Source organism: Ascaphus truei, chromosome 15 (assembly GCF_040206685.1).
Source record: "Ascaphus truei isolate aAscTru1 chromosome 15, aAscTru1.hap1, whole genome shotgun sequence".
NCBI lineage: Eukaryota > Metazoa > Chordata > Amphibia > Anura > Ascaphidae > Ascaphus > Ascaphus truei.
This window is the reverse complement of record NC_134497.1, coordinates 43,331,465-43,403,553: the sequence shown is the minus strand read 5'-3', so window position 1 is coordinate 43,403,553 and position 72,089 is coordinate 43,331,465. Positions and strand designations below refer to the sequence as shown.

Genomic DNA, 72,089 nt, shown 5'->3' with positions numbered 1-72,089 from the left:
TGGTATAACAAGGTTTTGTAATGACTACCGGAAACTAAACGCGGTGTCAAAATTTGATACTTATCCTATGCCCAGGGTAGATGAACTTGTAGAGAGACTGGGCAAAGCCCGATATCTCACAACCCTAGACCTAACAAAAGGGTACTGGCAGGTTCCCCTCACAGAAAGGGCAAAAGAAAAGACAGCCTTCTCAACCCCAGATGGCCTCTTTCAGTATAGGGTGCTGCCTTTTGGCTTACATGGAGCTCCCGCCACATTCCAAAGAATGATGGATAAAATTTTAAAACCACATGCTCGGTATGCTGCTGCCTACCTGGATGATGTGGTAATCCATAGTGAAGATTGGCAATCCCACCTTCCAAAGGTCCAAGCTGTGCTCGACGCAGTTCGGTCTGCTGGACTAACTGCTAACCCCGCTAAATGCACCATTGGTCTGGAGGAGGCCAAGTATCTGGGGTATTCTATTGGCAGAGGTTTACTCAAACCCCAAACACTCAAAGTGGAGGCGATACAAGGTTGGCCAAGGCCAGTTACAAAAAAACAAGTAAGGACCTTTTTGGGGTTAATTGGGTACTATAGAAGGTTTATTCCCAATTTTGCAACTAAGGCAACCCCACTAACCGACCTCACAAAAGCAAGAGGACCGCTTATGGTAAAGTGTTCCCCCGAAACCGAACAGGCCTTTAGAAGCCTGAAAGAAGCTCTCTGTGCCCAACCAGTGTTGGTCACACCTGACTTCTCCAAAGAGTTCGTAGTCCAAACCGACGCATCTGAGGTAGGGCTGGGGGCGGTACTCTCCCAGGAGTCTCAAGGTGAGGAACACCCCATCCTTTATTTAAGTAGGAAACTAAATCCCCAGGAGAAGAATTACTCCATAGTAGAGAAAGAGTGTCTCGCAATAAAGTGGGCTGTAGAGACGCTCAAATACTACCTGTTGGGGAGAAAATTCCGGTTGGTCACAGATCATGCACCCCTTACCTGGATGTGTCAAAACAGGGAGAAGAATGCTAGAGTGACCAGGTGGTTCCTAAGCCTACAACCCTTTAAATTTTCTATGGAACACAGGTCAGGGCACAAACATGGCAATGCTGACGGGTTGTCAAGGATGCACTCCCTAATATCCATGGTCGCTCATCCCTCGGGGTCTGAGCTGGGGGGGAGGATATGTGACAGAAACCAGGGGATGGTAATAAATTCCATATATAGGGCTCCCAGGATACTGAACAGTTTCTATCCTGTCTGGCCTGGGAGTGCAGCCTTATAATACATGCACTCCATCCCACAGTTTGGCAAGCGCTGGAACTGAGGGATGAGAGATCCAGACCAGAGTTTGTCTGGCTGCCTGATTTCTGTCACCTGTCATGCTAATTAGAAATCAGGTATGTAAGACTGATTTCCTGGTTGCTCTTGTCTCTTCTCCAGAGCCTGGAAGGCTGCTGAACACAGTGGGGAGAAGCCTCTTCCCCACACAGGTTCAATCGTTCTGTTCATTTGGCTAAGTCTGCAAAAGTACCTTGTTTTGTTGTTGGAAAGTGGAAAAGCCACTTCCACCCTGAGTTAGGGAAATCTAAGTTAAGTTATCGCTCAGGTGAGCAGCTTTTGTTTTGATGTGTTTTGTTGTATGCACTGTGGCAGTCTCAGTGCCTGGGACTGAATAAACCAGGCCCAGCCTGTTTAAAGGAAAAGTACGTGACGCCTCCTCATTTTAACCTACCCTAAAAGACCGTGTTCTAACCGTCCCGGACAAGCGGCGGAGCCCCGGAGTAAGCTGTTTGTCACAATATATATATATATATATACACTGGCGACACACTTTATTCGAGCTCGGCTAGTCCCACGAATTCGGGTATACCCGGGTGTATTGAGGTTTGTGACTGTTTTCTGCCCGAGTGCATTGGTTTATTTTCCAGACAGGGATTGAAGCATTTTATTCCCGCTGGCTGCAATACTGCACAGTATATATATATATATACTGCATTACAATTCATGAATTTATGCCATCTGGTAGACACGCGAAGCATTGCAGCCTATTAAATCCTAATCATGATCATTTAACAGATCAGCCGCCCGTCAGCCAGGCATGAACCCAGGCTGGGAAGGCAAACGCAACGGGGCTTGTCAGAGGTGAGGAGCGGCGCATTCCAGGTATCTGCCAGGTACATACTGGGTATTTGCTCGAATAAAGTGTGTCGGTGCAGTATATATATATATATATATATATATATATCATACAATACAATACCAATGTATTACTGACAGGTAGGGGTAATAGTAGACTTAACCTTTACAAACAGCAGCCATATTTCCCCCTACCGTCACATAGAGGAGTCTTTATTATTTATTTTTTGCAGGCCTTTGTCTGGTATAATATCTTTGACAGGGGGGCCTGAAAGGTACTACCAGCACCTGCACACATGTACTTGGCCTCTGCTGGTTAAACTGTTCAGTGCTTTGGAGGCACACACTGGGTGACCCCCCCACTCCGTCTCTCAACACTTCAGATGAACTCACCAGGAAAACTCAGCCCTGCTGATATTCTGAGGCCCGGGGGGGGGGGGGGGGGAAGCAGTAAATGGGGATGCAGGTGCCGGGCCGCCGCTTCGATAACCTCATAGGCCGATGGCAGGCATTTTATTCAACCCTATATTCTTTTAAGAATCCCACTTATATCCCCCATGGCTCGTCATTTCCAGATTCCATCAATAGTTTTCGTCATTTTAAGAATCCCTTTTAAAATTATTTCTCGCTCATAACTCCAGTTGAACTTTCCCTGTGAAGCTGGGCGGCGTCTGGCGCTGCTTTATATAGTCGCCCGATGTTAGAAATTTTTGATGTTTTTATATTGCTCCCTAATTTCTCGATGCCATCTTCTACCAATTTCTGATAGGTTTCAAGAAATGGGCCATGACAGAAACGTGGATAGAAATTTGATGGAGGTTTAAGGGGTACGTATTTGTTTTAAGATTCTACAACGGGATTCTCACCAGAATTTCTAATTTCGTGCTTTGATTTTGCAAAGTACCGCTTCAGAGTCAATTTCCTAATAAATTTATTAACGTCTACATAGGTTTGAAATCTATTAGGTTTATTTGTTGGAGCAACGTTTAATCCTTTGCTTAATAAGGACTCATGATTTTCATTTAATTTAAATTGACTCAAATTATATATTCCTGTGGGTTTAGAAATTATTTTGATCCTCTCTTTGGCTCTCTTATTTCCTCCTATACATCCTCTTCTGTTGATTCTTTTCTTTTCCTTACTAGGGGTGAGGAGGTTGATATACTTTATTTTGTGATAGAGGGACTGGAGTGTTTCCCCTTGTCCCAATAACGCCCTTTTCCCTTCCCTAAAAAGAGATTTGTGGTTGTTCACCATGGTCGTGTTTATCATGGTGTGTTTCTCTATGTTCTCTTTTTTCCAAATACTCTACAAATTGGGTATGTTCCTTTGTTTCCTTCCTAAATTCCCATGATTTTTCTGGGCTCTCGTGACGTTTATAATATTTATTTTTGTGCGAACGTTTCTCTTGTGGATAGGATTTAGAATATCCTCTTTTGTGTGATATCGGAATCATGTTAGTATTGTCATAAACTTCTCTATGTGTATTCCTATCCCTAGAATACCTTGACTCACTCCTTTCATGTGGTTCATATCTTGGATTTTTTCTGGATTTTTTGTGTTGTATGTGTTTGGTTCCTTATTTTTCCAGTTTCTATAGCAGTTATTTTCATAGTCTATTTTGTCTCTCAAGATTTTTTTCTTTTTAATTGCAATAGTTGTGTTCTCAATTTTCTCTAATCTTTCTTTAATTTCAACTTCACAGAATTTAAATTCTTCCATTTTGGTGTATGGTTCTAATTTAGTTTGGGTACATTTTATTTTTGTATCCAGTCTTTTAAGGGACTTGCCTCTGTGAGTTATAAGTAGGCTCATCAGTTCGAATGAACAATTATCAAGGATATCATGCCATGCGTTAATAAAATCTGTGTTGTCTAGATCTAATGTACTGTAGGTGTTTTGAAGATCGTAGACCTCTAGGGATCTGTCATGATAATATCATGAACTACTAGGTTGTTTAATCCCCTTTGGTGCTTGAGGGGTTAATGAGCTACACTTAACAAAAATACAAAATGCTGGGTTTGAAACCGGTCAGGACTGTTTCTTTGCTCTGCTCTGAATTTCAAAGGGGCTTACTTGGGGCGAGGGTCCATCCTGGATAGCCTACTAATGGTGTTAACTGTTATAATCAAGGTCTATAGACATGGGCTGGGTAGAGCAACTTCAAAGTATTCTGTAGAAGGGGTGGGCTCATGCCAGTGCCTTGAGAAAGAATGTATTAAGGTCTGGGAAAAGATTTTGAAAGGCAGATGGCTACAGAGGGATTTTTGAGACCAGATACAGGATATTTCATTGCCTCTTATCAGTGACCTCTATGGAAAAAATCTATGTCATTTGGTAAAGTATAGATTTTCTTCTATGGTTATCATTTTATTTTAAGAAGCTGTCCTGACTTGTATTGTAACAGTATGTTTTTTGTAATACCTTTATGTTATCTAAGCACTGTATTTTAATATATTTAAACATTTAATAAGTAATGCTTTGGGCTCTGAATGAACTTATTGCGCGCTCTGGGGAGGTTAATTACGATTCTGACACATTTTTGCTATGACTGATTTTGGTGTGTTAAAAGTGCATAGTTTTTGCTATAATAAACAGAGACCTGGAGCCCTGGCAAATATTTTAGTCTGATAGCTTTTATCATATTTGCATACCCTCAGGTGGTGGCAGTGGATAGATCTTATTTGCAATTGAGTAGGGGTTAATATTGACGCACTGTTTTTTGCGGGGAATAAGGTGGGGTGGCTAGAGTAACCGTGTGAATTAACCCTGGTTGCATATATAAGTCACGTGCTCACATGTGTGCTTTTCGTGGCGGTGGCATATCGGGATGGATTGAGTAGAGATACAACTCATTTGAGGGACCTTTGCAGGGGTGAAGAGTGAAGCAGCTTGCGGGTTGTGTATTGATCCTTGACCCTGTAGAGGAGATATTGTCCATTTGATGGACCTTTGCGGAGGTGAAAAGTGTGAGCGCTTGCGACTGTCAGTAGTAACCCTTGTCCCGTATGCAGGTCACATGCTAGCTGGGTGTTGTTACAGGATCCTTTTGATTTCAATGTATTTCTCAAGTGTGGTGATGCCCCACCATTGCTTAACTTCACTTGACATAAGCTTTTCTAGATTTTGAAATTGGAGAAACATATTTTCATCGATTAGTTGTAATATACTCTCAGTCTCTAGTTCAATGTTGTCTAATAAACAAAAAATATAATTGAGCTTGGTGTTTCTATTAAGTCTAGTATTAGATAGTGAAATGTGTTCCATGTTAGCCAGTGAACAAAAGTCGCACCCAAAAGTGAGAGGTAATGTGAAAAGAAAAAGGAGCTCTAATGTCTACTACTAATTAAATAAAATTACATAAGTGAAAGAGTTCCTCCAAATGAAATAAAGCAGTGTGTTCTCGCAGCCAGTGAGATATGGGATTATCCAAATCACCAAGAAATAGTGGAATCAGGAAATACTCTGGCACATGGACATGCATCTAAAGCCCTCTCCCGCCTTAAACCTTTCTCACTGACTGCCCCACACCTCTGGAATGCCCTTCCCCTCAATACCCGACTAGCACCTTCTCTATCCACCTTTAAGACCCACCTTAAGACACATTTGCTTAAAGAAGCATATGAATCGCACTGTGGATAATCCTCGACACATGATACATAAAGCTTGGCCCCCTGCAGACGCACTTACTAGAATTCCCTCCTACTGTCTCTGTACGTTCTCCCTACCTACCAATTAGATTGTAAGCTCCTCGGAGCAGGGACTCCTCTTCCTTAATGTTACTTTTATGTCTGAAGCACTTATTCCCATGACCTGTTATTTATATATTATTTGTTATTTATATGATTACAACACGTATTACTACTGTGAAGCGCTTTTACATTTTTGGCGCTATATAAATAAAGACACACAATACAATACAATAACTCTGGAAATAAACTCCTCAATGAAAAAAGCTAAAAGGATCACGTGAGGACAGCAGTACAATATATGGTCACAAAATATATATTTATTAAAAAACACACAAAACCTTTGTGACTGGACTATATAAGTACAGTATATGAGCCTAAATAAATTGCAAATTTTGCATGAGAAATAAAACGCTCATTTAAAAAAGTCCCATTGATTGTGCTGATCTGTGTTTACCAATCTATATGGTATTGGTTGGTGGTCCTCTTAAACGCAGATGGTAAATATTAGAGGAAACAGATTGGATGAAAAATGATTTGCAGAGTATTGCTGCAGAGTACTACGGCAGGAAAGAGACAGATAATTGATTACTGTCCAGTTCAGTATCTCTTCAAGAGATTATTCCTTAAACAGGGTGTATCCTCCAATGTTAGGGTATTGGTTTGTGAGGTGCACCTTATGCCACAGTTCAGCAATATGATAAATGTGATTTGCACAAATATATTAGCTTTCCAGATGTCAATTAAAGCAATGTGGTAAATCAATAGGAATGGCTCATACCTCATAGTGGTGTATTCACTCACTGTTTCTGCACAACCTGTTGGACTCTGTGACCCCAGCAGTTTTTCAAAGCTGTCCTGCTGGACATTGACTGTCCGGACGGTTGACCTGGCTTGTAGTAGACCATGTGACTCCCTATGGATGACGTCACATCCTTTCCCACAATTTACTCGGTCACATGGTCTACTACAACCAATCCGATTGGGGATATAGTTCTCACAATCTGATTGGCTGAAGTACCATGTGATGCCAGCCATTTTGGATTTAGTGACATCATGTTAAAGGGAAAGGAAGCACAGCCATTCTGATAGGCTGGCTTCACTTCCTTTACATGACGTCACTTAAAAAAAAACCCCCAAAAAACACGATTCTCACAGCCAATCACAGCCGTGAGAACCATTTTCCAATCAAATGTGACGTCACAAGCCATATTTAAGGCCGTGACGGCTCATTTGAGCTCAAGAAGCTGACGTGTCAATATCGTGGATTTCACATGGGGTTATTGGATTGACAGATGAAGACAGAAGATAAAGAAAAGAAAGAAATAGTCGCAGATGAAGAAAGAAGAAGGTGATACAAATGAAAGAAAGAATAATTTTGTTACCTGGTCCGGCTCTTCACAGTGAATGGTGTTGGTTTGTGTTTTGTGACGTCACCGGACGAGAGCTTGCTGATTCCCCGGGATTCGGAGGGCCAACGCTTCTGAAGGTAAGATATATATCAAATGTATGTACTTTTATTTTTACAGATTTTTGGATTGGATTTTTCTTTTTTATGTTTTTCATTGCCCATTGACAGCTGATGTATTAATCTGTGCCTGTTTAGGGTACAGATGAATACAGTAACAGCCATTGCATTTTTTTGGCAAATGCATTTCTTCTTTTGACTGTTATGTTTTCTATTTATTTTTATTGTTTAGATTTGTTTTGAATTGTGATGTCTTGAATTTTTTTTATTTTCAGATTGTTTTGCGTTTTTATTTAATGATGTATTTTGTTGGCTAATGGTTTAAATTGGTGTTGTCTAGTAGTTAGTTCTTTTAGCTATTACATTTATTTTTTTGACTAATGGTGTGATTTATTTAATTGATTGGCTAGTGGTTTTATTTCTTTAATTGATGTTTGTCTAGGTGTTTTATTTAGGTAATTGATTGCCTATTGCTTTTAATTTTACAATTTGGGGGTCTAGGTGCTTGTGGTATAGGTTTTATCATTGTGTATTTTGGACATTCAGGCTTTTGTATTAGAGTGACCATTGACTGCTATAGTAGCTTAGCATGCACATATTATATGGGTATGATGTAGTACTATAACAATAAATGGGTACAGGGTGGGTATAGTGGGTCTGGGATGGGTGGTTAGGCCTCCCGGGTGGGTAGCAGGACAGGGTGGGTTAACCCATTACTATAGCGTTGATTAAGGGGCTAGGGGCCATTAGATTGTATTTATTATGTATGCTTTCTGGCAACAGAGGACATGGTCCTGCAGTATGCTGACGAGGACATCCTTCACATTGGCAGGGCTAAGTAGAACGGTTTCCATTTACTTTATTTATGCTGGCTGACTAATGTTGTGTTTAATAATGGGCAAATAATCTATTATCCATATCTGGATAATAGTTACTACCGATTTTAATTTAAATGTATGACTAGTATAGATGAGCAGCGGGTCTCTGAAGCAGAACTGCGTTGGTTTCAAGTCCTGGCCCCCCTTCTTCCTGAGATATATGCCGTTATGGGGTGCTGGTATCTCCTGTGCATGGAAATGTCCCGATCACGTGACGCGAGCCATTTCCATGCATAGTAGATACCGGCACCCCATAATGGAGCCTGTATCTCAGGAAGTAGGGGGTTCCTGGACCTGAAATCAATTCGGTTCAGCTCTGGAGACCCCATGTTACATTACAGTAATGTTTAACATCAAATAAACCCCCCGCGATCGCCTGTGAGAGGCGTGCAGTTAGAGTGACTGATTTAGCCTATGTCTTACTGCGCGTCTCTTACAGCCAGGCAGACCCCGGTGGGATTGACACAGCAGGGACCCCTGCATCTGTAGTGCACAGGGAGAGAGGTGCAGAGAGGAGCTGTCCTTTTAAGAACTATTTAACTGCCTCTCTGCTAAGGGAGGAAAAAAGGCAGCTTTTGAATCGCTGCAGTTTTGTTTCTATTTCCTCCCTTATTAATTCCTCTCTCCCTAGCAAGGAGCTGCACCTCAGTATTCCAACCAGTTGTGGGGGAAGAGTTAGGGGGTGAAGCTGCAGTTAGCAGCCTAGTCAGAGTGTGACTGTGCTGGGTTGAATCACTGCAGCCTCTGGGTGAAAACAAAAAACGTTTTTTAAATACAAAAGATATCAACTGAAATTAAATTAGAAAGCAATAAAACTGATTTCAAACCAAATGTTTGGGAGCTCTGTCACATGCTTCCTGAGTGGGAAGAGTTTTGGAAGGAGAAGAAGAAAGACCCCCAATTGGATTACAATGATCTGGCTTCTTTGTTCGAGAGCTTCCTGAGACTCTGGGAAATCGGAGGGTGAAGATATCTAAAAGGTAAGAAAAACCATTGACTGTAGGTTATTTTTATTTTGCAAGTTTTTTCATTGTATTTTGTTTTATTTGTATTTGTTTTTCATTGCCCATTGATTGCCAAAGTATTTATGTATGCATTTTTTGGCAAATGCATGCTTATATTTCTTTTAAATGTTTTTTGGTTGTTTGATTTTAAATATTGATGCTAGTTAGTTTGTGTTTTGCTTTTTAATTGCTGTTTATTTTTGTTCTTTAACTTTTTAATAATGGTGTTTATTTGGAGTTTTCTTTTATTTATGTTTTTTTTGTTTTTGATTCTGGTGCTTATTTGGTTATTGCTTTATTGATTTCTGGTATTTGTTTGTGTTTAATTGTTATTGCTGTTTATTCGGTGATTGTTTTGATTGAATTTGATATTGGTGGTGGTTGTTTTTTTGGGGTTGACAATTGACTGTCATAGTGTTAAATCATGCCCATATTATATGGCCATGATGTACCACTGTGCCAATCAATTGGTTTATTGGCATTTGTAATGTGTTTTATTTTGAGCCTGTTTTTTTAGCTTCCCCATTTATTACTATAGTGTTAAAGCATGCCCATATTATATGGGCATGCTTTAAAACTGTGCCAATCAATGGGTAGCGGGGGTGGTGTTCCTGGGGTGGGTGGTTAGGTCTCCTGGGTGGGTAGCGGGGGAGGGTGGGTTAAACCCTTAATGACTTTAGCAGTAACTAACCATTAGATTTGTATTTTGTTATTGTATTGTTGATGCCCATGGAGGACAAGGATGAGGACGGCCTTCATCCTGGCAGGGGTAAGTGCAAGTTTAATTTACTTTATGCTGTTTGTTTTATTTTAAATGGGCAAATGCACTATTATTCATATATGGATTATTGTACTGTATATATGGGGGGTGGGAGTAGTATTTATGTGAATGTATTGCATATTTTATATTTTATGCACAGGATTGATACCGCAGGCCAGCGGGGACCACCTGAGGAGTGTATCTGGTATCAATCCTGTGCAGATAAAAATAAAAAATGGTTTTATGAAGGGGTACAGGGGTGGCGGGTGGTTTGTGTATTGGTGGGTAGTACATATTGTAATGTTTATTGGGGCAGAGGGGGTGAGTAAAGGGCCAAATACCCCCTTCACTCACCCACTCTGCCCCAATAAACCTGGTTATGTGCCTTAACCAATTCATTGTCTTAGCGACTAGCCGCTAAGGTAATGAAGCTGCTTTAATGTAATTTGTATTAATAGTGTGCGGGAGCAGGCGGTCTCCTGAGCTGAACCGCTTTGATTTATGCCGGTATCCCAGTACAGGATTTAAATCCCACGGTCATGTGACGCGGGAGATTTAAAAGCACAAGGGATACTGGCACCCTGTACCTCGGGAGGCAGGGGGGACCCGAGGCTGAAATCAATGCGGTTCAGCTCAGGAGACCCCCTGCTCACACACACTATGATCAAAATCAATATTTTTAGTGCACGATCGCCTGTAAGAGCCGTGCATGGAGACACAACGTCAATCAGTTGCCGCACTATAGGATTTATAGCACGATAGCACAGATACAAAAAACAGGTTGGGCGATAAAAAAAAATAGCACTATCGACCTTAAAAAATGGCCTTCATTTCTTAGTGAATACCTTTTTTGGCCTCATGTCTTACAGCGCGATAAATAAATAGATACTCTGGCGATAATGCATTGATTTTATCACTGCTTTGTGAATAGGCCCCTCTGTCTCTCTATTCTGTCTCTCCCCCTATTCTGTGGGTCTCCCCCCATTCTGTGTGTGTCTCTTTCGCCCCATTCAGTATGTCTCTCTCCTCATGCTGTGTCTTTCTCTCTCCTCATGCTGTGTCTGTCTCTCTCCTCATGCTGTGTCTTTCTCTCTCCTCATGCTGTGTCTGTCTCTCTCCTCATGCTGTGCCTGTCTCTCTCCTCATGCTGTGTCTGTCTCTCTCCCCATGCTGTCTGTCTCTCCCCCCATGCTGTGTCTGTCTCTCCCCATGCTGTCTCTCCCCCCAAGCTGTCTCTCTCCCCATGCTGTGTCTCTCTACTCATTCAGTGTCTCTCTCTCCCCCTTCAGGACCCTACCGGTAACTGTGGTGCAGAGGGGAAGCCATCTTGGGTCCTGGCAACAGACCCCAGAAGTTCTCACTGACTCACTTCCAGGTCTTAGGCCACGTCCAGGCTGAGAGCAAATCACGTTGTGGCAAATGTGAACATCTATAGTGCGTGCGTGTGAGCGTTCGACAGAGCTATGGAAAAGGCGGCTGCATTATTCTCACTGGGGATGTTAGTCTGTGTCTCTCTCCTCAACCTCAGTATTCACAGGATATTCTAGGACATTTGGTTGCAGCCGTTTTGCTGTGAAGCACTATCGACCTTAAAAAATGGCCTTCATTTCTTAGTGAATACCATTTTTGCCCTCATGTCTTACAGCACGATAAATAAATAGATACTCTGGCGATAATGCATTGATTTTATCACTGCTTTGTGAATAGGCCCCTCTGTCTCTCTATTCTGTGTGTCTCCCCCCATTCTGTGTGTGTCTCTTTCGCCCCATTCTGTATGTCTCTCTCCACATGCTGTGTCTTTCTCTCTCCTCATGCTGTGCCTGTCTCTCTCCCCATGCTGTGTCTGTCTCTCTCCCCATGCTGTGTCTGTCTCTCTCCCCATGCTGTGTCTGTCTCTCTCCCCATGCTGTGTCTGTCTCTCTCCCCATGCTGTGTCTGTCTCTCTCCCCATGCTGTGTCTGTCTCTCTCCCCATGCTGTCTCTCCCCCCACGCTGTGTCTCTCTACTCATTCAGTGTCTCTCTCCCCCTTCAGGACCCTACCGGTAACTATGGTGCAGAGGGGAAGCCATCTTGGGTCCTGGCAACAGACCCCAGAAGTTCTCACTGACTCACTTCCAGGTCTTAGGCCACGTCCAGGCTGAGAGCAAATTACGTTGTGGCAAATGTGAACATCTACAGGTATAGTGCGTGCGTGTGAGCGTTCGACAGAGCTATGTAAAAGGCGGCTGCATTAATCCTCACTGGGGATGTTAGTCTGTGTCTCTCTCCTCAACCTCAGTATTAACAGGATATTCTAGGACATTTGGTTGCAGCCGTTTTGCTGTGACTCACCCAACCGCTAGCCACTTTGCTGCTAAGGTAAGTGCTGAAACCCCCTACCCTAAAGCCCCTATATCCTAATACCCCCTTACCCTAAAACCCATACCTTAAAAACCCCTGCCCCAAGCCCTTGCCTTAACACCCCCTTCGCTAAGCTTACCCTAAAACCCCCTACCCAAAACAGTATTAAAACTTACATTAGAAGTGGCTGGTGGCGGAGGGTCAGTCTGCGGCCTAATGCGGGTGGCCAATTGGGCGTGGCAAAACTATTCTGATTCACAGCTAAGTGAGGCTACAGACTGCTTCAGCATAATGGGGAACTTACATTTTATTAGAACCAACAGCATGGAAATATAAAACATTATTAAGAACAATATTTTTCTTTAAATAAAACTACTATAAGAATGATACCAATAAACAGAATTTAAACAGTCAATACTTTTTTTAAATAGTTTTATGCACCATAAACTAAAGTCAATTATCATTGTGATTTAGCGTAACACAGATACATGTGTTCATTTATATGCGAGTGTCTTAGTAGCTGCTTATCCCTAATCATGCCTGGCTTTAGAGATAGGTCTCTCCCCTGTGTGTGTCCTCTTGTGTGTGTTCAGGCTGGATAACCGACTATATCCCTTCCCACATTCTAAACATACATGCGGTCTCTCGCCTGTGTGTGTTCTCCTGTGTATGTTCAGGTGGGATGACACACTAAATCCCTTCCCACATTCCCCACATACATGCGGTCTCTCCCCTGTGTGTGTCCTCTTGTGTATGTTCAGGCTGGATAACTGACTAAATCCCTTTCCACATTCCCCACATACATGCGGTCTCTCCCCTGTGTGTGTCCTCTTGTGTGTGTCCAGGATTGATAACCGACTGAATCCCTTCCCACATTCTCCACATACATGCGGTCTCTCCCCTGTGTGTGTCCTCTTGTGTATGTCCAGGCTGGATAACTGACTAAATCCCTTCCCACATTCCAAACATACATGTGGTCTCTCCCCTGTGTGTGTCCTCTTGTGTATATTCAGGGTGGATAACCGACTAAATCCCTTCCCACATTCCCCACATACATGCGGTCTTTCCCCTGTGTGTGTCCTCTTGTGTGTGTTCAGGTTGGATGACTGACTAAATCCCTTCCCACATTCCCCACATACATGCGGTCTCTCCCCTGTGTGTGTCCTCTTGTGTGCGTCCAGGCTGGATAAATCACTAAATCCCTTCCCACATTCCCCACATACATGTGGTCTCTCCCCTGTGTGTGTCCTCTTGTGTGTGTTCAGGCTGGATAAATCATTAAATGCCTTCCCACATTCCCCACATACATGCGGTCTCTCCCCTGTGTGTGTCCTCTGGTGTGTGTTCAGGCTGGATAACACACTAAATCCCTTCCCACACTCCCCACATACATGTGGTCTCTCCCCTGTGTGTGTCCTCATGTGTGTGTTCATGCTTGATAGGTCACTAAATCCCTTACCACATTCCCCACATACATGCGGTCTCTCCCCTGTGTGTCCCCTCATGTGTGTGTTCAGGCTAGATAAGTTACTAAATCTCTTCCCACATTCCCCACATACATGCGGTCTCTCCCCTGTGTGTGTCCTCATGTGTGTTTTCAGGTTGGATAACTGACTAAATCGTTTGCCACATTCCCCACATACATGCGGTCTCTCCCCTGTGTGTGTCCTATTGTGTGTATTTACATTGGATAAACCACTAAATCCCTTCCCACATTCCCCACATACATGCGGTCTCTCTCCTGTGTGTGTCCTCTTGTGTATGTTCAGGCTGGATAATATACTAAATCCCTTCCCACATTCCCCACATACATGCGGTCTCTCCCCTGTGTGTGTCCTCTTGTGTATGTTCAGGCTGGATAACACACTAAATCTCTTCTCACATTCCCCACATACATGTGGATTCTCCCTTGTGTGTGTCCTCTTGTGTGTGTCCAAGTGGGAAAACTGACTAAATCCCTTCCCACATTTCTCACATACATGAGGTTTCTCCCCTTTGTGTGTCCTCATGTGTGTGTCCAGACTGGATAAGTCACCAAATCCCTTCCCACATGCCCCACATACATGCTGTCTCTCCCTGGTCTGTGTCCTCTTCTGTAGGTTCTGGTCTGATAACCAAGACAGACTCTTCCCACTTTCTCCAAGATCTTTTCCTGTGGCAGCTGCTAATATATATCTTTTGGAATGGGAAGCAGTTACATTGTTTATTAATTGCCTTGACTTGTTGAAAGATGCATTTTCTGTCATATTTATTGGAATGTTGCAGTATTGTTATGTCCTCATCTTTTCCATATTCTCATTTGGGTGTTTGAACTTCAGATGTTTGAGGAGGTTATCCTGACTGCTAAAAGCAACCTTGCAGTGTTGGCTTGGGTGGATTATTGGTGCTTGTCGTTGTACTAGACGAGATAAAAAAAATGTCACTGTTACACAAACTGTCTTACAAAAGGCCATGAAGGAGAGGTAAGTTGGCATATCACAAAAAGTTCAGGATGAAAGTAAACTGTAGATGTACATTGTAAAAATGAAGGGTTTAGCACAACATGTGCAGCATTAGGGCCAGGAGAGCAGATGTCGTGGATCATACATTTAAAGTGGATCATTATATTTAACGATTTAAAAGGAAATCTCAGTAGCTGCAAAACACCAATTAAAGTGGCAGAAATCTTTTCAAATCCTTTGATAGATAGTAAGTCGATAGTTTCAGTTGTGAAGGTATAATTTAAAAATGTTTGTACAATGAATGGAATACGAGTCTCATTAGAAGCTCACATCAGTCACCGGGTGTTCCCGTTACCGCACCATGTACCAGGCCTCTAATAATTATAGGATGACCCAACTTTCTGCTAAATCTCCATTGTTAAATCAGGAACCAAATGCCCAATTATTGTATTTGACATCACAGATGTTATTCAGACTTATTTAAGCTATACCAGTATTATCCAGTGAATTCCAGAACTGTGTTAATTTTTTAATACATTTGTTTAAAGGTTTTTTTTTTTTAGGGAACAAGGAGTTTGTACTTGTGTTACTGATTCTTCCCCATACAAAAATTGCATTTTATTAAACACAATGATAAATAGATGTTTAATAAAAATGCAATGTTTGTATGGGGAGAATCAGTAACACAAGAACAGACGCCTTGTTCCATAAAAAAACAAAAACCTTTAAACAAATGTATTAAAAAATTAACACAGTTCTGGAATATTGGTATAGATTGTGCTGTGCTTGTATACTGAGTGTAGTGGGTGCACACTGTGCGTCTCTCCAAACCGGCCTCTCCACTCACAGCTGTTCTCCTCCGGTTGTCCAGCTCTCAGGTTACTTACAGCGTCACACTGCCTGGGTATGCTGGCAGAACCAGGAGTTTATACACAACCCACAGTGCCTGTGTGTGCTGGCGGGACCAGGAACCGTATATACCCCATACCTCCTCGGTATGCTGACGGGACCAGGAACTGCACACACCCAACACCGCCTGGGTATGCTGGCAGGTACAGGAGCTGTACACAACCCTACATGTACCGGATGTAATAATTGCGCTCTGTGCACCTCTCCACTCAGGCACCTTAACTCACAGGTGTTGACCTCTGGTCAGATAGCTCCTTATAACTGTCTAACAGCAATGTATCACTGCCCGGGCTGCCTTTACACGAAACGACTATGTGTCCCCGTCTGTCCAATCGTGTATGCAATATATTAAAACATCAATATACTTGCGCTTGCACTCCAAACATATCCTACGCGTTTCATCTCTATGACTTCGGCAGGGGTACTTTACAATGATCAACACGCATACTTTATAGATAGCGTGACCAATGATAGCTAGACCTAATTAAGATTGTTAATTACAAACAGGTAAAACCTCAACCTGTGATCTAAATTAACTCCTCTCAATGCTGGAGAGAATCACATTCCAATACTAAAATCTTACATTTAATACTAGATATATCATTTAAGGACTAATCTAATAGACAGTCAAATACAAAAGGTTTACAAACATCAACCATTGAAACAAACAATACATTGAAAATACTATAGTATATAGTTTGTGTATATAGCTTGCTGAGTTGGACAAAACAGCCAAATCAAGGAAAATAGAGAGAACCCAAATGGAAAATTTGAGAGGAAAAAATGTATTAAAACATACAGGGGCTTATGCAGAGAGGTACCTCTCTGAAAGGCTGAAATTCGCCGCAGGATTGGCAATAAATGTGGTCCTATGCAGGGTACTCCGTTAGCGCGGTGTGCTTGCAATTGCTAATTTCACTTGCCGTGTAGTGGCGCGCTGTATTTGCCCACAATACAGCCAACTTTTGTTGGCGGGCAAAATGTCCCATGAACGCGCCATTTAGTAGCTCCGATTAGCGAGTACATGCGCATCGGAGCTACTGGAATCTTGCGTGTTTCATCATTGGCGAAATCACACTTCTCGCCACACGTTTGGCGAATTTGAATTGCCTGCCATGTTCTCGGCAGGACAAGCTTCTCGCCTGCGTATTTTCGCCAAAGATGGCGCTATTTCCTTTCTCTATCCTCTCTGCATAAGCCCCACAGTATGTTGAAAACAGGGCATAATTAATTATTTAAACAATGCAACTGTAACTAGTAAATACAACAATAATGTTTATGTATAAGATACATTTACCCAATGTACAATATGTGCTGTACTTCAGTTTGTGGTGGCCACCATCGGTCAAGATTTTTATAATCCTCTTCTTCCAATCTTAATAAAATGACAAATTTACCCTAATAGAATATAGTTTCAGAGGTTATTCCATTGAATCATTTTATTATTCACATTGGGTAAATGTATCGTATTCATAAACATTATTTTTGCATTTACTAGTTATAGTTGCAATGTTTAAATTGTTAAGCAGCCGTTTTGTGTAAAAGCAGCCCAGGCAGTGATACATTGCTGTGAGACAGTTACAAGCAGCTATCTGACCGGAGGTCAACACCTGTGAGCGTAGGTGCCTGAGTGGAGAGGCGCACGGAGCGCAATTGTTACATCCGGTACACGGAGAGTTGTGTAAAGCTCCTGGACCTGCCAGCATACCCAGGCGGTGTGGGGTGTGTGCAGTTCCTGGTCCCGTCAGCATATCGAGGAGGTGTGGAGTATATACGGCTCCTGGTCCCGCCAGCACACACAGGCACTGTGGGTTGTGTATAATCTCCTGGTTCTGCCAGCATACCCAGGCAGTGTGACGCTGCAGGTAACCTGAGAGCTGGGCAACCGGAGGAGAACATCTGTGGAGTGGAGAGGCCGATTTGGAGAGACGCACGGCGTGCACCCACTACACTCGGTATACAGAAAGGTGGTTACATCTCCCATCAGCACAGTGAGAGAGGCAACAATTTACATCAGAAATTTGCCGGTATCCTGCTACAATAGTTGGTGATTGAGACTTATCTCATACATGCATTTGTCCCTGATCCGTTTGTGAGTGCGCATTTTATAGCTTTTTTCAGTCCTACGTATATACATTTTGTAACTTTACTACACTATGAGTGCGCCTGTTTTTTGTTTGTTTTTTCTCAGATATCCTTGAGGGAGTGGTGATCCCTACAATCAGGCTGCATAGACTCTGTAGGACAGTGTACTGGGACTGGACTATTATTTTTATTGTATTTTTAATAATTTTTTCATTCATATATTTTTTCATCATATATTTTTATAATATTTTTACTAGTTAATATACACTTACAATGATATTTTTGTAACTGGTTGGTTATCAATTTAGTTTGCTTATACTCCTCAATATATGATCAACAAAGTTTACAGCTTTGTATGTGTGTTATCTGTATTGGTTTAGGCTGAGTCCATGCTCCCTGCTTGCTCGCTGAGGCGCGCTGAGGCTCAGGGAAAGCGGGTGCTTTCCCTGGCCTTGCGGTTGCTTACCGCACGCACTCTCAGCGGGCCGTCAGGGGGTGGGCCGGGGGGCGGGCAGGCCAGTGACGTCACGGAGCTGGTTTGCCCTCATTGGGCGAACCGCTCACGTGACCGGCCTGTCTTGCCGGCAAGCGGGGGAATTTTAAATTCCCCTAAGACCTGCGCTTCCGCAAGCACGCGGAAGCGCAGGTGAGCCCCTACTAAAGCTGCTCTAATTGCGGCTGTAGGGGCTCAGTGCTGAGAAGGAGCGCGCGTCAGCACGCTTCCGCGAGCAAGCGGTTATCATAGCCGAGGCCTTAGGATTTTAGCAGGCGCTACTTCATTTCTATTTCTTTTTCATTCACTATATATATATATATATATATCAACAAGAAAACAGCGCACAACCCTACTGCATTACAAAAAACAATGGATTTGAGAGGCGCATGCGCGGCTACGGAGTAGATGGCTGCCTAGCCTAAGAGCTCCGCCTCCACAGCGACAAAAGCACCAAAATTACCCAACAGACAAATAAAAATAATTAACCAAAGTGTTTCTGAGTGCTCTGTGATGGCCCCGGCAGGTTCAAAAAAGAAAAACGGATAAGATCTGAAGACATATTTCGCCAAATACCGCACGCGGCAAACAGACCCTGAAATGGCGCGGGGTTCAAACAGAGACTCCGACACGGAGAGGGAGCAGGACGAAGACACCACAGTCTTGTATTCATTGAGCTATTAAGAAAAGAGGGGAAGGCACTAGAGGCAGCCTGGGGTAAAGACAGAAAGTGAGGACAGACGGTGCCGGGGGCAGTAGAGTAGGACACGAGTCTGTGGACAGAAAAGGGCCACAGGACACAAATAGTAACACTGCAGGGTTCAGAGTAGCAGTATAATACACAGGTTTAAACAAAACCAATGGAGAGGGGAGTTAGCTGGGCAGGTTCTAAAAATAAGAAGAGAAATTAGGGTTGGGTAAGTAGGGGTAAAAAAGTTATTGGGGGGGGGTGGACACGGGGCTGGGGGGTTGCTCCGGAGTCTGCATGGGTCTCCACTTGGGCACCAGGGGACTTGGTGACTGGTGGCTCATGAAAGCACTCAGAGGGTTGGTCGAGGCGGAAGGTGGCGGGAGGAGGGAAGGGCCACGCGCTCTCATTTCATTGGACCATCCAGCTGGGGCAATGGTCTTCGGTTATATTTGTTGTCTTTGTCTATGTCTCTATGTTTCCCTGGTGTTTCCGTCCCCATCCCTTTCCCTGGCAGGTGAAGGACCCATGGACTGGGCCCCTTACAGCAGCAAGCGAGGAAGATCAGCTATACGAGGCGTCTTCCTCGGAGATACAGGTCTAAAACCAGATTATGATGGGTAAGGATATCATCATTAAGTCATATAATGTGAAGGGTTTTAATAGTCCCCAGAAACGCAGGTTAGCTATGACAGACTACAGATGGACAGACCCCGACATATTTTTACAGGAAACACATTTTTCACAGGCCAATTCCCCAAAATATCTGGATAGTAAATACCAGAATTGGTATGCTTCGTCAGCCCCGGTTAAGAAGCGAGGTGTAGCGACACTAATAAACAACAGCTTACCACTTCAAGTGGAACTTATGAAGAAAGATGGGGACGGACAATTTCTCATCATAGTAGGTGACATACAGGGACAAACAGTTACACTTGTGAATGTATATGCCCCAGGGGAACAAACAGGGAACTTCCTGTGTAGGTTCTTCTCTGTCTTACAGTGGAAAAAAACTTGGGCGCTCACTTTGCACAATATATATACCAAATACTGTACAGATGCAAGAAGTCAAAATAAACATAAATATACCACACATATTCGGTGTCTGCTGCTCAACCCCAGAGAGAGGATCTTCCCGCGATCTTCAAGGAAACATGTCGGAAAAAAGTGATAGAGGGGCGCAGACAGAGGTCAAAATCAATATCAGACCGATAATTAAAGTAACACAGGGGTGATGGGGGATGCATATATAGTGTACTCACACGGGCCTGTGTGGTACTGAGTGTTGCTATAGGTATCTTTAGCTTCTTTCGTCTCTGCAACCAATCTCACTCGCCTGCACTAAGGAAGAGCAGTCCTGTACACCGGACGCGGCAGACAGGAACACACTGCACCGGAGAACGGGAGACTGACGTCGTGGTCCTGGAGCAGTTTTTATATGTGAGTCATTTATCTCACTTTTATTTCTAATAAATGCATTTTTAATCAATCTGTGTGGCGCTGATTCCCACTATATGCGCCCTGAGTGGCTTATTCCTGACGCACAGAGGGAGAAGGAGTGGGATTGGTTGCAGAGACGAAAGAAGCTAAAGACACCTAAAGATACCTATAGCAACACCCAGTACCAAACAGGCCTGTGTGAGTACATTATATGTGCATCCCCCATCACCCCTGTGTTACTTTAATTATCGGTCTGATATTGATTTTGACCTCCGTCTGCGCCCCTCTATCTCTTCTTTCTTCTCGGTCTTAAACAGAGTGGCCAAAGGATGCATCCTTCTAGGAGGAGACTTTAATCAAACATATGACAGATGCACAACAGGAAAAAAGTCACAGTCCAAGATCAGATCGGTCTGGGCCAAGGGTCTTAAGAGACAACGGACTCATATACATATGGCAGGAACAACACCAGAGTGAGAGAGGTTATACCTTTTATTCCCACCCACACGACAGATATATTTGTCTCGAATAGATTGATTTCAGTGATCTCCCACACAGGGATCCCCGATATTTCGTGGTCAGATCACGCACCGATAGAGCTGTGGTGCTCCCATTTTAGGTTAGACAGACCAAAAGCGAATTGGAAACTTAATGAGTTACTCCTTAGAATACCAGAGATTGAACGAACCGTGAACGAGGAGATCAGCGTATATTTTTAGGAAAATTAGGGTAGTGTCCCTATGCAATCTGCTCTGTGGGAGGCCCATAAGGCTACCACTAGAGGAATACTCATAGGGATTGCGGCAAGACGCAAGAGAGAGATAGACAGCAAGATCAAAAAGCTACAATCCCAATTGGCAGAACTGTGTACTCTCCACAAAAGTAACAAGCTAGCTTCGACTCTGAAGGAGTGGCTTGATACCAAAACAAAACTAAATCTCTTGATGGCCTCTCAGGCAGAAAGGGACTTAAACTGGTCTAAATGTACCTTTTACGAAAAAGCTAACAAACCAGATACCCCACTTGTTTATATAGCGCCATTAATGTAATGTATAATGGATTTCTTTTTGCAACCATTGGTCAAAAAACTTCCCTCATTTCTGAGGGACTCTTCCGACTTGCTTACAGACATTGGACAGATCACATGGTGTCACTCTTTTATTTGGGTCACATTAAATGTGACTTCACTTTACACCATCATTGAACACTCCATGGGTATTAAAGCGGTTAGTCACTTTCTTAATTTATCAAATCTTCACTTGGCACAAATCACGTTTCTCTTAGATTGCATCATGTTTTTGTTGCAACACAATTATTTCTCTTTTAATGATCAATATTATTTACAGACACAGGGCACTGCTATGGGCACGTCATTTGCACCTTCTTATGCAAATCTTTTTATGGGTCTATGGGAAACAATTCACATTTTCGGAGACAATAATCCTTATAGAAAACACATTAAATTCTATCGTCGGTATATTGACGACTTACTTCTTATTTGGTGTGGGGATTCAGAGACTCTTTCACTATTCCTTGATTATATTAATGCCAATGACTGTAATCTCAAGTTTACATCCACTATTCATGACCATCATATTGATTTTTTAGATCTGCACTTGTACATTGATACCAAATTACAAATACAAACTGATGTATATAGAAAGGAGAATTCTCGCAACTCCCTATTGAGAGCTAATACCGTGGATGCTCAGACGGCGTTCTGGATGATGCACTTTACAATGCAAAGAGCCTAAAAAGAGCAGATCTCTTAGATAGGTCCAGAAATAAGAAAACAATGAGTACGAATTATGAGAAAGAATCACCTCTATTTATTACGACTTACTCTAGACAAGCTGGTACTATCAAATCCATTCTAAATAAACATTGGGAGATACTTAGATTGGACAAAGATCTGGACGACTACACTAAATCTAATCCCAAAATAGTGTATAAAAAAGCGAAGACATTAGGTACTCACCTTTCACCGAGCATGTTTAACACCAAAAAGAATACAAAAAGTACCATTCCTAATGGGTTCTACAAATGTGGATCCTGTAAACTCTGCAAACATGCTTTACCTATCAAATCCATCAAAAGTATACACACAGGTCAAAAATATAAGATTAAGTCCTTTTTGACCTGCAATACCAAATTTGTGGTGTATATCTTGAGGTGTGCATGTGGTTGCAGCTATATAGGCAGAACCATCAGACCTTTGAAAATAAGGATTAGTGAACATATCAGGACCATTAAGAATAAGGATGATAAATTTCCAGTTGCTAGACACTTTAATCATTGTTCATTGGGTTCAATAGATCACTTAACATTTAGTGCCATTGAACATATCCCAAATCATCCAAGAGGTGGAAATAGAGAATCTCTTCTCAATTGTCGAGAAATGCATTGGATTTATACCCTTGGGTCTCTAATGCCCAATGGTATGAACACTGACTGGGAATTAAAGCATTTTCTCAAATGAACCTTTTATGATAAAATGTAATATTATATTGTTCATGCTCTTCTTTTGTTCCTTTTCCCCCTTCCCTCCCCCCTCCCCTCCCCCCTCTCTTTCACATCCTTCCTTCCTCATTTTAGTGATATTGACATTAATTGGTTCACTTCATTATGTCCTTACATTGTTTTTCTTTTCTGTTTTTCTTTTCTGTATGATTATATTTATTATAGGAATGGTCTATCATTTGAACCTTAGATATTATGAATTATTTCTGAGAACATATTACAACTCCATAACTTCTCACTATATGTTTTGTACATAGGTCTAGTGAATACATATTACCATTGTATCTTCCTTCATTGTATATATCAAGTTATAATATGCATCTATGAATATCTGTATCATAATATATACATACAGATGCATTAGAATTATTGTGATTATCTATCCTACCAGATCAGTCTATTAGATTGCTTTTAAATGTTGTTTATGTGTTGTTTTTAATATCTAATTTTGTTCTTTCAGTGTATGCTGTTGTATTTCAGCATACACGGATTGCGCTTCTGATTTGGGACGCCACCCTCTTTCTCCGGTTTGAACGCGTCATCATCTGGGCACTGACTCCATTGGTCTAGAGCCTGAGCCAATCGGATCGTACTTTGACGATCTCGCGCTACCAAATTACACACGTCACGAACCAGCTGGAGATAGAGGGGACTCCTATATCAGCTGCTGCAAACGCAGTCTGTAAAACATTCTCTTTGACAAAGGGCGACGGCCCGAAACGCGTAAGAGGCTTTTACATCCCATGCCATGATGTCTACCATGGAATAAAGGATTTTTATCTACATATCGGTATCTAGCCCCCTTAATTCGGCACTGCTGTGCACCGTTCTCCGCGAGGAATTACATGCTATACATTATCCACGTGATGCATGCCGTGGGATCCACCGGACAAGAAAACTCTCCTACGTGAGTACCCCGGTTCATTTACTACGGCTGGGTGTCTATCAACATAAGTGTCTTTCTCCATTGGGGGACAACATAATTGTGGTACTGGGAAGTTAGAGATTTCGTTACTGACTTCACTATGTACACAGGTTCCCCATATTCTTAGGAGTTATTATTATAGACACTGCTACATATATGTTAACAGAGAGTGGTGGTTATCCCTGCCTGTTGTTATGTATTATTCATCAGCTATACTCTAGATCATTATCTAGCAACATCCCACAGCTTAGCACGGATTTCTGGGAACCCTGTGTCCCAGTACCTTTTGACTTTTCTTTAAAATAGTCAGCAAAGTCCTGAGTGGAGATGGAGGAAGGAAAGGCAGCTGAGGGTGGTTTGAGTAGAGTATCAAAGACAGAGAACAGTCGGCATGGGTTAGACTTGTGCATGTTGATTAGTGAAGAAAAGTAGGCTTGTTTAGCTTGCGAAAGGGCAGAGTTGAAACAGGATAGCATAAATTTGTAGTGAAGGAAGTCTGCGAGAGTATGAGATTTCCTCCAGAGGCGTTCAGAGGAACGAGTGGAGGAACGCAGCATGCGCGTGTGGGAATTTAGCCAGGGTCTAGGGTTAGAAGGGCGAGAGCGGCAGAGAGAAAGCGGGGCATGTAGATCAAGAGAGGAGGACAAGGCAGAGTTGTAGTTCCTGACCAGGTTGTCATGGTCTGTAGCAGAGCTGAGAGAGGAGAGGGAGGAGCGTAAAGTGGACTCAAAGTCAGGTAAGTGAATAGAGCGCAGGTTTCTGCAGAACCGGGGGGTAGATGGAGGTGGAGAAGGGGAGAAGCGAGATAGAGAGAATGAGATGAGGTGATGGTCAGAGAGAGGAAAAGAGGAAATGGAGAAATCGGAGAGAGAGAAGTTTTTAGTGAAAACCAGGTCTAAATAGTGGCCATCTTTGTGGGTGCTAGCTGCAGTCCACTATTGAAGGCCAAAAGAAGAGGTTAGAGAGAGAAAGCGGGAAGCCCAAGGGAGAGAGGGGTCATCAATGTTACAATTGAAGTTCCCAAGGAGAAGAACAGGAGAGTGTTAGGAGAGAAAGAAAGAGAGCCAGGATTCAAAGTGAGAGAGAAAGACAGAAGGGGGATGAGTAGAGGTAGGTGGGTGATAGATGACCACCACATGGACAGGGAGAGAAGATCTGGACAGTGTGAGCCTCAAAGGAGGGAAAAGCAAGAGATGGAGGAATAGGAAGGGTTCCGTAACGGCAGAGAGAGGAGAGCAGGAGCCCCACGCCTCCACCCCTGCCATCAGGGCGCGGAGTGTGGGAGAAAGAAAGGCCACCATAAGAGAGTGCAGCTTCCAGAGCAGAGTCAATGGTATATAGAAAACCAGCGCGTCAGAAAAAACAAGTCCTGTTTTGTAATAAGGGACTGCAGTTGGTATAAACTCCTTCTATATATACATGTATCATAGCATAGCCCTAATAGGGTTAGGGGACTAGTACTTAATGCCGACGGCACCATGAATGAACATTACAGACCAGAGTCCCATAATGAAGGAGAAATAAAGGGTACAGCGACCCATAAGTATCACTCACTTATAATCTCCTGGAGTGTCCAACAAAAAGGTAATTGTAGGCCTGCAGTCTCCCAAGTAGTAGCAGGAACAAATGTAGATGAGGCTGTGCACTGCCAAAAGGAATAGAAGGAGGCTCACGGCATGCTGCGTTAAAAATGATGTTTATTACATATAAGGCGGATAAAGGTCCCTCCTTAAGTCACAACAGGGGTCCACAAACGCGTTTCGGGCAGTAGGTGTACACATTGCTATCTGAGGCTAAAATGTATATCCTAGCGCCGATCGCGCTACCGCGTGACGTCACAGACAGTGCATCCAATCGTATTGCATCTCCCCCCAGGCGCGTCCCGATTGGCTGCTGGGATCGCGTCATGTCAACAAACTTTATTAACTAACACCAATAGCTCCTTACAATGCAGGGGCCATGGGATAGAGGATGGTGCAATCCGATTGGTCCCCTAGACCATACAACATGCATAACTTTATTAAACTTGACAATTCAACATTAAAACGTCCATGACATAAAAACAAAGCCTCAAAACCTAAGTGCAAAAGAAAAATAAGATGTAACACAAATAAATGTTTTTCTAGAGGCGATATTGGCCCTTTATAGTGGTCAAATGGCAAGAGTGCGACACCAGGGGTTTCCCTCGGAATTATTTCACATCAGTAGCGGGACGAGACAGGGGTGCCCATTATTGCCTTTGTTATTTGCCCTTTGTATAGAACCCCTTGCAGCTCATATCAGATTAAGCCCTGATATATCAGGGATAGATGTAGGAGAGCAGTCGCATAAGGTGGCACTTTATGCGGATGACGTGATTTTGACGTTATCAAAACCCCTCACCTCTCTGCCCAACGTCTTCGAGATCTTGAGAACATTCTACATGGTCTCGGGATCAAAATCAACCAGACCAAGTCGGAAGCCCTCAACATTAACCTAGCCAAAATTGGTAGAGTTCAATTTCAATTTTAAATGGAAGCCCTCCGCAATCAAATATTTAGGGGTATATATCACCAAGCAAATACAAAACTCTATACAAAGCTAATTTCCCCAAAATAATAAAGAAGCTGAGGGAGGATCTCAGAGTATGGGCGGGCTATGGCATTTCTTGGTTTGGAAGGATCAATAGCGTAAAAATTTACTTACTTCCTAGAGTGCTATACATGTTTCAGGTCCTCTCAATACCACTTATTCAGGCTGAGATCCTCGCACTGCAGGCACATATCATTCAATTTATTTGGAACAAAAAAAGCCCACAAATTGCAAAAGGCATACTGACAAGGCCAGTGCAAAAGGCATACTGACAAGTATCGGTACCTTGCTTGCTGGCATACTATAAGGCGACACAATTATGCCAAATCGTCCAGTGGCACTCGAACCCAGCCAAAAGAAGGTGGGGAGCCCTGGAAAAAGAGTGCTGTGCTCCAGTGGAGTTACACGACCTAATCTGGCTCCCCAAAAAATGTAAGAAATCAATAAAGACGCCGCTCTGCGCAATTGCGAACTCGCTGGCGGTCTGGGAGTCTACTAAGTTTAAATCTAATCTGACCACTAAACAATCGTTGATGACCCCCTTGGTGGGGAATCCGGATTTTGCTCCAGGGCTGTTAGGTAACAGATTTCTGAATTGGACGCAGGCGGGGTATAAAAGATTGAAAGACATGGAAGGAAGGAAATTTATCAAGACGTTCGAAATGATTAAAGCAGAGAAAAAACTACCAAACACAGAATTTTTTAGATTCCTCCAGGTCAGGGCATTTTACAACAAATGTCCAATTCAACCAGCACGTAACAATTTTGAACAGCTGTGTTCTAGAGAAACGGACACAAGAGGACTAACGTCTAGGATGTACAGGGAGGTGATCTGTCCAGAGACAGCTGACACCCCGCGACTGAAATACATGCGACAATGGGAGACAGATTTAGGGGAGACTCTAGAGGACGAGGACTGGGATCAAATCCTGCAAGCATCAGCTAAAAGCTCAATAAGCGCCACGCTGAAGGAGAACGCATATAAAGTCCTAATGCGGTGGTACCATACTCCATTAAAACTCTCTAAATTTGTCGGGGGATATTCCCCGCTCTGCCCAAAACAGTGCGGGGAAATCGCTGACTTAAAACATATGCTGTGGTCCTGCCTGAACGTGGTCCCAATTTGGGAAACCATTAGAGATTGGTTACAGCGGATACTCAACTTGGAGATCTCCCTGGACCCGTGGCTGTTTCTAGTGGGCAGACAGATCCGGGGTGTGTCCAATGCGACACACAAATTGGTTGCGCATTTCGCAACCGCCACAAGGTAAGAGATCGCAGCATTGTGGAAACAACCGGAATTACCAGCTATACCCAAAATCAGGAACAGAATTTGGCATGTTTGCCAGATGGAACTGTTGACTAGTTGGGTCAACGACTCTGGCTCAAAATTTCTAAAAGTATGGGCCCCATGGTTAGCCCAAATAGACATCCCGGGGATAGACGCCGACACAATCTTGCACTAATAAAATCAGATGCGTTCTCCTTTACAAAGCAGACCAGACATTGACATAGAAACGGATAGAGTAGGGCGCTTCTTTCGGCCGAAGAGATCAGGCTAGTTCACATACCAAGGTGTAGCTCCTCCCCCCGCAGAAGCAATCTTCGGTGCCTCCCTCCCCCCCACCTGCTCGCCCAGGTACCCCATATGTGTTCCGCCCAAGTCTGGTAAGTCACATTTGTCCCATTTCGTCTGTGTATGTCGTTTTTCTAGTTTGTCTGTCGTCTTGTCTAATTGTTATGTTCTTTTTGACGCATATGGTTATCCATTAATACATGCTAATGGGTGGTGATGTAATGTATGCATTGTAAAATGATAATATATATATTTCAGGGGTAACTCCATTTTGTCTACTGTATAACCATTTTATGCTAACACTGCCATTCTGCTTTTGTCACATGAATTAACTAACCTTTTTCCAACTACCCTTTTTTTATGAATGTAATGTTGGCTGAACTTCTGAACTGAAATAGGAAGTATTGACCAAATAAGGCACAAACGGGAACTTATGTACGGTCTCAGCAATTTAATCTTGAATCATGTGATGTACGGGAGTTTCCAAATAAATGATTTAATATCTTGTTATGTCTAACATAAGCACAAAATAAGGGAAATAGAAATTGGCATATAATCACCTTTGTTTTCGCTTGGCTATATAATCTGACTGAAATCGCCTAATAAACAGGAGAGATTTTTGACGCACACTGGTGTCAGACTCAATTATTTCTCCTCCGAGCTGCTCGTACTTTTCCAGGGCTGTAACAGTGGGAAAGGCCTCCGGAGGTGTGATCCAAGTACGGAGACGGTCCCTACGTATGCAGTAGAGGATATTTATTTACATTTGGTGTCAGAAAGCGGGGATAAGGCGTCAACGGTTGGGTAAGTACAAGATATCATTTTTATCTGTATATTATCCTCCCGGAGTCACTTATTTAGAACCCTATTATAGATTACCTCCGTACTGGACGAAATAGACTATATGGTTAATAGTTAAAACCACATATGAGTTACGGACTCATATGAGCCAAGGATATAAAGAGTGAATCCTGGCTGAGTAAAGGATATAAAGAGTGAATCCTGGCTGAGTATAGTGACAGGGTGAGTCCCTGCTAAGAGATATCTGTGAATATCAGGAAATACTCTTACGGCGACTGTGGAAAAGTATATAAAAAAAACTGTTGTGATATATATTATTGTTGTGCATGTGCATGTATTTTAAGTATATAAGACATATCTTTAAAGTATAAGAGAATTGTACTGTGTAAATGATAGGGATGTCCTGTCTGTATAATGGGCAAGTAGCAGGTATAGAATCCTGTCTACTAAGCAGATGTTTAAGTCCCCACTGTAAAACAAGGGGTTAAATTATAAAGTTCTGTCTGTATACTGGACTGTCTTTTGGGACCCTATATCAGTATATTTAGATAAGGTTATATTGCATTAAGATAAGTTTTCATTATAAGCTAATTATGGGTAATAAAGTAAAATATTGTCTGGAAGTGAGCCTGACAAAAAAAATAAAGTATAAGACTAACAATAACAACAAAAAATGTGTTATAACTGCTGTATTTATATTTAACATAACGTAAGTGAATAAAGAGGAAACAGCAAGTATATTTGCCGATTGATTATTGGAGATAATATAGGAATATGGAAGAATTGAGGAAGTAGAGATGAGCACAAGACCATTAATAGTGGCAGTTTTTTTTTTGAAAGGTTTACATGCAGAAATTGGGTCGAGAGTAGAGGAAGTATATTGGTTGGAAGCATAAAAGATTGTCAGACATTGCTACTGTGGTAGAGAATGAAAAAAAAAAAAAGAGCAGGGAAGCTAAGAAAGCAAGAGAAAAGAAAGGACAGGAAGTGCTATAATTGTAAAGAGACAAGATATTTTGCCAGTAATTGCAAACCAGCCCCTAAGAAGGGAACCAGAGAATTTTTTTAGTAGAATATTTTTGTCTAAATTCAGACGGGTCTTTCCCGCCGGTATTGAGAATCTCAAGTATTGTAAATCTTAGTGGAAAATATGTTTTGTGTGTAAATTCAAGGTAGGAAAATTAGTTTTTCCCCAGAATGTATTATTAAATTTTATAAATATGGTAAAAAGGTTGATTGAGTAATCCCTGTGTGCTTGTATAATCTGAGTGAATCCTAAATATGTGAAAGTTTTATGTGCATTGAATAATATGAATGTCGGTTTATTGTATATACAGTATACAATTATTATCTAGGTACTTGCAAGTGTTTCTGAAATAAGAACATAATTAATTGCTCATGTTAAGTTTAAATTTTAAAGGTGAGAAACAACCCCACTATAACACAAACTAATCAATAATGGGAAAGGGAGAGTTTGACTGGTTATTGAGAGAAGGACAAAGAATGGGCAAATGTGAGAAAAAGAAAAAAAAATTATAATTCAGCCCGGTCACTGGTATATTTTGAGGATTTATTCGTTCTGGCCAGACGATGATTTCTTAAAACCAGAAAGACATCCTTTTCCAACTTCTCTATTTCCATGTCAAGAGAGAGAGAGGGAGAGAGAGAATCAGAATAGCAGCCCAGACAGCCCCCCTTCTCCAGTTGTAAAAAATGTGCGGAGATACATTTCAGACACGAAAGTTAACCGAAGCTCTGTAGCTACAAATTAGGTTTAACTGTAGTTTAGGATATGATAATAAAAGAAAGGGACATTTTTATTAATATAGTTTGCAGGCAGGATCAAACAGTTTTGCATTGCCATGTCTTGGTCATTTTTGTTGTATTATTTTTGTTTCTTTTGTGTGTCACATTTTATTCTGTAATCAGGCCGTGTGAGGAGCTGCATTTTTAAGATGTCCCAAATTATATTGCAATGTAATTAACAGTTTTTTTTCTTATCTGTTTTGTTCCAAGGTTTTGGCAGGATGCCCAGAAAGTTATTTCAAGCTTGTTCCAATCCGGAAAAAAAAAAAAAAAAAGTTTTTAAATCTGTGTCTATAATTTCTTATATTACAGGATGTTTCTGTCAGAAGACAATAGCTGCTTATATTTATATTCAGTAGTGTTTTCAGGGTTTTTAATGCAAATTTTATACCCAAAGGATTCAGGTTAGTTTAGCTACAGATCGAGCAACAATAGTTAGTTACTTTTTGAATGCTGTTATCCTTTCTGTAATATTGTTCACATATAAAAAAAATTACGTGAACAAAGGAGGGGTATTATTGCTGTTTATCATATAGCTGTCTATGCCCAGAAGTTAGATGGTTTAGTGCCCGGGATGAACGAAATCTAAAATTATTATTTATTTATTTTTAAGAATAATGCTGAGTGCCTTTTAAGGTTGGCAGTGTGCTCGGCACTTTTCAAAGAAATTATATTACAAGTAATTAGTTTGGAGTTCTATACAGAATTATTTTAGCCATTTTTTTCTTTTGGTTTGGCAATAGCTGAGGCACCAATTTTAATGAATTTAAATTGTAGCAAAGTCAAGACCACAGTGACTGTTTAGTAAAACAATTAGTAAGTATTGTATGCAACTAATATATTTTTGAGTCTCTCTAGGCACATGTCAAAGTTGAAAGTGCACCTACGAGAGATGGGTTAATGGTCAAGCATTTCCTACGCAAGAACGTTCTTTATTCCAGATGAAAAGGCGCTACTACTACTATTAAAAGTACTACTCATCACCACTACAGCAAATAAAATGGCAGAGGTCTCTTTTTGGATCCACATTACGCATATGAAACTTATCCCAGCACCACCCACAGTTGCTTCAATCTACACCGTATCCAAAGTGGAAAAGCCTAGAGACACAGCCAAAATTCCAGGCCTCAACATATGAACTTTGAACTTTTTAATAATCTTTTTTCTTTACAGGTTTTGTTATTTTAATTATAAATGTATAGTCTATTAGGTTTGTGTAAATAGTGTGCACACAAAGACGATAGGGTAGTAACAGGTATATTTTGTTTAGCAATTGTTATTTTGTTTTTATTGATTTGTGTATAGCATATATGCACACCTTTTGTCACACAATGGAATCCTAGTAAACAAAGCCCATATTTATATATAATGTAACCCAATGTACTATCTATATTCAATAGGTTGCACCCCAGGAAAAATGAGTGTTATATTTAACCCCTTGAGAAAAAGACAATATGATATAAGACATTTGTAGAACCATCTATAAGAAATTGGTTACGAAGGGTGTAGAAATACGAGTTTTCCCTAGGGAAGTTATTGACTCTGTGATAGGAGGAAAGATAGAATATTACCCTGCAACTAGAACAGTTCATGTTATTTGGGGAAAATAGTCCAGTGTTTAAAGGTAGAGATGATGGATGGGATTTGTTGGGACTTGGTGGTTGGATTAGTTCTCTGGAAGCGAAGCTATTGGATGCTTTTGTGTGTGTGTCTGTCCTACTCATCACTCTCTATGTATGTGTCATATGCAGTAAACTTTGATCCAGAAGTGCGTTGTACCCCCACCGACGCTATGCCTCTTTTCGGTGATGTCAGCAGTCCCCCAGAAGAAGAGACCGAAAAGAAATCAACTGTGCCAATATAATGGCCGAAAAAGAATGACAAGGCACAATTGGACAATCTTCTGGTCCAGCAGGACTATGCAATGGTTAACTGTTCTTTAAATAGACTGTCTCTAAAGAATAAAAGGGGACTAAGAAGATTGGATATGAGGCTATGGGGAAAGTGGGAGGTCACCCAGAGGCGTGTGTCAGCCACAAGGAAAGGATCATAAGTCAGCCATGTTTTACCATAGCAGCCATTTTGCTGTTTTGCCATTCTGAATAAATGCAGTATGAAAGATGCGTGCAAGATGGATATTTGTGCAATCGCTCCCAGTAGAAATTAGCCCCCACCAATTTTCACAAATTTTAGCCGCCATAATGTGCTAGTAGTTACAGAAGAGCAGTGTGAATAGTAATTTAGAAATTGGTAATAGGTTTTGTAGTAATAGTCAACCTGGTAAACAGAAAAGATATTATACCAGCCACACCGATATATATCTCTCTACAAACAAGAACTCCTGTGGCCATATATATATTTTTATTTTCTTCTGACCCCCAAAACCTGCACCACTAGGTCAGTACGACAAAGTATATCAACAATATCAAAAACAATATAGTAGTTGTTACTGTAGGTTATGGACCCATGACAGAATGAGGGAAAGAGAATTGTTTTGGGACTGATATTTATCGTTTGCATGTTTGTAATGTTAGTTGTTATTATTACATGCTGCAAGTTCATGTGTTCAGCTTTATGTAAACTTATGATGCCATCTGTTAAGTCAGTTAATCACACATATGCTGCCCTGAATATTAACGCCCCTGTTTCTGGTCCCGCAACCATGGCCTACCATTCCAGACTCTTACCCACTAGTGTCCCGACCCCTTCAGTAGATTATCCTTTATTAGATTATGAGAATATGCAATTTGATTTCCAGACTTCCGCAGTTTAGAGGTTGTCATGGTGATGACAAAAGGAGGGACTGATAATATATATATTTCAGGGGTAACTCCATTTTGTCTACTGTATAACCATTTTATGCTAACACTGCCATTCTGCTTTTGTCACATGAATTAACTAACCTTTTTCCAACTACCCTTTTTTTATGAATGTAATGTTGGCTGAACTTCTGAACTGAAATAGGAAGTATTGACCAAATAAGGCACAAACGGGAACTTATGTACGGTCTCAGCAATTTAATCTTGAATCATGTGATGTACGGGAGTTTCCAAATAAATGATTTAATATCTTGTTACGTCTAACATAAGCACAAAATAAGGGAAATAGAAATTGGCATATAATCACCTTTGTTTTCGCTTGGCTATATAATCTGACTGAAATCGCCTAATAAACAGGAGAGATTTTTGACGCACACTGGTGTCAGACTCAATTATTTCTCCTCCGAGCTGCTCGTACTTTTCCAGGGCTGTAACAGTGGGAAAGGCCTCCGGAGGTGTGATCCGAGTACGGAGACGGTCCCTACGTATGCAGTAGAGGATATTTATTTACATAAAACTAAATAAAAATGAAAGTTAAAACAAAAAAAGATTTCAAAGGATCTCAGCATGAGAATTAAGGAGATCTACTGTATCTACTTTTATAGTTATTTCGGTATATTTATATAACAACAGTATATGTATATTTTTTATATTGCTGCATATTAATAGAACAATATATTGTGTAGATCTAATTTTATAGTTATTTCTGTAACTTACCGGATTGTTGTTTTTCTATACATTGTAGGGAGACAACTCTTCTGGTCGACAAAATAAGTGAGGAGAATGAGGAGAAGAGTGCATTAAGGGTCAAATACACTCTGCAGGAAAATTACAATCTCACTGTATCCGAGACCAGCATAAAAAAGATGAGACGCAGAATTGGATGGAAATATGGACGTGTGAGGTTAGTACTGGACAGTACAGGAGGTAAAATTGTTGTTTAAGAAACTGTACTGTACCTCTAAAATGATGTATTCCCTGTCATTACAGAGCGTACCCCATGATAAGGGACGTTAACAAAATCAAGAGAGTGGTCCAGGCCCAAGCATGGATCGACAGTGGAGAAACTTTCCAGGATTGAAGCTTCACTGACGAGTCTACTGTTTCGCTGGAGAGATTTGCCACCTTTGCATTCCACAAAAAAGGTCGCATATCTATGAAGTCGCGTCCAAAACACCCAGTGAAGATGCATGTGTGGGTTGCCATCTCTAGGCGTGGACCAGGATGCATCGTCTTCTTTGAAGGTACAGTAAAATGTATGTCACACTGTAACAGGGGACTTATCCCTGTTCACAAATGTGCCTCTAATCCAGCAGTGTGGTGGTTAACTGCCGGTAGCAAATTAACTAATATCACCTGCCTGATTACAGGTGGTAGAAAAAGCCTGCCTTTGAGACAGGAACTGACTCCTTAGCTCTGACTGAGAGCTGAACTTTGGAGAGACAGAGCAGAGTGTTCTTGAGTCTCACAGGAGAGACTGTTCAGGAAGAACACACATCTCTGGAGCTAACCGGTCTTGAGCTCTGCCCAGCATAGCTGATTGCAAGACACCAAATAAGACTTCTAAACCTGGATGCTGATATTTTCTGTGCACGCATGGGTGCGGTTCCAGGAGAACAGAGAGCTTACTCAACCACCACTAACAGATAAGACTTTCATTCTTAAAAGACTGCTTATATCTGCTTATTGCATGCTACGTGTGTTTGGGGGCTGGGAGAAATGCTTAACTGACGGAGATGTGAATTAAGTGCATGGGATTTCACTAGAAATACTCCCAAGTGGATAGAAGCTTTGTCCCCCCCCCCCCTGTGTTTGGATAATTTCCTGATGAGAAGGAAAAGGCACCATAAAGCCTATTATAATTTCACCTTATAAAGCCTCCCATTGTGTACCACTGTGAACGTCCTTCTACATATGGTGTCAGAAGTGAGATAAGATGTGTCTTTGTAGTTAAAAAGGACCGGAGTTTTTATGTGAAATTTTTTTGTTATGCTTTTTGCCTAGAAACAGTCTAAACAACTTGAAAAAAAAAAAAAACCTCTCATGCAGCAGAGGCAGAGTTAAAGGGATACACACCACTGAAACTTACACTGCACTGAAACTTACAAAAACCACAGATGGACTCTTTTCCCCAATCCCAAGAGACTGCTGAAGCAGGTAAACCTTTAATTGCCAATCACAAAGTGTAATACGGTCATTGAAATAGGGATTTTGCCTTCTAGCCATAGTCAGGGTTCAAGGAGTCAGCCCTTAAAAAGGGATAGGTGTTTGTTGTTTTCAAAAGTTTCGCTGAAGCAGTGAATACAGATGGTGACCCATGAGGGGTACCGATTTTGCAAATAAAGGTTGCCACACCGCATAGGGCTACCAGCTGTGAATGGAGTATATGCAGAAAAGTGTGAAAATTGATACAAAGACTGTGCTGAAGCAGGGGAATTTTTAGCAAACAAATGCTGAGTGTAAAATTGCCCTATAAGATGAAAAGGTATTTCAAAGCCAATTGCTGAGTGTTGAGTCACCCTGCCAGGAATGAAAGAAATAGTCCACTTCAAAGAATGTTTTTCTGCAAGTAAAAAAATGTCTGCCTATATACTTTATATCTTCGGAGAAAAACAGATAACCAAAGATGAGACTGAAAATGACTGCTCACAGGCAGAAAACCAAATTCTGTTGCTGAAGCGGAGGGATTGCACCTACTGTAGCAAGAAAATGGTGTAAAGCAAATAGACTTTTTTACCTAGCAACTGCAGATCTTGTATACCTGATAAGAGAAAATGCATGCACAGTACTGCTGATATTGTAAAACTTATCCAAGAAACAGATATTCTACAGAGATGCCTGTGAGAGCTACGACCTCTACACACAAAATATGCCCACCTGTAGGACTACCACAATTGGGGGTTCTAGCAAATACAGTGGCAACAGCTGCAATAGCGCCTCCTGAGGTCAGGAAGAAAATGACACATGATAACCTAAAAATGGAGGACAAGATGCAGCGTTCCTGTAATGAACCCTACCCCACGGAAGAGTGGCCCTTCCATTCAAATAAAGAGGAAGACATCTCTTACGGGGAACCCAAACCGAGTCACACCCACAAAACACCCCAAGAATGGTGGGGGTGCCTGAACTCGGCACGAACAGAAAAGACCGCTCCCTTTTGATGACGAATATGATCAGCAGGAGACAGAGCGGGAGCAGTGGATCACCGAATATTTCCATCAGCTATTACAGTTGCAAGAAAAGCCGTGTGGATTCAGTGACGCTGCTAAAACTTCAAATGAAGATGGAGACCTCAGTATCCCTGAAGGGACGGTGTCATCCAAATCAAAAAGGAAGAAAAAGAAAAGCAGTTCTTCACTTACCGTGGAAGTAACAGACACATCCGCAGATCCTGTGGAGGAAAAGGGGGACCGAGTGGCCCTGCAGCCTAGAAAAAATGGAGAATTCATCCCACGGTTAACCGAATATCCAGAGGGCCCAAGGCAGAAGTCGGGTACCCCAAAGAAGTGTCTGTCCGGTGCCAACTGTGAGGAACCCTCAACCAACCATCCCAGGGAAGTGGAACCGGAACCAGTGAGTGACGATCCTTTGACCAGCCCTGAAGACGCCCTGAAAATTGCCAGGCATGACTGTGATCTGCTCTGTGAAGAATTGGAAAGGGAGAGAAAAAATAATGCTGAGCTACAGAAGACTGTGCTCGCAATTTACTCTGCGGCCAAGACCGAATTGGAGGATCTCAAGACTGGGCTAGATTCTGCAAAGGCTACTATTTCCGCCATGGATGTAAAGCAGAGCCAATCTGACAAAATGGTGGCTACGCTAAAGCGGAAGTATGAGGAGGCACTGAAGCAGATGACAGTCTTCCAGCAAGAGGTTCACACTCTGCGCATAGAGTTGAATGCCTCACAACAGGAGGTTAACAGTGTCCGGATAGAAGTGGACGTATCTCAGAAAGAGGTTCAGACACTCCGCAGAGCACTAGATGCCTCACATTATGAGACCAACAGCTGCCGCACAGACCTGGAAGTTTCCAAAAAGGAACTACACAGGCTCACTGAGGAGCTGGACATTGCTAAAGAAACTATTGGTAATCTTGATACAGATCTCAAAGTCTCTCAGAAGGAGCTTCAGACTCTCAACCTAGAGAAGGAAGTCTCACGCCAGGAGATTGTCATTCTCCAAGCAGATGTGCGTAAATGGAAGGAGGACTGCAAAGAGGCCCTGAAGAATACAGAGACTGAAAAAGGAGAAAATTCAAGATTAAAAAGAGAAAACTTAGAACTGACAGAAGAGAATTTTCAGTTGACAGAAGAAATCAAGGAAAAGTTTGACGCAGATCACCGACTGCAGAACCAACTGCAAGGTCTGCGTACACACCTCCAGTATGCTGAGGAGAAGCAGCAAACGCTACAGGAAGAAAAACTGCAGGCTGCTAAAGAGGTACAAGCGCTGCAGGAACGTCTGAATACCCAGTACGTCCCCACAGAGCAGTATGAGGAGCTAAAGGCCACGCTGCATGTCTTCAGAGCATCATTGGAAGCGGAGCTTCGATACCAGGTGACTCTGTATGAGAGGGAGCATGAGAAGGCTCAGAAACTGGAGCAAGAGCTGGAGAGACAGAGAGACTGTTCCATTCCCTTGAGTCAGTACACCAAGGAGAAAACAGAAGCAGCGGCAACCTTGACGACAAAAATTACAGAGCTCCAGAATATGAAGGAGACTCTGACACAGACTCTGCAGACCAGTAAACTACAGATTCCTCCAATACGGAAAAAGGTATTGGCTCTGCCCAAGCACCAGTATCCCACAGTAACTAATGCCCGTGAGGACATGGGTACAGTGAGAGTTAGGGACTCCACGCAACTTCAAAACAAAATTACGAAGTTTGAGCTACCTAAGAAAGCACTAGTCCAACCTACAGCTGCCCAACAGGCAACAAACAGAGGTAGGAGTGCAGAATCAAAGCCAGAAGAATCCTTAGCTGAGGAAGCTGAAAAAATAGGACGTTCTCTGGAAAAGGAGGTGGAGGTTCAACTCAGTCCCAAAGAAGCTGAACTGGTGACTCTGTGCTGTGAAGAAACTGCAGAAAAACCGCTTCAAGAGCAGAAAACTCTAAGGGCTAGTTCTAACTGCCCTACAACTGTTGCCATACACTTTGTCTGCAAAAAGAGGAGTGCCCGACGCAACAGAAATCTCATGACCACGCACGCAAAAAAAAGACTTTACGTGGAAAAAGTCCTCCTCGAGCGACTGAGGAGTGCTGATCTCAAGCACCTTCAGGAGGAGACAAAAATAAACTGGAGAAAGGGCTCCAATCCCAGCGGGAGAGGGTTCTCTTCCTCCATCCACTCTCATTCAAGTCACAGAAAGATCTCGAATGAGAGTGGAAGGATGGGCTTTGGCCGTGGTAAGCCCGAGCTTCCGACAAACAGGGGAGGTATGTAACAGGGGACTTATCCTTGTTCACAAATGTGCCTCTAATCCAGCAGTGTGGTGGTTAACTGCTGGTAGCAAATTAACTAACACCACCTGCCTGATTACAGGTGGTAGAAAAAGCCTGCCTTTGAGACAGGAACTGACTCCTTAGCTCTGACTGAGAGCTGAACTTTGGAGAGACAGAGCAGATTGTTCTTGAGTCTCACAGGAGAGACTGTTCAGGAGGAACACACATCTCTGGATCTGACCGGTCTTGAGCTCTGCCCAGCATAGCTGATTGCAAGACACCAAATAAGACTTCTAAACCTGGATGCTGATATTTTCTGTGCACGCATGGGTGCGGTTCCAGGAGAACAGAGAGCTTACTCAACCACCACTAACAGATAAGACTTTCATTCTTAAAAGACTGCTTATATCTGCTTATTGCATGCTACGTGTGTTTGGGGGCTGGGAGAAATGCTTAACTGACGGAGATGTGAATTAAGTGCATGGGATTTCACTAGAAATACTCCCAAGTGGATAGAAGCTTTGTCGTCCCCCCCTGTGTTTGGATAATTTCCTGATGAGAAGGAAAAGGCACAATAAAGCCTATTATAATTTCACCTTATAAAGCCTCCCATTGTGTACCTCTGTGAACGTCCATCTACACACACTCTTTTGCCTTACGCACTGTACTAGTGTGCAGTTTTTTGAGCACTTTTCTTTTCTTGTTGTAAGAATCATGAATAAAGCTTTCTTCCAAGACAAAATTGTGCCTGAGATTGTGGAATACATCACACGCGAGTTCCCGGATGGTCACCGTTTCTACCAGGACAACGATCTGAAGCACACCGCGTCAACAGCGCATATCCTTGAGCACGGTATCAACTGGGTGAAGACACCAGCGGAGTAAGGGCGGTAACCGTGTCTCATTTTTTCCCACTGTTTTGACTGTGTACAGTATCTTTTAAAGTAATTGTCCTTTTATTCCAATGACAGATCGCCAGACTTCAATCCGATCAAAATGGTCTGGCATCAGCTGAAGGACTGTGGCAGGACGGCCTGTAGCCGAGGTCAGGGAACAGTCCACACGTGTAGTTTCAGGATAAATGAAAACGTTCAGTGGCTTTATTTCTCCACAGCAACATAACATGCAGGTACACTGTCCCTTTAAACAAATAAATCCTGCTCCACGTTGGGAGAAAAACTGACTAACACAGCAGACCTATCTAGCAGGCTGGCTGGCTAAACCATAACCAAACCTTAAGAGTCTTTTAAGCAGTCATGAAAACAAATGAAAACAAATTTTACTTTGGCTGCAGTAAGTAGTGTGCTGTATCCGTTTGGCTAGCAGCACATATATCCATGTGCTCTGGTCTGAGAGAGCCAGCTACTGCTGGTAACAAGATCCTTATCTACCTTGCTGGTTCTCAGGTGTCAGCTTACTTCCTGACTACCTAACTTCCACCTGAGTTAACCCTTATGAGTGCTGGATGAAGCACTCAGACATATGTCTCCCAGGCGTAACTGATAGGAGTTGACGTCACTCTGTCACAAGGACCATATCCGAAAAGTCGTGAAACCCTCCAAACAGGATGAGTTGGCAAAAGGCATACTGAGTTTTTGGAACGATGTTCTCACCGTGGAACGATGCAATAAATATATTGACCATATTGCGACTGTGTTGCCCATTGTGATCGCGCGTAATGGGCAAGCATCAGGAAGGTAGTATGGTATACTGAAGTACTGTACTGTAGTATTGTAAGTACAGTATGATACAGGGAAGTATGGCACAGATTTTTTCTTTCCTAGTAGTCAGAGTATACAGTAGTTCCAGTATAGACTAGTTTGACAGTACTATGGTAACTGCATACTGTAGTCAAATATGGAGTAGCTACAGTATACAGTACACAATGCCATAATACAGTATGCACCTACAGTACAGTAACTGCTAAATTTATTTATTTCTAGAGAGAGCAGCACCAGCCATCTGGTTACAAAGTATTTAACAGTAGTCAGAGTATGCAGTAGTTCCAGTATGGACTTGTTTGACAGTGCTAACAGCGTACTGTAGTCCAATATGGAGTAGCTACAGTATACAGTACACAATGCCATAATACAGTACATTATGCACGTAACTGCTGAATTTCTTTCTTTCCATAGAGAGCAGCATCAGCCATCTGGTTCAAAACTATTTAACAGTAGTCACAGTATACAGTAGTTCCAGTATAGACTAGTTTAATAGTACTACACAGCATACAATGCCATAATACAGTATGCACATAACTGGACTAATTTCTTGTTTTCTTGTCTTTTCAGGAAAAAAGGATGGACTGGGAGAGAGGGGGGGGGGTGTTGTGTACAGTCTGTGAACAGTTTGTACAGTATCAAAAATGCAGTCATGATGTACACAAAACCTCTCCTCTCAATGAACTACTGTACTGTACACAGAATGAGTAAGAAGATAAAGACGGAAACAATTATATTACTATATATATATTATATATTATTAATTAATATTATTATCAATGTGCATTATTCATGTTTATCCACCGGCCCTCAATTTCCATCTGATAGAAGAACTTAATAAAGACTGCATTATGTATTTTTCATGATTATTTTTATATTTGTTTTTTTCGGTTCCTGATAAAATAAATATTTATTTACATTCTTGATAAACATAATCATTGACAACAACCCCCCTCCCCCCCCCCCCACCGACAGTACACCAAAGAAAAAGAATGAATGGCAAAACAACATGAATCAGTTAATGTTTTTTTTAACTCTCAATTCTCACAATGCTGTGCAAATTAGATTTACATATCAAATTCGAGAAGGGATTTTTCCAAAGCGTTACCGTAAACAACGCCTCAAAGGGTTGGAGAGGAGGGGGGGTTGGGTGAGTCATCATGCGCAGCTCCCATCTCAAAGAGTATTACACGCAGGCGCGGTGAGGTGACGCTTGGCTAGGGACGGATTAAGAACACAATGGCAAGCGTCAGAAAATGAATGACTGTAGAGGTGTCTGTCGATAAGAGTTTCAAATCCTTGAGTGAGCCTTGTGTGTGCGCGTGGGGGAGGGGGGAACAAGGGTACAGCTGCGTGAAGGATTAGCTGTGCAGCAATTCAAAGAAGTGACATAATTTCAAAAGGCAGGTCATCATAATAATTTAATCCCTACACCCCCAAATACAGTACATAAAAAGCACACAAATCAACCATGTGCAGTCAAACGCACAGGGCCGCAGTCAAAAGCTACAGTACAGCACAGATTGAATATCATAATATCAAGATGGGTTTTGCTGGCTTGTGGAGAAAACAAAAATAAATGAGGAGAATTTTTTTTTTTTGGACACTCACTCAAGCAAGCAGTGGTGAATTTACAGCGTTTTAGATTTATTTTTTTGTTCCTGATAATATAAATATTTATTTATATTCTTGATAATCATAATCATTGACAACAACCCTTCCCCTCCACACACCTACAGTACACCAAAGAAAAAGAATGAATGTCAACACAACATGAATAAGATAATGTTTTTTTTAACTCTCAATTCTCACAATGCTGTGCAAATCAGATTTACATATAAAATTCGAGAAGGGATTTTCCAAAGCGTTACCGTAAACAAAGCCTCAAAGGGTTGGGGGGGTTCTGTGAGTCATGCGCAGTAATCAGCTACTGTAGCTCCCATCTCAAAGAGGATTACACGCAGGCGCAGTGAGGTGACGCTCGGCTAGGGACGGATTAAGAACACAATGGCAAGCGTCAGAAAATGAATGACTGTAGAGGTGTCTGTCGATAAGAGTTTCAAATCCTTGAGTGAGCCTTGTGTGTGTGCGTGGGGGAGGGGGGTACAGGGTACAGCTGCATGAAGTTCCAAGAAAATGGCATACTGTAATTTCAAAAGGCAGTTCATCATAATAATATGATCCGTACACCTACATAAAAAGCACACAAATCAACCATGTGCAGTCAAATGCACAGTGCTGCAGTCAAAAGCTACAGTACAGCACAGATTGAATATCGTAATATCAAGATGGGTTTTGCAGGCTTGTGGAGAAAATAAAAAATTAGGAGGAAAACATTTTTTTTTTGGTCACTCACTCAAGCAAGCAGTGATGAATTTACAGGCGCATGCGTAGTAATCAACTAGCTCCCATCTCAAAGAGGATTACACGCAGGCGCAGTGAGGTGACGCTCAGTACTGTACATAAAAAGCACACAAATCAACCATGTGCAGAGAGATGTACTGCACTGTACAGTAGATAAGATAAGAAGTTGAAATACCCTGCAGTGCAGTAAATTATCCTGTGTGTGCGGGGGCGAGCGAGGGGAGAGCACTGTATACAGTATGCCGAAATGTGACACTGTTACAGTACTGTACACGCCTATGCGTTTCAACAATTTTCAAATGAGACATACAGCACTGCAAATGCATGTATACAGTAAATATGCAAATTTACAATTACTGCGCGCGCACACGCAGACTGTACTGACGTAGGTTCAACTGCTAAGGTATTAGACTTCCAAGAAAACAGCTCGCGAACGCCCCCCTGAGTTTTTAGACGGTATTGCAGTATTGCAGACAGCGATAATAAAATGCTAATATCACGAGCGCTAAAATAACGCAATTCACTCCGGACCAAAAAGAAAAAAAACGGATCTGTCTGAGATTACCAGAGAGCCGGGATCCAGCCGCATTAGGATAAAGGCGGCCGCCACTATAACGGTTTACAGATACCTCTCTGATATGAACATCAGTCTGTATCTTACAAATGGTGTCAATTTTGAGAACCAAATCCAAGAACACTATCCCCATGGGATCTACTACTGAAGTGAACACCAGGCCAAGATCATTTCCGTTGAAATGTGTAATTAAATCAATAACATTCCTAAACTGTGAGTCCCAAATAACAAGAATATCATCATTGAAACGGCCATAGTATACCAAACCCGCCCCAATGGGTTATTGGTCCAGACATTTTGGTCTTCCCAAAACCCCATAAACAAATTGGCATAACTAGGGGGTGAATCTGGAACCCATGGCCATTCCACAAATCTGTAAAAAATACTGAGACTGAAACAGAAAATAATTGTGAGTGAGAATGAAATTAATGATAGATAAAATAAAAGCACCTTGTGTGTCAGCCATTTTATAATCATGATCCAAATAATGTTGAACAGCTGACAGGCTCAAGCCATGGGCAATACATGTATACAAAGACTGTACATCACATGTAGCCCATTGATATGAAGGTTGCCAAATTATTTATTGATGATGCATTCTTGATCTTTTCCTCAGAGTATTGGCTGACAGGACAGAACGCATCATCACTAGCAAGCGCCGGAGTTCCATGACGCACCGGAAGTGATGCGAATACCCGGTAGAGGTGCGGAAGTGGGCAGAGGCAGCGGAGATTCACACAGTACACAGAGAGATCGCGACCTTCTGTATACTTGGTATCTGTTGCTGACCACGCTGTTTTACTCCTACCTAAGTGTAAGCCTCCATTTTTATTTTGCCTTGTCAATATATTTTACAATCTACACTAAATGGTCTTTTCTTTCATTGGAGATTCTCTGCTGACAGTTGCTGCATCTATCACAGGGACCATCCACCACATAAGTTAGATGACTGCTCAGTTTTGGCTGCTTCAATGTGAGTAGTCCTTTGTGAGCCCTACACTATCACTTAAATCTTCATTTGCTGTACTATGTGATGTTCTCTATTTTCATGGCTGCAAGCTGCGCTCCTCAGGTCCTTTTTGGAAAGAATTTAACGTACAAGACTTCTGAAACGGTCTCCCACCAAGGGTTGAGTGTGTCTGCTAAGCTCTTCATTGATTCTCACATTATAGATCACTAAAGATTGTCACTTGTATTTTGTTATTTATACACTGTCACTTATATTATATACTTTTTGGCACTAATTATATGCGCTAAGTTTGGGTTTTTGTTAGAGCGCTATCGAGCACCTTTTTTCAACTACAATCCAATCCCCAGGAAGATACAAGACTGCAACAGGTGTTCCCTGAAACACCCTTATTATTATACAGACAACCCAATAATCTCAAGAATATTATGGTGAGGAGTAAAGTATTCAACAGTATAACTGAATGCGGGACAAGACCATAGCAGGACGCAAGAGGCAAAACCTGCGCAATACTCCACACATCGGGCACAATACAAATACCACACAGGAATTTGGAGTACAAAATCAGATGAAGGTTCACCTGCTCCTCCAGCAATATCATGTACCTCATCATTTGAATCATTCATTGCACGATAATAGTAAAGCACTGTTTTTATGGGCGGTAATACTGCATTTTTTGTTACCGCAGCTTGATGTATCCGGCCCTTTAACTCAAGTCAGGTTTAGTGAAATTAAGTTCTAGTTGACCCATAATGGTGTATGCAGATTTATCAATAAATCTACGTAAGTACCAGCAGTCACTGTCTAATAGCTAAATGATGAAAACAGTTGTAATGCAGAATAAACATTTAATAATAAAACAAACCAGAAATAAATCAAATGTGTTTGCAGAAACCAGTATCACAAATGGGCATGTCACAAAGTGAGGGGTGGGGGGGGGAAAGGAAAAGGGGAAAAAAAACATGAAACACAAGGAATATACACAAAAAATGGAGAACGGCAAGTATGCTAGGGGGGCAACGTTTCGAGGGACTACCTCTTCATCTGGTCCATTCCCCCTGGTCCAAAAGGTCCCAGAGGTACTTCCCTAAGCCTCCCTTCCCCTATAACTGGTCAAATCAGACACCCCTGAAAATAGATAGCAAACATACAGTGTAGGCTAAATACAGCTAAGCAGCTAATAGCAGGGAAGCAAGAATCCACTACAGTCAATGCCAGTAGTTCAAGTACTACCAGAAACTGTGTGCAATGGTACAGTCAAGGCTGAACACAGCCTGCAAGAAAGCAGCTTGCAAAGAAGCACCAGGAGTCCACAACAGTCAATGTAAGATTAATGGCAATAGCAAATGAAGACAGTAATCAAACCCTGTATGAAGACAGTAATCAAACCCTGTGGTCTGCTCCTTGGAACACAAGCCAGGACTAGCTGAAACACAATTGTAAAATATACTGGACACCTAACAAGCTCCTATTGTCAAACTAAAAGACAATTTTACTTAATAGATATTTATATATATATATTTAGGCAATGTACCGTGTATGATTTTCACTGGATGTGCTAAAACTGAGCTTTGTCTGTGTTTTATGTGCTGTCTCTGGTTTTAAATATATATTGTTTTATTATTAAATGTTTATTCTGCATTACAACTGTTTTCATCATTTAGCTATTAGACAGTGAGTGCTGGTACTTACGTAGATTTGTTAGTACTATACAGGGGAATAAGGGTCCCCTTTGGTTCCGTGCACCCTGCAATTGCATTATTTAACATCGTCAGAGTGCTGTCTATCGTTCCCCTTTTACCCTCAGATTTATCAATAGTTGGAATTTAACATCAGTAATAAGACAACAGAGATGTAAAAACCACACAACACACATATTCTGGATTACCTAGTGCTGGCACGTTACTTTTCCACAGGGTACCCCACTTGATACCAAGCTCTTTCCCATATTCATCTCCATACCAGACCAGGAGCTCTGTGTGTGGGGGGAGGTCTGTGCAGGTTCTGTAGTAGATTTCCCTGTGGTTCTGCAACGCCACAAGGTTCTGTTCTTCCTCGTTTCTCGCACAATTACAAACCTAGAAATGGGACAGTTAGTGCGGTCTCAAAGTAATGTCTATTTTATAAAGGAAGAGATTAAAAAAGATACAAGTTGTTAATAATGTGACTTGTCTTTTCTTTCTTCTCTACAGTTTTTGAGGTGAACAGAAGTTAATGGAGAGCAATGTATATAAAATGGCTCACTTGTATATACCCAGTTTGAAAAGAATGGGAGCCACAGGCCACACCAGTGACTACTTTCTTATTACTTAAAAAAAACAAATGTTGTAATTAAAAAGTCCACAAAACGATGACACAAGTGACACAAAGGTAAGTTTTTTTTCTGGTGGAACTAAACAGAAAGTGGGGTTGATGTAACAAAGTGTTGTAGCAGGAATGTGTTCCATTAGCAACCTGTGCTTATAACAGGCCCTGGACTGATTTGGAAACTGGACTATAGAAAACGCCTTTACCTAATCAGGTAACAATGTTGGTTTGGGCTTCTATAAGAAAACTAAAACTAAAAAAGTGAAACTAGTCCCTGTAAGAAAAGTGTAACATTAAGCTCAAGTGCAGGGTCATGAACATATATGATCAAATACAGAAATGCTGTTTAAAGCTTAAAAGGAGTCAGTATGAAAAGGTATCATGCCAAGCACACCTCTGAGGAAGGCAGGCATGACCTTGATGTCTCTGATTTAGAAAAGGAGGGTATCCCACAATTAAAGCAGGAGAATAAAAAGGTGAGCGCGCACATGAAGTCTTACCTTCATTGTCCTGGAACAGAATTATGTTTTTTTCCTGCTCTCAGGCTGCCAGCACTCTGCAGTGTAAGTTGCCACATTGTTGTTACTAATGTAACTTCTTGCCCTCCCTTTTTGCCTGTTGACTAGCAACTACTGCACAGACCCCTCTTGGTTATCCCAGCAACCATAGTTGTATGGTTAGTTCTGACTATATCCTGTTTGTTCAGAATAGCATTCTTCCTTTTGGATCCAGCAGTCTGTGAAGACACACTTTGTTACTGCCTCTAACTTACAAGGCATTATTAATTTACCAGGCCCACACAAGTGCCACCTCTCAAGTTATTTTTATGTTCCTGTAATTTTGCCAATAAGGCTGCAGAAGATAGAAAGACTTTGTGCGTATTTAAAGGGGATGAGTTAACCTGCCTGACCCTACGTCTTTGTTACAAGGGACTGGAGGGCCAGAATATCCATCCTTTTTCCTATTGTCTGAACATTGTTTGAACAGGTCGTGTAAGGCCGTGGCCAGGCTGAAGAGACACGTGCCAGGCTGAAGTGACACATGCACTGAGGTTTGCAGACAAGGACATGACCAAAGGTCCTGCTCCAAAATATGCCTTGCTGCAGTATACCCCAAGGGACAACCTGAGAAGGCCACTAGGATGTACACAATCATCGATGATCAAGGCAACAGATCATTGGTTAAGTCAGAATTCTCCAACTTGTTCAACGCACAAGACAATGCCTCCCCCTACACACTCAGTACATGTGCAGGACTGATGGAGACAACAGGGAGGAGAGCAAACGGCTATACCATACGTTCCATGGATGGTAGAATAAAAACACCACTCCCTACGTTTATAGAGTACAATCATATGGCAGCGAACAGGAGCGAGATTCCCACACCAGACGTGACACGTCATCACCCACATCTTAGGGGAATAGCCGATCGCATCCCACGATAGAACAAAACGCTCAGATCTTGCTTTATTTTTGATATTTATATGATTGTCACATATATTACAGCTGTGAAGCGCTATGTACACTAATGGCGCTACTGTATATAAATAAAGATACCAAAGTGATTTGAACAGCGCTTATACCCACTTGAACTCAATAAGTGAAAATAGTCTAATTCACCAATCAGTGTGATCACATACTTTTCAGTAATCACAAATATAGTGACATAGGAATAGAAATAGAGAAGTGTTAGGTAATTGATAAAATCTCAACCTCTGGTGGGAATTGCTTGAGATTCTCTTTTAGAATATAGACTTGTCCAGGGTCCAGAGGGAGCATATACATCAGGATCATGCCAAAAAGGAAGAAAATAATATAATGTACTATTGACATACAATCCTGAAAGGGAAGGGGGGGATGGGGGGCAGGTCTTGGCTCCTTCAGAGAGCCTACTTACAGTGTACACACAATATATAGGCAGAGAGAATGGTATCCGGATTTCTGGATCAGGATGTGTTGTTTGCAATATAATCTCATGAAAAAAGGAAAAGAAAAGACCGATTGTGCAGACTAATCTGATACTTCATCTAAATAAAATAAGTAACATATATGTACTCACATTGTGTACATATAAAATGGACACAAAAAAGTGTTGAACGCCTGAGGTTGTCACACACCGCGGAGGTAGCAGTTGGCACCATTTCTCAGTCTTTAGATTTTCTCCCCGTAGCACGGTAACTGGTTGATCCTCTGGTTTGGCGTGTCGCGTCACTTCCTGCCGGATCAGCGCCACATCCGGTCTCTCGTATCAGGGAGATAGAGACGAAATCTCGGGTCGGCAAGTCCTTCCGGCACAGCCTCCTAGCATCTTAGCAGCAACAAGCAATAGCGCTACATACACGTTTCGCTGAACTTGACAGCTTCGTCAGGAGACATAATCCCCATAGTGGGTGGAACATATTTATTGCATGTGTAATTACAATTAAATCCAATAAAGTTACAGGTTCTCTCAAAGAGTACATAACACAGTGATCAAAATTCTATTGGATAAAAGTCTATACGGTCTCCTCAATAAAACTTTAATACATAAATAGATCAATTTTAAATGAATACAGTATAATGAACCTAAACATACAAAATATATGAATATACAAATAAAATCTGCTTATTAACACCACTATATTACTCCAAAAATCAGGGAATAAAATGAGTGAGAGAAAAAGATCATTAGAATTTCTGTTATAATAAATAAATACATAATAGAGACATGTTGAGTTACCAGAGATTCAAGGAAAAACAAAATGGAATGTGGACATACATCCCTCTTCAAACCATGTCTTGGCATTATCCAAGTGAAAGGAAGGCTTAGCAATGAAGAGAAACAAGGTCATACCACTGAGGATCACAAAATTTTTTTTTTTATATCTGAGGAATGTGACAATGGCCTAGGATGTTCAGTAGTCTAGACGAAAAAAGACAAGGTACCAGCTTCGCCGAAGGAAGAGAACGATCTCCTGAAGGTCATTGACAAAGATCTTCCAAGATAAGACAAACAATCGGACTACTCCGCCTCCACTCCATCCACCCGGTGGACATCTAACCAAAGGAAAATGAGTTGAGAAATCCGCACAGACAGATCAGTGGAACAATGGGTTAGCGTCTACAGCGCCAAACCAGAACTCTGCAGACCACGCTACTGAATTAGCATCTACAGCTCACCCACAGAGCTCATAATTGTCAATAGAACCAGATTCTCCGCCACAACCTGATGAGATCCCATCGGTTCCAGCAGATTCAGTTCAATTAAGAATCCCGGAAAGCTACAGAGATCCACCTTCCAGTCTGTGCTGCGGCCACAAATGTGACACCTGAAGGCACACAAGAATTCCATTGTTCCTCTAAATGGACAATGCTCCAGTGAGTGTTTGCACAGTTCAAGCATGCTACCACTGCACCCAACCACACACCTGGTGTTAAAATTGACAGCTGCCGTGGTAAGCATCCTTACAAAAGACTAAGCACTACGACAGAGGCAAAGAGGGTTGTCCCCAGTTGCGTTCAAAGGGGGACGCATGCAGACAAGACCAACTGCATCAATGAAAAAAGGGACCTCTCTAAAGGAAGTTTCTTTTGGAAGCAGAATCTTATGACCAACAAGGGCAACTCCACAAGAACAGGTGGTCGTCTTATCAATCCAAGAGTGTGCCGAGTAAGCACGGTTAGAATTACTCCACAGACTAGACTTCTTGACCCTGGAAGCAAGTTCATCTTGACTTTCTCATGAGCCTTGAAAACGCTCATGGACGCAATTTCAGCTTTGTCAGAGCCAGAACTTTTACTGGGACTCTGAGGACTTGGGATACCACCACCTGGTGTCCCCATTATTATTCATGGGTTCTACCCATCTTATGGACTCCTAAAAAGACATTGAGGAGCACCCAGTTATCCTGGAATGGTGCACCTACTTGGCATCCCTCGCCAATGGGATCTTGGAGCCAGTGGTACCAGCCAGCATCACGTGGATGAGGAATATGGACTTATAATGTTGTTGTTGCATTTGATATGTTCCACATATCTATATATTGTTTATAGATAGTGGTATTTACAGACACCAGACGGGGAGTATCCTGGAACAGGATTCCCTCTCTGTTTTGCCTGTTGCCTAGCAACTACTGTACAGAGACCCCTGTTGGTTCTGCCAGCAACCCTGGTTATATGGTTAGTTCTGACTATATCCTGTTTGTTCAGACTAGCATACTTTCTTTTCGATCCAGCAGTCTGTGGGTACACACCTTGTTACTGCCTCTCCCTGACAAGTATTGAAAAAAGCGGTGTGGTGCTCTAAAACTACAGGCACAAATACTTAATTAACTTGTCATATATAGAAAAGTCCTCTGATGGAATACCCCTATGGTATCAAAATGAACTTACCAACACCTAAGTAATAACAACACAATTCCACAATAATTCTAAGAGCTGGTAGAGATCCCACAGACACTGCAGTAAGAATCAACACACTCATGCCCAGACATATATACATCAATGTCGGTGTGTGTTGAATGGTATGGAAATAAGAAGTGAATGACTCACATTTGATTGTAGTATCCTTGTAGGTAAATACCTTCATCCTGGGGTATTGATGTGCCTCCTTTTTCACAGCATACAGATTGGAGGACGGTAAGAAAACAAAGCACTACTTCTGCTTCGAAGTAGTGATTTGTTTTCTTACTGTCCTCCTCTCCATTACAAGGCATTATTCCTTTTCCTTCCCCACACAAGTGCCACCCCTCAAGTTATTTTTATGTTGCTGTAATTTTGCCAATAAAGCTGCAGAAAATAAAAAGACTTTGTGCGTATTTAAAGGGGATGAGTTAACCTGCCTGACCCTACCTTTTTGTTAAAAGGGCTGAAGGGCCAGAAAATCCATCCTTTTTCTTATTGTCTCCTCAACCCTATTTGTCTGAACAGGCCGTGTAAGGCCGCAGTGAGGCTGAAGAGATGTGTGCGTGCTCGGCACGTTTAAATACCTTGATCCTGGTGGACGCATCAAAAGTGCTGTTGCGCACGTGTGCTTACACCGGTACTGTGCTTGAGGATACTGTGGCGGGAGAGGGTTAACCAGGCCAATAATAAAGGTATTATGCCCAGCTAGTTAACCATAATCCCTGTTGGAACTGAAGGGGTTAAACTGTATTGTTCCCATAATATCCTATTTTCCCCATCACTATCTTTTTTGTCCGTATTGCAGCTAAGAAGCTAGCTGCAGTTACACTGAATGAATATGTGCCAACTGTATTTGTGGCACAAGGGGGAGATTCTAGCGCTGAACCAAGCGTTAAATGAAGAAGCGTGCCTGTGAATAGGTGGCTGCTTTGAAGCATAGGTTTCACTTTCTAAGCCGTAGACCTGTAAACCGCAAGGTCAATCGGATAAGTGGTTTATGATCTCGCTGAGGTGCCTTCTTGTCAAAATGTATCCATCGTTAACCACTTAAGCTGAATTGTTGCCGTGTGTCTGCGGTTACCGATCAAAAGCTAGCACGGATACATTGTATGCGGGCTTGTAACCCAGACCAATTATAGGTCAAACCGCAGCCCACATCACAGAGGCTATTCAATTAAGTGGATAACTTGCACTAGGAAAGAGCTAACGCTATAATTTTTGGAGTGCAGTTAGTCACACATGTACCATGAACATACATATAAGTTTCATATTTGTTGCATATCCAGAACATACATTTATAAAGATACTGTATTTCAATGGTGTTTTAAATGTGAAGGCAGGAACTCTTTCCTACCGGTCCGGCAATTAATCCATTAACATGCCAATCTTTATGGATGAATGAGCTGAGGGATTTTTCATCTCTGGACTTCAAAGGGTACCCTGCTAAGGTGGTGCCCCAGTGTCTACGGAAGTCCGTAGTTGAAAAGCCTCAGAGACCCTAGGTGTTAGAGTGAATGGGATATTTGTAAGTATCAGATACCGGTGCAAAGTATGGACACTTCACACTTGGTAGCCAAACCCCAGACTTACTGTCGCCAGGTAAGAGGTTGGGCCCAGTATGCGAAGCAGCTTAGTTGGAAAAATGTAAAAGATCTGCGGCGCTCCCCTGTCACACTTATAATCACACTGAGACAGATGTATATTTATACAGACGTGCCTTAGAGCCTAAAAACAAACAAAATTGTATACTGGCCCTTTAGAACTGCAGCTCAACCTTTAAGAGATCCTTCCTTGATCTCCACAAACACAGATTTCTAATCGAGATGGTGAGCGCATAAAAGAAGAGAAGATAAGATAAATACTTCGTATATATAATCCACTGCGTGGAACAAGCATAACACAGGGAATGGGTATTGGATAATCAAAAAATGGCTATGCCAATTCTTACTCACACGGGCAAGTGTGAGCCAGTCTTGTCAAGGTATCTTTTTGTAGAGATCCACTTCAGGGGATAGTACCCGAAACTGATGTGTAGGTTCCTGATAGAAGCAGTTCACTCCCTCCGGTGTACTCCAAACAGGGGCGAAAACGCTCGGTGAATAAAAGGTAATTTATTGAAACAACAAGTAAGTTTGCAAAACTTACATGCACAGTACAGCACATCCGGCATCCGTCTCCGTCGTAATAGCTCATGCAGGGACTCCCTTGCTGCCGCGACCGCTGCAAATGAGTTCTTCCTCGGGAGATACGGTGGCCTTCAGTGATCACAAACAGAACACAATGCCGACACAGGATAACGCGTTTCGCGAGTACGTCTCGCTTTGCCAGAGGACACTGTGTATACATTGCACCCCTAGATAGATCCTCTCTGTTCTCTGCCATCAGCTTCATTATAGCTGATTACTGGTCAAAGCACCACAGAGGTCACTTTCCTCTGCTGTGCAGTCTCCAGTATTACCTAACTGGGCATTTAAGTAATCAATGCCCAGTGGTGGAGGGGTTATTATACCCACCCACTTAAGGTTTAGGTTGTTGTCATATAAACCTCTTCAACCTATGTAGTTGGTTAATTACCTAAGATTTTGCAGACTTAGATATTATGGGAGATATGCAATTTTCATGAGAAACCCAACACATAATAGGGTCTCAAGATATTCAGGGAATTCTCTCTCTGTTCATTTAAACAGGACAACTGTGATAAAAATAAACACACATACACACATTTTGTTGTGGTAGAAGAGTTTAATTATATACTCTCTAAATGTTTTTGCAATATCATCAGTCACCCTTGTGTAATCACACTCCGATTTGTATTATATGTTCACATGTTTGTTTTGTTTTGTTCCATATCCCGTACACTTCATTTTAATTACGTTAATAAAACAGAGTTTTAATTTGTTAGGTGTGTGCCACTACCTGAAGGGGTTACTTTCCTGTCTCACCTTCTCCTGATTGGCTGCAAGGTTTCTTATGGGTTTCAGAGTCCCATTCAGAAACCACTACAACCAATCAGCGCGTGGGAATTCTCCTGCCAGCCAATCACCAATTTGCTGATATTCTAAAGCCGGGTGGGCACCTTTTTTCATTCTGCTAAGGGGCATGCGCCAACCTGGAACTCTACCTCTTAGCATATTGAGCCCCCCGTGGCTCCAGGCTCCACATGATGGCCGGATAGCCCTGTGTTAGCCCAGGACAAAGGTACTCAAGTATAACTGCAGTACTCCTCCTGTTCTAACACTTTGGCATCCCTGAGGCTTTCAAGTCCGGACTCCGCACAGACCCATAGGCACCAAGCTTGGTAGCAATCTGGTCCCTCGGAATCCAGGACTCAGAAATCCCAGTTCATTGACAGGTTATCAGTACATATACAGATTAAACATAACTCTTTAATAAAATAAACTGTTTCCTGTATCTTGTGTGATAAACATGTGTAAGTCCCTGTCAGGGATGGAATAAGAGGAAATACTGCCTACACTTACTAGCCTCATCCCTGCCACACTATAGAAATGACTTTAAACTTTTTAACACACAAACCACTCACAGCTTTATCATATAGCTGGAGCATCCCCTGAACCCCTGTACTAGGTTCAGGGTACCTGGGCACCCCCCTTGTACTAGGGACCCCCTGAATGTTGCAGGTATGCATTAACCCCTTCATGCCCCGTTAACCTTGTCTGGATCATGCTGCAGCAGGAATCCTGGCGGTGAGTCGCAAGAACGTTTTCAAGGTAGGAGTTGTATTGTATGTCTTTATTTATATAGCGCCATTAATGTACATAGCGCTACACAGCAGTAATACATGTGGTAATCCAATAAATAACAGATAATATAAATAACAGATCATGGGAATAAGTGCTTTAGACATTAAGGAAGAGGAGTCCCTGCTCCGAGGAGCTTACAGTCTAATTGGTAGGTAGGGAGAACGTACAGAGACAGTAGGAGGGAGTTCTGGTAAGTGCATCTGCAGGGGGCCAAGCTTTATGTGCCATGTGTTCAGAATAGCCACAGTGCTATTCATATGCTTCTTTAAGCAAGTGTGTCTTAAGGTGGGTCTTAAAGGTGGATAGAGAGGGTGCTAGTCGGGTACTGAGGGGAAGGGCATTCCAGAGGTGAGGGGCAGTCAATGAAAAAGGTTTAAGGCGGGAGAGGGCTTTAGATACAAAGGGGGTAGAAAGAAGACATCCTTGAGAAGAACGCAAGAGTCTGGATGGTGCATAACGAGAAATTAGGGCTGAGATGTAAGGAGGGGCAGAAGAGTGTAACGCTTTAAAAGTGAGGAGAAGAATGGAGTGTGAGATGCGGGATTTGATTGGAAGCCAGGAGAGGGATTTCATGAGGGGAGATGCTGAGACAGATCTAGGAAAGAGTAGAGTGATTCTGGCAGCAGCGTTAAGGATAGATTGTAGGGGAGACAGGTGAGAGGCAGGAAGGCCGGACAGCAGGAGGTTACAGTAATCAAGACGGGAGAGAATGAGGGCCTGAGTCAGAGTTTTAGCAGTCGAGCAACAGAGGAAAGGGCGTATCTTTGTTATATTGCGGAGGAAAAAGCAACAGGTTTTAGAAATGTTTTGAATGTGAGGGGCAAATGTGAGAGAGGAGTCGAGTGTGACCCCAAGGCAGCGTGCTTGGGCTACTGGGTGAATGATCGTAGTTCCAACAGTAATGTGGAAGGAGGTAGTAGGGCCAGGTTTGGGAGGAAGTATGAGGAGCTCTGTTTTAGCCATGTTGAGTTTAAGGCGGCGGAGGGCCATCCAGGATGATATAGCAGAGAGACATTCAGAAACTTTGGTTTGTACAGTAGGTGTAAGGTCGGGTGTTGAGAAATATATTTGTGTGTCGTCAGCATAGAGGTGATAATTAAACCCAAAAGATGTTATTAGGTCACCTAGAGAGAGTGTATACAGAGAAAAGAGAAGAGGTCCCAGGACAGAGCCCTGGGGTACCCCCACAGAGAGATCAATAGAGGAGGAGGAGGTATTAGCAGAAGAGACACTGAAAGTACGATGGGAGAGGTAGGATGAGATCCAGGATAGAGCTTTGTTCCGAATGCCAAGAGTATGGAGAATGTGAAGGAGAAGAGGGTGGTCCACGGTGTCAAATGCTGCAGAGAGGTCGAGTAATATGAGCAGAGTGTAATGACCTCTGTCTTTGGCAGCATAGAGGTCGTCAGTTATTTTAGTGAGGGCTGTTTCCGTGGAGTGAGCATTACGGAAGCCAGATTGTAGAGGGTCTAGGAGAGAATAGGTGTTGAGAAAATGGAGCAAGCGAGCGAATACAAGACGTTCAAGGAGTTTAGAGGCAAAAGGCAGGAGGGAGACAGGCCGATAGTTAGAAAGACAGGTAGGGTCAAGCTTGCTGTTTTTGAGTAATGGTATGACTGTTGCATGTTTGAAGGAGGATGGAAAGGTTCCAGAGCAGAGGGAGGAGTTAAAAATGTGCGTGAGCGTAGGGATTATAGTAGGAGCAAGAGGTTTTAGGAGATGGGAGGGAATGGGGTCAAAAGGGCAAGTGGTAGAGGGAGAAGAGGCGATCAACAGCGACAAATCCTCCTCTGAGACAGTGGAAAAAGAGTCAAGGAAGGCAGGAGGAGAGTTAGGAAGAAGTGTAGGATGGGAGGAAGAAACAGAGGGGATGTTCTGACGTATGGATTCCACCTTTTCCTTAAAATAGTCAGCAAAGTCCTGAGCGGAGATGGAGGAAGGAGAGGCAGCTGAGGGTGGTTTGAGTAGAGTATCAAAGACAGAGAACAGTCGGCGTGGGTTAGACTTGTGCATGTTGATTAGTGAAGAAAAGTAGGCTTGTTTAGCGTGCGAGAGGGCAGAGTTGAAACAGGATAGCATAAATTTGTAGTGAAGGAAGTCTGCGAGAGTATGAGATTTCCTCCAGAGGCGTTCAGAGGAACGAGTGGAGGAACGCAGCATGCGCGTGTGGGAATTTAACCAGGGTCTAGGGTTAAAAGGGCGAGTGCGGCAGAGAGAAAGCGGGGCATGTAGATCAAGAGAGGACAAGGCAGAGTTGTAGTTCCTGACCAGTTTGTCAGGGTCTGTAGCAGAGCTTAGAGAGGAGAGGGAGGAGTGTAACGTGGACTCAAAGTCAGGTAAGTAAATAGAGCGCAGGTTTCTGCAGAACCGGGGGGTAGATGGAGGTGGAGAAGGGGAGAAGCGAGATAGAGAGAATGAGATGAGGTGATGGTCAGAGAGAGGAAAAGGGGAAATGGAGAAATCAGAGAGAGAGAAGTTTTTAGTGAAAACCAGGTCTAAGTAGTGGCCATCCTTGTGGGTGCTGGCTGCAGTCCACTGTTGAAGGCCAAAAGAAGAGGTTAGAGAAAGAAAGCGGGAAGCCCAAGGGAGAGAGGGGTCATCAATGTGGCAATTGAAGTCCCCAAGGAGAAGAACAGGGGAGTCTGAGGAGAGGAAGAAAGAGAGCCAGGATTCAAAGTGAGAAAGGCAGAAGGGGGATGAGTAGAGGTAGGTGGGCGATACATGACCGCCACATGAACAGGGAGAGGAGAGAAGATCTGGACAGTGTGAACCTCAAAGGAGGGAAAGGCAAGAGAGGGGGGAATAGGAATAGTTCGGTAACGGCAGAGAGAGGAGAGCAGGAGCTCCACACCTCCACCCCTGCCATCAAGGCGCGGAGTGTGGGAGAAGGAGTTTGCTCGGAGCAATGTGCTTTGATATATCTGAGAATCTTACTTGATTCCCGGATACATCGTTGGGGTGTCCTGTAACTTTGGAACCCCGATACATAGCCACATTCTGTAAAGACTTTCTCTGGCAAACCCACCCTGAAACTTACAGCCTAGAAATATCCTGGTCCCAGCACCCCGAGAAAGGCAAAACACAGAAAACTCTTTAATGTCGCATAATTTGCACACAGTCACAGCAATTCATTTCTGACATCTAGGTCCAAGAGCTGACACTTTAGGACCTCAACACACAGATCCGGGGTAACAAAGTGGGCTTAACTTTTATTAGTGAGTCTGGTTACCCCTTCACCGTCACAGGGAAGTAATTTAAAAAGCTGTTTGGGGGATACATTAAATGAATATTTCTGTTTCCTCAGTAGTTTCGGGAGGTTTTGCAAAGATTTGGAAAGACAAAGGGGCCTATGCAGAGAGCAGCGAATTTTCGAAATTCGCCATTTTTTGGAGATAATCGCGCAGAAAACAGCAGAAAATGGAGATTTCCGAAAAACGCGCCAATTTTTCTTTTCTATTTGTAAAACTCGCCTCGCGGCTGGCGAAAACCTCAATCTCGCCAGTTTTACAAATATCCTAATGCAGAGAGCCGCGAACGGCATCTAGCGGCTGTTCGCGCCAATAAAATGGCGCTATTGTCTCCTTTTTCCCTCGCCAGAAAAAATTGGCAAGAAGCGGCCGCTCGCGGCCATTGCAAAGGGAAAAAAAAAGGCGCGCATTTGTTTTTACAAGTTTCTGAAGCGCGCATCTCGCCAATTTAAACTCGCCAGACGCATCCATGTTAAACATAGCAGAATTCGCACTTTTCTGCATATGGAGAATAAAACTCTCCAAAAAAGCTACTTTTTAATAAATTCGCCATTTTTCAAATTCGCTGCTCTCTGCATAGGCCCCAATAAGTGATGGTAATGGTCACAGAGTAATAGTCTGGAGAATATAGATGTGGCATTAGCTGCCCATTAAACTAGGTAAACTAGTGTAGGTGACAGCAATCAAAGTTATCCATAATGTCAACAGCTGCCTCTGGTTAAATAAGATTTAAAAAAATGTGACCCTGTGTTCCTAAGACGGGGAAAGACTTGTGCGGGGTGAGAGGAAAAGGAGCGCTTAGGAGAGCTAGCAAGGAGAAAAGGCTGATTGTACAAACTCTTATGGGTTTGTAATCTCAGGACCTAGGAAGAACGTGAACCAACAGTGGCATATTTAATAGGTTAAATGTAGCCAATTGTCAAGTTAAAAAACCCGTTTAGCAAACAAATAAACGTAACATTCCCATAGAAAACAAAGTAATTATAAAGCCCTCATTAGTCAAACACAAATGTTCCTGGAGAAATACAGAACAGGATTTCTTTCACAATACACAAATAAGTAAAACAGTTATTTTAACTCTTTGAGTGATGGAGGGGTCAGGTGATCGCTCCCTCACTGATGACAGAACGGACGGGGAGACCCCCTCCCTCCTATCCCACGTAGTGATAGATCCGTCCTGCCCTGCACAGGAGCACAGAATGACATCTCCCCAAGGAAAAACAGGAGGATTACTATGATGTAGCTATGGGCATCCAAAGGGTTAAATGGCGATTTCATCCTTTTCAAGGAAGTCCTGTACTGCAAGAGATTTCATGTTCTCCCGCCGCTAGGTTGGATTTGAAGCAGCAGTCCAAACTGCCTTAAAAAAAAAAAAAAACCTTCGATATGCGCATCAATGTAAGCCAAACACTGACAAGTGATTAGCAAAGTTGCCGATCGATCCGTTCTCCTGTGATTAATCGGCGAAGATTCGGCTCGAGGGTTCATTAATTCCCTATGTAATGCAGTCAGTGGAACGCATATACATATTCATATGCGTTCCACTGACGTGTGCTCGGTCCCGAGCCCTGGTCCTGTCTCATGGGGCTTCTCCAGCAGCAGCATCTCCCTGTCGCAGTAAGTATTGTGTGTGTGTGTGCGTGTGGGTTAAAACTGAGCTGGGGGGTAAAAATGGAGGTGTGCATGTGTATATATATATATTTATGTATATATATATATAAATAAATATACGTGTGTGTGCGCGAGTCATGGTAACGCTGCGTTAGGAGCTGCAGGGGAGACAGTTGCATGTTGCATGTTGCAGGGGATAAGCCCCCTCCCCCGCTCCCCCACAGAGCACCCTGCCTCCCCCCGCTCCCTCACAGAGCCCCCCCGCTCCTTCACACAGAGCCCCCCCTCCCGCTCCCTCACACAGAGCCCCCCTCCCGCTCCCTCACACAGAGCCCTGCTCCCTCACACAGAGGGCCCACCCCTCCCTCACACAGAGGCCCCCCCCCCCGCTCCCTCACACAGAGGCCCCCCCCCGCTCCCTCACACAGAGGGCCCCCCCCCCCGCTCCCTCACACAGAGCCCCCCCCTCTCCCTCACACAGAGCCCCCCCCCTCTCCCTCACACACAGAGCCCCCCCCTCTCCCTCACACACAGAGCCCCCCCCTCTCCCTCACACAGAAGCCCCCCCCCTCTCCCTCACACAGAGCCCCCCCCTCTCCCTCACACAGAGCCCCCCCCTCTCCCTCACACACAGAGCCCCCCCTCTCTCCCTCACACAGAGCCCACCCCCTCTCCCTCACACAGAGCCCCCCCCCTCTCCCTCACACAGAGCCCCCCCCCTCTCCCTCACACAGAGCCCCCCCCCTCTCCCTCACACAGAGCCCCCCCCTCTCCCTCACACAGAGGCCCCCCCCCTCTCCCTCACACAGAGGCCCCCCCCCCTCTCCCCTCACACAGAGCCCCCCCCTCTCCCTCACACAGAGCCCCCCCCCTCTCCCTCACAGAGCCCCCCCCTCACACAGAGCCCCCCCCCTCTCCCTCACAGAGCCCCCCCCTCACACAGAGCCCCCCCCCCCTCACACAGAGCCCCCCCCCTCACACAGAGCCCCCCCTCACACAGAGCCCCCCCCTCACAGAGCCCCCCCCCTCACACAGAGCCCCCCCCCTCACACAGAGCCCCCCCCCCTCACACAGAGCCCCCCCCCCTCACACAGAGCCCCCCCCCTCACACAGAGCCCCCCCCCCTCACACAGAGCCCCCCCCCCTCACACAGAGCCCCCCCCCTCACACAGAGCCCCCCCCCTCACACAGAGCCCCCCCCTCACACAGAGCCCCCCCCCCTCACACAGAGCCCCCCCCTTACACAGAGCCCCCCCCCCCCCTCACACAAGAGCCCCCCCCCCTCACACAGAGCCCCCCCCCCCTCACACAGAGCCCCCCCCTCACACAGAGCCCCCCCCCTCACACAGAGCCCCCCCCCCTCACACAGAGCCCCCCCCCTCACACAGAGCCCCCCCCTCACACAGAGCCCCCCCCCCTTACACAGAGCCCCCCCCCCCCTCACACAGAGCCCCCCCCCTCCCCTCACACAGAGCCCCCCCCCCCCTCACACAGAGCCCCCCCCTCCCCTCACACAGAGCCCCCCCTCCCCTCACACAGAGCCCCCCCCCCCCCCCCCCCCGTCCCCACACAGAGCCCCCCCCCTCCCTCACACAGAGCCCCCCCCCTCCCCTCACACAGAGCCCCCCCCTCCCCTCACACAGAGCCCCCCCCTCCCCTCACACAGAGCCCCCCCTCCCCTCACACAGAGCCCCCCTCCCCTCACACAGAGCCCCCCCCTCCCCTCACACAGAGCCCCCCCTCCCCTCACACAGAGCCCCCCCCTCCCCTCCCCACAGAGCCCCCCCCTCCCCTCCCACAGAGCCCCCCCCTCCCCTCCCACAGAGCCCCCCCCTCCCCTCCCACAGAGCCCCCCCTCCCCTCCCACAGAGCCCCCCCCCTCCCCTCCCACAGAGCCCCCCCCCCCTCCCCTCCCACAGAGCCCCCCCCCTCCCCTCCCACAGAGCCCCCCCCCCTCCCCTCCCACAGAGCCCCCCCCCCCTCCCCTCCCACAGAGCCCCCCCCCCTCCCCTCCCACAGAGCCCCCCCCCCTCCCCTCACACAGAGCCCCCCCCCCCTCCCCTCACACAGAGCCCCCCCCCCCCCTCCCCTCACACAGAGCCCCCCCCCCCTCCCCTCACACAGAGCCCCCCCCCCTCCCCTCACACAGAGCCCCCCCCCCCTCCCCTCACACAGAGCCCCCCCCCCCCTCCCCTCACACAGAGCCCCCCCCCCCCTCCCCTCACACAGAGCCCCCCCCCCCCCCTCCCTCACACAGAGCCCCCCCCCCCCTCCCTCACACAGAGCCCCCCCCCCCCTCCCCTCACACAGAGGCCCCCCCCCCCCTCCCCTCACACAGAGCCCCCCCCCCCTCACACAGAGCCCCCCCCCCTCACACAGAGCCCCCCCCCCCTCACACAGAGCCCCCCCCCCCTCCCCTCACACAGAGCCCCCCCCCCCTCCCCTCACACAGAGCCCCCCCCCCCTCCCCTCACACAGAGCCCCCCCCCCCTCCCCTCACACAGAGCCCCCCCCCCCTCCCCTCACACAGAGCCCCCCCCCTCCCCTCACACAGAGCCCCCCCCCCTCCCCTCACACAGAGCCCCCCCCCCTCCCCTCACACAGAGCCCCCCCCCCTCCCCTCCCACAGAGCCCCCCCCCCTCCCCTCCCACAGAGCCCCCCCCCCCTCCCCTCACACAGAGCCCCCCCCCCCCTCCCCTCCCACAGAGCCCCTCCTCCCCTCACACAGAGCCCCCCCCCTCACACAGAGGCCCCCCCCTCACACAGAGCCCCCCCCCTCACACAGAGCCCCCCCCCCTCACACAGAGCCCCCCCCCCCTCACACAGAGCCCCCCCCTCACACAGAGCCCCCCCCCCTCACACAGAGCCCCCCCCCCTCACACAGAGCCCCCCCCCCTCACACAGAGCCCCCCCCCCTCACACAGAGCCCCCCCCCTCTCCCTCACATAGAGCCCCCCCCCTCTCCCTCACACAGAGCCCCCCCCCTCTCCCTCACACAGAGCCCCCCCCCCCTCTCCCTCACACAGAGCCCCCCCCCTCTCCCTCACACAGAGCCCCCCCCCCTCTCCCTCACACAGAGCCCCCCCCCCTCTCCCTCACACAGAGCCCCCCCCCCCTCTCCCTCACACAGAGCCCCCCCCCCTCTCCCTCACACAGAGCCCCCCCCCTCTCCCTCACACAGAGCCCCCCCCCCTCTCCCTCACACAGAGCCCCCCCCCCTCTCCCTCACACAGAGCCCCCCCCTCTCCCTCACACAGAGCCCCCCCCTCTCCCTCACACAGAGCCCCCCCCCCCTCTCCCTCACACAGAGCCCCCCCCCCTCTCCCTCACACAGAGCCCCCCCCCCCTCTCCCTCACACAGAGCCCCCCCCCCTCTCCCTCACACAGAGCCCCCCCCTCTCCTTCACACAGAGCCCCCCCCTCTCCTTCACACAGAGCCCCCCTCTCCCTCACTGGTGTGGGTGTGTATATATATCGTGTGTCACCAGTACATTGATCTCTAGTGCAGGGTTTATGAGCCCTGTGCTAAGGGAACCTGACACCAACACTCCCCTCTGTGTGTTATCTAACCTCTTATACTGTATCTGTCACTATTAGGAGCTGGGGGCCCGGGGATAAAGGGGCGTGTCCGAAGCTGCGTCACCCGTTACCCACAATCCCTGTTGTTAGCAACAGTGGCCCTGATCACGTGATACAGGCGGCGCGCTCCGGTAAAGGAGGTTCCCTGAGTTACAATGTGTGGGGTTCTTCCCCTGCAGCAGCGGGGCTCGCTCATTGGTTAGCGCAGGAGAGGCTCAGGGGGCGTGTTTGAGCCCCCGCCTCAGTCCCTGCTGGAGGGGGCGGGGCAGCTATACAGGCGGCGGCGCGCGGACACTCACCGCAGAGGGGGGGTCCTGCCTGACTCTCCCGGTCCCTCCCAGCTGCTGCATGTGGGGGAGACGTTGCTGCTGCTGCTCTCTGCCCGGCTGAGAAGGGATTGCTTCCTGCTGCCCATGCGCCTCCAGTCTAGAGCGACCACGTGACCAGCAGCAGCCAATCACAGCAATAATAATAACCAGCAAATAACAGTTAATGTTAAAGGGGAAGAGACACCATGAGACTGTTCCTGCCGGGGGCGTGGCTTAGGAGGACGTCACGTGATGAGGACAAGCAAATGTCAGAAAATGTTTTATATAATTGTAGAGCACTTTCCCCCACCCTATGGATAGGGTGACCAGATTTACAAAAGTTAAAACCGGGACACATTAAAAAAAATGTATAAAACAAATGACATCATCAACTGTGCTTTATGTCTCCTTTATGTCTCTCCATCCCTCTTTGTCCCCCCTTCTCTCACCCACACTCACCCACTCTTTCTCCCACCATCCCTCTATTCTCTCTCCCCCATCCATCCATTCTTTTTCCCCTATCCCTCCAGTCTCTCTCCCCCATCCCTACATTCTCTCCTCCATCCCTCTATTCTCTCCTCCATCCCTCTATTCTCTCCCCCATCCCTCCATTCTCTCCCCCATCCCTCCATTCTCTCTCCCCCCACCCTTCATTCTCTTCCCATCCCCCTATTTTCTCTCCCCCATCCCTCCATTCTCTCTCCCCATGCCTCCTTTCTCCCCCCATCCCTCCATTCTCCCCCTCCCGCCATCCCTCCATTCTCCCCCTCCCGCCATCCCTCCAATCTCTCCCTCCCCCCATCCTCCATTCTCATTCTCCCACCCATCCCTCCATGCTATCTCTCCCCCCCATCCTCTCCGTCTCTCCCCCATTCTCTATCTCTCCCCATGCTGTCTCTCTCCCCATGCTGTCTCCTCTCTCCCCATGCTGTGTCTCTCCCTCCCCCGCATGCTGTCTCTCTCCCTATGCTGTGTGTCTCCCCATGCTGTCTCTCCCTCTCTCTCTCCCCCTTGCTGTGTGTCTCTCCCTATGCTGTGTGTGTGTCTCTCTCCCCATGCTGTGTCTCTCTTTCTCCCCCATTTTCTGTGCCTCTGTCTCCCCCCATGCTGTGTCTCCTGCGCATGCGTTACATTTCCAATATGATGGCGCCCTGCGGAGCGAGCTGCCGGAGCTTCTGGTGACCGGGTCGCCCGCCACCAGCTGTTGCAACACTCCCCCCCATAACTGAGGTAAGCAGGACCACGGGGCCCTGTAGGAAATCCAGAGGGGCTACATAATTATTAATTATCTTTATCCCATATGTCATTAAAAAGAAATTGCTTGGGTATGGAAAGGTGCGATGTTACAGTAACCACACACCTGAGGATATTACCCTGACAAACCCTTGAATCTTAGATGAATCTCCGGTGACTTACTGCACGGACTTTTAAAACCATTCAAGCCTATCTGTACTATGTGCAGCCAATCTCGGCGTGGGAATCAAATCCCCCCACCCTATGGCAGAGTTTCCAACAGTTCATACAGCCGGGCAAGGGGCTTCATGGTAGGCCAAGGGTCATGCGCTAACATCACACCTGAGCCACTTAGTATACCTAACCAAGCCCCCTTCTCCGGCGGCAGAATGTCTACCTCTGTCCCGGACAACTGGACATCTGCTAGGCAAACTGTTTATAATGAATCATTCTAAGGTAACACTTTAATATGTCAGTTTTCTTTTTTAAGTCCGTACTTCTTCAGACATCCTGGAGACGCATCTGCAGGGGGCTTTAGAAGTCCGCACTTATGTTATGCATGGTTCACTCACCGGAATGGCCGGTCATATACTGTATTTGTGAATCCTCAATGTATCCGCTGCCCCGCCTGGCTGAATGTTAATTTCCTTACTCGCAATAACTTTAATACACTAAAAAGAGAAGAACTTTCATGCATGACTTTGTATAAAAGTTAATAATAAGAAAACCATAACTGCTTTAATGGTTGTACCCCAGCAGCACTCACACCAAATTTCACAGCGCTAGCATGTTTCTAACCTAAGTTAGCTCTCTGCTTCTGCTGTGTGAAACAACGGCTGAAGTTAAAACCTTTTTTCCTCTTTGCTGTTTGGCAGTGAAACATTGTTGCAATACTCGGAACTAATACATAACTACAAAAAGTACAGGCAGACCGACATCGTAGTAAGCCAGCAGTTTTCCAAGTCGGGGACAAGGTATGGCTATCCTCTAGGAATATAAGATTAAAGCTTCCTTCACTTAAATTGGCACCACGTTTCATTGGACCATTCGCTATATTGGAAAGGATCAATCCGGTCGCCTATAGACTACAACTTCCTCCGTCTCTGAGAATACCGTCCATTTTCCATGTATCTCTCCTGAAACCCGTGGTTCAGAACTTACATACTCCTGTATCTTCTTAACCTCCCCCTTCCCTCCTCATACAGGGGCAACAGGAATACGAAGTCCAATCTATCTTGGACTCCAGGATATCCAGAGGTGTTGTCCAGTATCTGGTACACTGGAAGGGTTTTGGACCGGAGGAACGTTCTTGGGTTCCTCATCATCGAGTACAAGCGCCCAGATTGGTCCAGAGATTCCATGAGAAGTACCCCCTGAAACTTGCTTGGAGTCGCCCAGAGGTCGCCCCCAGAAGGAGGGGATACTGTAAGGATCCATGAGGCGCCGCGCGGTCGGCGCACGCAAAACTTACCCTCCATACATTTAGATACCAGCATCGCTCCCAAACCTCACCCTGAAGCCTGTTATCATAATAGGAGCGGGCACGCAGCCCGCGCGGACCTAAATGCCAACTCTGCTGGCCCCGACTTCTGGTTGCGTCCACGTGATGATGTCATTAGCGGGCGCATGGCGCGCGTGCAGCATGCACCTGTATCACATTTACAAATATAATCAGGAAGTCTCCACAAACCTGCCACCTGCAGCGGAGCTTCCTATCAGAACCTACTCAGTGACACGTTTCCTGCTGTGTATCATCACAGCTTCCTGTAAATACTCATCAGAGCCAGAGGCTCATCGGCTGAGCATAATCTCTGTTTGTGCGTGTGCCTCTCCACAGTCTGTTCTGTTCCAGCCTTGCCTTGTTACCTGACCCTGCTTGCCTTCGGACCCGCTCTTCTCCTCTCCTGACCCGGCTTCATTTGACCATCTGCATCTCTCCATCCCTGACCTTGGCTTACTCTCAATGATCCACACCTCTCCAATCCTGACCTCGGCTAAAGCACCCACAATGATCCGTACCCCTCCACTACTGACCCCAGCAAGTATGACGACAATTCTCACCTCTACTACCCTGACCCGGCTACCTGACTACTCTACACTCCAGACGCGCTCACGCGGCTGTGGGTTGTGTTATATATATATTACCCCACCTCAGCAGCATTGTCCTGTCTTGTTTGTGGTGAGCATACCGTCACAAAAACAAAGCGCTCAAAAGACTGAGACATAAAATTACAGGCTACAGAGAGAGAAAGAGTCTAAAAAAAAGAATTGGCCCACAGTTAAAATGTTGGAGTCTAAAAAGGTGAAGCTGGAGAAAAAGGTTACAAACCTAAAACAGACTCTGGGGTCACAGAAGTCCATGGAAAAGATAGAACTATGGAAATTGATGTAGAATTTGCTGCTCCTGAGTTGAGTATATTGAATGGCAGGGAAGAGGAGGTAGTGAAACACCGTTCTACAGGTCCAGAAAGCCTAGTAATTGCCCCGAAGAAAAACGTCTTCAATTGGAAGTCAAGGAAAAAGAAAAGGAGTCCAAAAGACTTCCATGTGAGGCCGAGCTGTTTCTCGAGAAGGGGGGGATATTTAAATGGCCAAGTGTGCACTGGGCTACACTCTGAGTGGAGGTATGTAAGGGAGTGAAGAGGATAACTCCCTTTCCAAGCTGCACTGGTGTCAGGTTTCATGCAGGGGGTGTGTGAAACGCCTGTTTGAACAGTTATAAAAAGCAGGAAGTAGCTGCTGTTAGTATCCCTGTTTGCAGTCTGTTAGGAGGATCACAGACAGAGTGCTGCCTGCAGGAATCCAGGCCGGGTTAACCAGAGGGTTATGCCTGGAAACTGTGAGGAACCCAAAGCCTCACACAACAGAAGCCTGCGCAAAGAAGGGCAAAAGACTTCCTGGGAGCAGCAGGACCTCAAACCTGCGCTGGAGAAATCGGAGACGCCGGACCAGCATGTCAGATAAGACTTTCTATATTGTTCCCTGTCTTACTAATATTGTAGTTATAAGTTTGGACTGGTAACTGGCTTACCCAGCCAGTCAGATAGTAAGGGCAGAGAAACGTTTATTTAGTCTCCTAACATGGAGTAGGTGTTTTTTTATGGTTTCTTTTTGCCTTAAAGGGACAGTGCACCTGATTTTTTTTTGTCTTATGGATAATAAACCACACAACACACATAACTCCAGCAAGCTCATTTAAGGAACCCCTGAGCCCCCACAAAATATATATGTATATAAGTGTAAAAAAAGGAGAGCTATTGAGCGTGGCAAATGTATACAACAAGCGACAGAGAAGCCCAATGCTACATCCAATATGACAAAAATACACCGTAAAATACTTATATATCCTCTTGAAAAGGGGTCATTTAGTTTAACCCTTTGGCCAAAGCATTGTAAGCCTGTGAGCCACGACAAAGCAGACCCAGTTCACAGGTCCTAACACTATCAGATAAAATACTAATATACCTCTATTAGGATTAAAATTCTCATTCACCTCTATTAGGAGGGAGAAAGACCAACACTGGACCTATATCCAGTAGAATGAAAAAGACCTGCTAACTTGGGAAGTGGGGAGGGGTGATTGTAAAACCCTGGGAAGGAGGAGCTAATAATTTAGACACCCATTATTTTCAAATCCGTGTGCCCTGTCCTCCATTTCTTTTTGTATGCCGTGGATTGGATGCAGCCTTGCGTTCATGGATGGGAGCACCGGTAATTGTATCATCTCTTATTACATTACTTGGTGTGCAGTACTTATCCTCTCTCGTATTGCAAACCATTCAGAAGCCTCAAGAATAGAAAGGCCAGATTAGACTTTGCCCAACAATATCTAAAAAAGCCAGCCCAGTTCTGGAACAGCATTCGTTGGACAGATGAAACTAAGATCAACCTGTACCAGAATGATGGGAAGAAAAAAGTATGGAGAAGGCTTGGAACGGCTCATGATCCGAAGCATACCACATCATCTGTAAAACACGGTGGAGGCAGTGTGATGGCATGGGCATGCATGGCTTACAATAGCAATGGGTAACTACTGTTTATTGATGATGTGACAGAAGCAGCCGGATGAATTCTGAAGTGTATAGGGATATATTGTCTGCTCAGATTCAGCCAAATTCAGCGAAGTTGATTGGATGGCGCTTCACTTTACAGATGGACAATGACCCAAAACATACTGCGAAAGCAACCCAGGAGGTTTTTAAGGCAAAGAAGTGGAATATTCTGTAATGGCCGAGTCAATCACCTGATCTCAACCCGATCAAGCATGCATTTCACTTGCTGATGACAAAACTTAAGGCAGATAGACCCACGAACAAACAGCAACTGTAGACAGCTACAGTAAAGGCCTGGCAAAGCATCACAAAGTAGGAAACCCAGCGTTTAGTCATGTCCATGAGTTCCAGACTTCAAGCAGTCATTGCCTGCAAAGGATTCTCGACAAAGTATTAAAAATTAACATTTTATTTATGATTGTGTTAATTTGTCCAATTACATTTGAGCCCCTGAAATAAGGGGACTGTGTATGAAAATGGTTGCAATTCCTAAACGTTTCATACAATATTTTTGTTCAACCCCTTGAATTAAAGCTGAAAGTCTGCACTTCTATTGCATCTCGGTTGTTTCATTTCAAATTCATTGTGGTGGCGTACAGAGCCAAAATTAAGAAAATGGTGTCAGTGTCCAATTATTTCCGGACCTAACTGTATATGAGAGAGGGGAGGAGTAGAGGTGCAGCCTCATCGGAGGCAAGGATAGGTGGAGTGGTGCAGGAGACAGGTGGGCATGATGAGGGTAGATGACGTGCAGCTGGGGAGCGGTGCACACGCGTCACGTGTACACGCCGTGCGACGCTGATGCGTGCCGTAACCAGGGGGCGAAGCCAGACTCCACGATGTCAACAAAGCTCCTCTGTGAGCGTAAGCGCGCTGTAAAGACAGCGGCGTTGCGCAAGGCAGCAGGTAAGGAGGGAGTGTGCCACGGGGGAAGCGCTCCCCGATTCCTTACACGCTGATCATGGATCCTTACAGTACAACCCCCCTCCCCACCCCCTCTCAGGAGCGAACTCCCGGCGTCTCAAAGAATGTGTCACGCCTGTATGCCTGCAGACCAAGCTAGACCCCAGTACTGAGGTGGGAACGGTATGATACCATACACCCACAGCAGTGGGAGCAAGCCCGGAGTGTGGTATAGCGTTGCTGGGCCTGTTGGAAGAGTTGTTAGTATATATTTGCAACGCTTGGGGAGTGTCCGAGAGAATAGTCGTGTCCGTTTGCCAATGTTCAGGGGTCCAGAGGGCAAAGTCGTCAGAGAGCAAGCCAGGTTCTAGAAAGCCAGAGGTCAGCGAAGTCGTATGCGTAGCAGGGTTCAAGGGGTTACCAGAGAGCAGAGTAGTCCAGGGAGAGCAGGGGTCAAAGCCAGGGAAATCCAAAGTAACACAGGAGCAGGTATTCACAGGAGCACAGAGGCAGCACAGCATAGGACAGGTACACACAGGGAAACAGGAACTATGCAGAGCGAGGAAGAGGTGGACAGACGGGGATTATAAAGGAAGGTGCACCAATGACAGAGAGGGGAGGAGTAGAGAGAGAAGTGGGTCTATTTTGATCTGGTTTAAAACTGATTGGCCGGCAAAGCCGGCCAATTCAGTTGAACAGCAATTCTACTTGTTGCCAAGTAGAACAAAGAAAAACCAGTCAAACAAATATTCAAAAGAAGACCAACAAGTGCACTGTTGAAGTGCACTTAAAGCAGAAGGGTTAACTCTAAAGAACCCTTGATGGGGGATACCGAGCAGAGCACCCCGCCTAACGCCCACTGGGAGGCAAACTCTGAAACCGTCCCAGTAGACACGGCGTACGAGTACTCTGCCCGAATACGGGAGTGCACCAGCGCCCGGAACATGGCCACGATGTTTGTTGGGACCCCCCCCTACAAAACCTGCTTCCTGGTTTTACAAATGGCTACCTTAGCCAATGCCAGGAGCAGGCTGACCAGGAGATCCCTAGGCTTATCGTTCCGGGACACTGGGCACCCAAAAATAAAAAGATGAGGGGAGAAGTGTAGCCAGAACTGCAGGAGAAGGCTCTTCAAGAAGGAAAAGAGGGGCTGCAGTCTGGCGCAACTCAAATAAATGTGATATACGGACTCCCGCTCGCCACAAAAGGGACAGGCGGCGGGGGAGTCCGTGAAGTGTGCCAAGTACTCTCCTGTGCTCAGTGCACCGTGGAGGACCCTCCAACTCAAATCCCCGGCGGGACGGGGAACCAAACCTAAATAGAGTTCCTTCCACCGGGGTCTCGCCCTCGTTCGCAGGAAATACCCGCCTCCAGATAGTATCAGGGCGGGTGACAAGGGCGAGGTAGTGCACTATATGGAGCACTAGAGAATACAGGACTTTCCTCGGCATGCCGCGGAAACATGCCGGGGACATATTCCCCAACCTGCTGAGGTTGGGGGAGAGAGGAGCCCGAGGGGGTTGCCGTGGCTTTGGTTCCACGCAAAGATCTGGAGAGCTGAAGTTGATAGGTTGACAAAGCTCTCCGGTCTGCAATACCCCCTCAAAGAAGGTGCGTGAGTCGGGGTGGATGGCATCTTTAATCTCCCAGATCAAACGATGAGGGACGCGGGCAGTACGCAGACCCATACGGGGTGCGAGCACCTCTGCCCTAACCCAGTCTCGCCGCTCAAAGTCCAGGAGATCCCCGACTCTGGTCACCTGCACCAGGATTAGCTGGCGGCAAATAGAGGGTGAATCCAACATCCGAGCCCCCACTGCCGGATTATACAGCAGGGGCTCGGCGAGGAAATCAACCCCCACCGCCTGTTCCTTCTAGGTCGCGGAGACCAGTTTCCAGGCCTTAAGTAAGTCCCGGTAGTATGCCGGCAGCTCCGAGAGGTCTCTACCTAAACCCTCGGGCCTGATGATAAACAGTTGCCGGTCATACTTCATATTGCGCAGCTGGCGAAAGAAACTGGTTGCCAGCTGGCACCACTGCGGAGACGGATCTGCGAATAGGTATGTCTGCAGGTATTGGAGGCGGAAAGTGTGTAACTGGGAGCGGACACATACCACTCCCTGTCCACCCTCCTCCAAAGGAAGGCAGGCAACTCCCACAGAGACCCAATGCTTCCCCATCCAGAGAAAATCCATCAACCTCCTCTGGATCTTGTTGATAAATTCGGGGGTCGGACCCATGGCTATTAGCCGGTGCCATAGCTGACTGGCCACCAGCTGGTTGATCACCAGGGTTCTTCCCCC

General features: G+C 44.8%; 1 protein-coding gene across 2 annotated transcripts; it reads right to left on the bottom strand.

The window, feature by feature from the left end:
• Window positions 1-12,557: 12,557 nt before the first annotated feature.
• On the bottom strand, window positions 12,558-63,755 carry LOC142466877 (uncharacterized). Of its 2 annotated transcripts, none has more exons than XM_075572437.1 (3): window positions 63,590-63,755; window positions 46,290-46,479; window positions 12,558-14,656 (listed from the first exon to the last, which is right to left on the bottom strand). In XM_075572437.1, the coding sequence occupies exon 3, from the start codon at window positions 14,502-14,504 to the stop codon at window positions 12,789-12,791; it is 1,716 nt and encodes a 571-aa protein (XP_075428552.1). In that variant the 5' UTR covers window positions 14,505-14,656; window positions 46,290-46,479; window positions 63,590-63,755; the 3' UTR covers window positions 12,558-12,788. The 2 variants fall into 2 exon arrangements, with proteins under 2 accessions (XP_075428552.1, XP_075428553.1); XM_075572438.1 differs by lacking the exon at window positions 63,590-63,755 and adding an exon at window positions 47,209-53,746.
• Between the last annotated feature and the right edge of the window lie 8,334 nt (window positions 63,756-72,089).

What these genes read in the sequence shown, in the direction of transcription:
- LOC142466877 (XM_075572437.1), bottom strand. Translation starts at nt 14,504, where the DNA reads ATGACAGAAAATGCATCTTTCAACAAGTCAAGGCAATTAATAAACAAT.